Source organism: Biomphalaria glabrata, chromosome 14 (genome assembly GCF_947242115.1).
Source record: "Biomphalaria glabrata chromosome 14, xgBioGlab47.1, whole genome shotgun sequence".
NCBI lineage: Eukaryota > Metazoa > Mollusca > Gastropoda > Planorbidae > Biomphalaria > Biomphalaria glabrata.
Window position 1 is genome coordinate 28,988,891 of NC_074724.1, and position 72,089 is coordinate 29,060,979.

The window sequence follows — 72,089 nt, forward strand, 5'->3', positions numbered from 1 at the left end:
AAAGGCACATTTCTCGTTCCATATGCTTGGACAAATGTGTACAAACGCCCCTTCTTCCTTAGTGCTATTAGAGCATGGAATGGGTTGCCTGGGCCAGCCAGAAAAATCAATGACTTTGCAGAATTTTAGTCATTGGTTAACATGCATGACTAGATGCATGACGCGTGGGACGTAATCATCATCTTTTTTTAAAGTAACGTCTGTATTATTTAAATACGAAGACAGAGTGAATGTCCAGGCAACCTGCTTTTCGTTATTTTATCTTACCACCTTATTTTAAAGAGCCGCCTTAGCAACGGGGGTGAAAGATATTTAGCTTTTTTTTCCTGCCATGAGTAGGTTGACCATGTTTCACTACCGTATTGCAAACTGCTCATCACACAAGGACAAGTTGTGTGCTGCCGTTAAACAAAGATTTGTAAACCATTGAGTGTATCGAAAATGCAACTGCATCGACTTCAGTCTCAGTAGCTTGAATTCTGGCCAAAGTTGGAGAATGGTTTGAGCCCCCATTAAACTGTCAAATCTTAAGTTTTATTTATAATATTGAATATTATTATGTATTAATGTCTCTAGGTATTAAAGTTGATGTGAATTACAATGTGTGCGTGTGTTGTAATTATTTTATAACTTATAATATTTTAGGCAGTCACACCATAAACATCCATCAAATAATAAACTATGTGTATGATGATTTAAATAAAATTATGAATTTAATCTAATGATAAATTTACAATGATAATGACATCTGATCTATGAAAATATAAGCAAATATAAGTGCATATATTATGATATGAAAAATCAATACTTATAGTAAGATTCTAGTAAATACTTAATTAGTATTTATAAAACACAAATTAATATAATCCCATTTACTTATAATGTTCAATAAGAATGTCCACACAATCTTTCAGGACATCAACTTCATATAGTCCATATAGATGTCTATCTTCTATTCAATATACTGCTCACTGACATCTAATATCAGAGTTAAAAATAACACCAAAAGGTTGAACATCTTGCAAGGTCCAACTGTATTATCAGGTCTGGACACAGCAACCCACAGTCTGTTATCTGGAACCTCAGACTCGTAAAAACAAACTTGAAACGTCAGACAGACGGAGATTTAAACCTCAGTCTTGTATCTTAAAGCTGAGATCTGAATTCTGAAACCTTAGACTGAGACGTGAAACTGAGACCCTATAGAAAGATAAAGAACAAATTCTTCTAATCTTCTAATTTAGTGATGCCCAACCTTATTTGGTCTGCGGGCCATTTTAATTTTTGGCATTCGTGTCGCGGACCATATCTCCAAAAAGAAAAAAAAAATACAATAAGCTTCTTTAAATAGTTTTATTTGTGGAACTACTTACATAAATTAATGTGATGTATGAAGTTTATTCAAAACCATCTTCTGAATATCTGGCTGCATAGACGAAACACCAACTCGGAGCACTGAATCTAGATGTTCATCCGTGAGGCGATTACGTCACATGGTTTTCGCCCGTTTCATCATTGAAAACGTTTCTTCACACAAATAAGTGCTTGAAAACATTGTGATCATCCTTAGCGCTTGTTTTCCAAGATTTGGAAACGCTTCTGCACGTAACATGGAGTAGAAGTCAATGGTCTGCATCACTTGAAATTTGTCAAGCAGGGATGTCTGGCTTTGTAAGTCAATCAGTTCCAGTTGTAGATCTGTCGGGGCACTTGACACATTGGCAGCAATCGGATTTTCAAAAAGACGGATTTCATTTTTTAAAGCGCTTATGTCTGCATACTCATGTGAAATCAATTTGTCTTTCCCTTGTAGTTTGGTGTTGAGTTCATTTAGATGTGATGTGATGTCGCATAAAATAGCTAAATCCCAGAACCATGAAGGGGTCGTTCAGTTGTGACACTTTTAATATTTTTCATAAATATTTCAATTTCGTGTCTCAAGTCAAAAAACATTTTAACACCTTTCCTCGGCTTAACCAGCCCCTCACTTCACTGTGAAATAGAACGTCTTCATGTTCGGACTCTATTTCTGTCATAAAATTATTGAAAGTTCTGTGATTCAACGTTCTGTGATTTGATGAAATGTACAGTGTTAAACACAATCATCATCACATGGTCCAGATTCAAAACCTTTCCACAGAGATTTTGTTGGTGAATGATTCAGTAAACCTGCAGGGGTTCAGTTCCATTTGATTCAACCACTTTTTAAATAACTCTTACTGTCAGTCCTCTGTGACATCCAACCATATTTCTAGCGCCATCAGTAGTCACTCCAACTAATTTATTCCAAGGAAGAGCAAGTTCCTCTTTGAACAGGTCTTCTCCAGTTGTAGTCCCATTCATGCTCATCGTAGCTGCTAACTCCTCTGTTATATAAAAAATTGCTGTTTGTATTGCAAATAAATACCAAGAAATGCGCGGTATCAGTTATGTCAGTGGACTCGTCAGCGGCAATAGAAAACATTTCGAATTCTGCTGCTTTGTCTTTTAATTGTGAATGGAGATTTTTATCCATATTTTGAACTCGCCTTGTAATTGTCATGCGAGAAATGTTGACAGCTTCTACTGCATTCTTCTTTTCAGGACACATTTCTTCCAACCCTGCTAACAAGCACTTTTTTTAAACATTCGCCATCGGAAAAAGGCTTCATCGGTCTACTTAAAATGTGAGAAACTCTGTAGCTGGCTGTTATCGCCGACTCATTTTTTGTCTCTTTTTGTTATATATTCTCGCCAATCCCCCCCCCCCCCCCAATCTCTAGTCGTAACTTAGAAATCTAGTCTTCGCGGCTCAAACCAAGAATGTCACCATATGTGTTTATGTGTTTGGTTTCATAATACCTTTGAATCTTTTGTTCTTTAAAAACAGACACACTTTCTTTACAAATCAAACATGTTGGCATACTATCATATTCCACAAAAAAGTAAAGATCTGTCCTCTTTTCTTGAAAGTTTCTACATTCAGAGTCCACTTTTCGTTTCTTAGGCTCTCCCATTTCATTAAATCACAAACATTAAAAAATGCGGTACCAATTGCTTTGATATCAAAAGAACACGACCCAAAATGATGCATCAATAATGCTCTCTGTTTCACACACAATGTTTCAATGACACGGCTAGCTCAAGACAGAAGCAGAATTTTCCAAAAATTAATAATAGCTGTCAAGTCTTATCGTCATTGAAAAAAACCAAACACTTGTGTTCTCAAGATAAAAAAAAAATGTATTAACTATAAAATATTAGAATACCAAACATAAAGATGGAATTCTTCAAGGAAAGAGTGAGAATATTTTTTCACCATTCTAATTTTTTAACATTTTTTTTTACATTTTGTTCCAATGTTTTGGCGGGCCGGATAGAAGCGCGTCACGGGCCGGATTTGGCCCGCGGGCCGTAGTTTGGGCATCACTGTAATCTAATCTAATTTTAAAAATACAAATACGATCGAAACCTAATTCAAACAACTATATAATGTGAAAACAAAATTCACCCAAAACAGGAGTCAAAATAATCCTTCAAGAAATATATCCAAGGAACAATGATAAGGCTATCCACTATCAGATCCAAGGAGAAATTCAAGAGCTTACAAAATACAACTTGGCTCTACAGCACAAGATAAAGAGAATGAAACAGTCGATTAACTACGAAAGACTTAATACGTAATCATTTTTCGTCATAAGAAATTATTACAAAGCAACAAGGGGAGATAATCTACTACCCTACACAAGAAAAAGAAAATAGCGCAAATGACGTCATCGCCTATTAATGAAATCGGCGCTATAAGACTAAGAACATATTAACTGAACAACTAATTCAATAGTTGCGACAGACAATGCCCTCTGCTTTAGGATTGACTTTAAAAATACGCTTTTGGACACCATAGTGTTGGCCTTACATAACAGTAGCATTATCAAAGTCTTGACCTCTACAGTCCATTATTTCTAAGCCATACGAACGTAGTTTCTTTAAAATTATCGCAACGGTTTCCAGCGGGCATGCTCGTCCTTAGTGTCGATGACGTCAGCGAAAAAACTTACTTCTTTTGGACTTCGTTATTATACACTACCGTGTCAATTTTGAAAGTTAAATCCAACTTTGAGATTTATTCTTGATGAGAAACATCTGGGGTGGAATCAAGCATCAGGGAAAAGTAAAAACTTGCTTGACTTTCTCAACAATTGATTTCTAACTTGATGGCCTATCAGGTTGATAAACTCATTTTCAATTTCTGTCACTAATAATGTATTCGATTCTATATAAGTGGTGTTTCGTGATTTCAAAGATGCTAGGAAGTTCCCAGGATTAAGTGAATTCAGTTTTTCGTTGTGACTACGTAAGCTTGAGTTTGTTTTTGCAAAGTACTTAATAACTGCTGCTACATGCTTTACAATATCTCTCGAATACTGCCGATTTTTCAAAATTTGCTTATGAAACATATGTGACAGTACATCTGGTTCTGCCTAAACCTTTTCTTCTTCTAAATTTCACTTCAAAAAAGCGTGTCTGTGGTGGACTCCTTCTTCATGTTCTTTCATCTCTCAGGTCTCTTCTATTTGGTGAAACCAACTCCAGGTTTGTAATGCACTAGATGTCTTGTCTGATGCCTCAGAAAACAGTACACATGCAAAACAAAACAGACATTTCAAGTGTGGAGAGAAGAGGAGAAAAGATCGGTTACTAATTTCTCCTGTTGGAAGCTTTCTAGTGAACAATGATGTCAAAATTAGTGATTTATTTTGGGTAAACTCTACTGGAAACAAATACCGTTCATTTTTGTTATTTAAAAATAAACTATTCTAGCATTTTTGCTCACAGTTCCTCAGTTAAAATTCCAGACTGGATATATCTGAAGTCTTTGTAATTAATTACTGCTGGAGAAAGTGATTTTGTAAGAACATCACTTGATCACCTGAATCACATACTTCAGATGTTTTCTCTGACTGTGGTAAAAGGTATTCTCCTGGAGTCTCTAATCTCATTTTCACTTCTTCAACTGCTGTATCTTTCTATAAATCTTATGAATAGTGATACTTTTCTTCCACACGTTCATGGTCTCCTATGTTTTCAGTGCTCTTATCAGGCTTCTTATTAAATGATAAGGATGATGAAATAAAGTACCCTATATACCAAGTTACTTCCTGAGAAGAACACAGCACTAGTCAGCGCTACTCCTTGAAAATGAGAGTAACCCCGCAAGGAAAGTGTTAATAATACTCTGTGTGTAATACATGCAACAGGGTCACTAGCTTATAAAAAAAACGTGAAAAATTAGATTACATGGCATTGCTGTAATATTTAATTTATTTAACAACAAATTTCGGACACTCATTTGGTGCCCCGCTCAAGTGGGGACCCGGGGATCTTCAAATTCTCCCCCTCCTCCCCCCAACCTAGCCACGCCACTGTTGAAAGCGGAAAGAAAGAAACAAAAATTTAGAGTTCCAAAAATGTTGTGCAAGAAGAATTTTCCGATCAAGAATGTTGATCACATAGATTAAGTGAAGACATCCATTAAATTGCTTTTGCGTTCTTTTCTCAATATTACCTGCACTCCCTCGTGAACTCCAGACATTGAAACTGCCTTATTATATCCCTGAAATCGACACATCCTTAAGTTAAACACATCCCCATCCAGGCATTTACGATATTAGCTTTGGTCTACTTTAAAAACATTACCACTGCCTTTTTCTTCTTCTTCGTTTTTATTCTAATGTCGGAGGGTTCAAATCAGTAATCATATATCTAAGATCAACCAGGAAGCTCTTTATATAGTTTCTATTCTTTAAGAGGGTCTTTTAGGCCAAAGTCTTGTTCGGGCCTCTTGGTATAGTATGAAGCTTTGGAGGACATAGCCAGCATACTCTGGTGATGCTCCACAAGGGCAGATTTAGCTCGTCCCTACTTAAAGCTTCCGGAACATATGTTGTCTCATTCTGTTGTGTCCGGTTCTTAGTCGAAAAATTATGCGTTGGTCATGTCGAGATAGCTTATAATTGACGTCCTTTTTCTTATAATTGGGATTTGAGCTGGTTAAATTCTCATTTATTCTACAGTCTATTATTTTTATTACTTCTTCTGGGTAGAGATAGATTTTAATTTGTTTGTTTATTCTTCCATCTTTGGCCAGTATGCTTTTTCATTGCCTTTCTAATTCAATGTGTGAAGGAATTAATTGAAGAATTTCCTTGCTGTTGATGTTAAGGTTTACAAGAGCTGTCCTGAGTAGCTTTATATAGTAAGTATCTGAGTTTTTCAGGCTTTAAAGGACTGTTTCGGCATCTGTCAGTAAGACAATTTGGCTGTTTGGTGTACATGGGTAGTTTATTAGTGTGGTAGCAGCTAGTTCCAGTGCTTGCCTTTCTGCCCTATGGCTGTCTAAGAGATCATCAGTTGCCATTGACTTTTATAGTCTTTGTCCATTGGGGCATTCAAATATTATGCCAGCTTCTCCGTTTGTGTTAGATTTTTTGACTGGATCCACCTGTGTTAACTCTGGCTTGATGGGGTAATGAATTTTTAGAAACGTATTTACTAATTTCTTGATCTCAGTTTGGTTGTGATCGGAGTTTTTGATACAATTTCGACGCAGTCTCTTAAAGGAGGGAGGGAACTCTGGTCTTAGGGAGGAAAAGTATAATGCTGCTTTGTTGATTCAGTAAGTATATTTCCTAGGGGGTATTTCATTTTAAGGTTCTGTGATTCTTGAACAAAATGACTTCTTTTAGACGGCCATGTGAATTTTGGATTTAAGAGGGTGCCTGTCTAAGGATTCTATTTTGGTGAATTTAGAAATGGCTTTTTTCCTCTTCTTTCATCCTAAGAGACAGCAATTACCTGCATGGCTCTAATGGAGTGTATTTATAGCACCTGTCATAGTCCAAAGGCCAATACCGTTTTCCGCAAAGCAAATGTAAAGATATAACATCCTATCTTTTTGCACATCTTTTTCGAAAGTCTAATCGTCCTGGTTACTTAGAAAATTATAATGAAAAAATGTATATAAATAACAAAAACAGACTAATAAAAGATAGAAAATATTTTAAACAACTAATTTTAAAAAGTATTGATCTTAAAATTTTGTCTCAATATGTCATTCTAACATTTTTTTGTTCATAAAAGAAGGAATTGTGTAGACTAGCAAACAATTAGCTTTATCCAAGTTGAACCAATTTTAGATAGACTTATGTAAGATATCTATAGAACTGCTTCAAGAAATCGTTTCTATCTTGTTAGTTGCGTGAAAAGATGGTTAAAATTTACAGTTACGCAAGTAAGGCCATATATCCATATAAGGGTCGACCGTGTGCCTAAAACAAAGTTGTTTGTCAAGCTAAAAGTCAATAGTCAAAACAAAATAGCTTTCTAAAAAACACAATATAAAGACCATCTTAGATGAAGTTTTGCTTGAAATGACATAGAAGAGATCAAATGTACGATACCGGCTTCCGGGACAGTTGGAGATTTCTTAAAAATTAAACTCGCCTCATTGAATAGCTGAAGCAATAACTTGATTATCTGTTAAAATATAACACGTATAGATTTTAAACCATATCATACATATCTTTAGCGTTTAGACATATTTCACAAGCCGCAGAAGCGGCGCAAGGTGGAGGCGATGTGGGCAATCGCATCGCGCATAGATAAAGAGAGTACCAAATAGCAGTGCAGGCAAGGTTAAGGCATTCACCAAGAAATGAGAGAACAGATAAAACTATACTTGAAGAACCCCTCATATGATACACAATTTCTTGGGCTGTACTGTATAGAAATGCCTTGGCCATTTTCGACATCAAGTCCGCCTCTGGCAAAAATATATAAATTCATACAAAATTATCAATTTATTCGGATGCCGTGATACATATTTTTCATTTAGTACAAAGAACAGAAAAAAGTAGAAAAAAAAAATAACTTGCTCTTGCTGAGAACTGAACCCAGCACGTTAAGCTCTAAAAGCAAACACTCTGAGTACTTGTCACAAAGCCGATGAAAATATTTGAAAACACGGTTATAAAAACATACAACTTATATTTGCTTTTCAAAAGATAAATCTACAAAATATTTTCTGCTTTATTTTACAAATATTTCTTTAAACTTTAGAAATTCTTTTGAAATAAAACAATTTGTATGATTTAAAACTGTATTTGTAAAAAAAATGTAAAAAATATGTTATCTTTTATAAAATTTACTTTTTAAATGGTTAAACTAGTAATATTTAAATAAATTAAAAATAGATTTGATATTTTTCCAAGAGTTATCTAACTTTGAGGATGACCTTTCCGTATTCTATTTTCGTAGTACAATGACATAGAGAACTCTATAGACTTTTCATGAACATATTTTTGCATTTTTCGTCTTGAAAAATCATTTTCTTTGGGTAAAGAATTAAAATAACATAACATGTGTACAATTTTTTTACACTATTTGATTACAAAAATGTTACAAAACACGCGACAGTCCCTCCCTACCTCGTTCGTTTGTACTACCTCCTCATATTACCGCCCCCTCCCCTTTACGTGTGATATACACTCGCGGTGTCACAGGTGGTAAAAGTAAAGTACCGGTAAGTAACGAGATGGAGGGCGGAGGAAATAGGAGCGTTTCAAACAATAGAGAGGAAACAGTCCAGTCAAGAATAAACAGAGAGGCGTCTCCGACGCACTGCCCCACCCTTCTCTGGTGTCCTCTGAACCCTGTCCCATCCCACAATTCATCCTAATCGGGTGCAGAATATTATTTTGAACTGAAGTTTTATTTTAGGATTTTGAGTCCATCTTACTTTTAGGGGTAACTGACTTTAAATGGGGAAAGTAATAGATAGATGGTCGTTGTGCTGACCGCATGGCATCATCGTTAACCGACTGCCAAATAGATTACAAGATTTGAAAGGGGTACTTTAATTTTTTAGGCCTATAATAGAAATGTTTTATTTTGTTGGTATTCATGGGATAAAAGTAATGTTTCTTGATCTTTACAACAGCGCAGCTTTTATGAACCGCAGTGATGTTTGTGGCTTGTAACACTGCTTCAGTAATGGCTGTGTCTCATAGTTTGATTTTAATTCGCAGCATAATCAAATCTAAATCATTTCATTCAATAAACCATTTAATAAACTTTGACAAAGTCTTGAATTGAATATTTTACTATCGTAGCTTCTAGTTCATTTAGATCAGTGGTTCCCTGACTTTTTTTTTCTCGTAGACCCCTTGCCATGTTTTCCATTTTTCGGTAGACCCCCTGCATTTATCCACTTCAATTTTTTCCCCCATGTTTCTAAGCCATGTATTTTAATTGGTGAAATTCAAATGTAACATTCACATTAAACAAAGCATAAAACAAAACGTTCATATCACCAAATAATCAAAACATATATTGAACAGCAATGAAATAATTAAAAATTACAAATTGCTAAAAAAAAATACACATGAGTTAAATAAGATACAAGATAAAGATGATATAAATACAAGCCAAAAAAAAAGTATGCCTCATCTTAAGAGCAAATCAATTTAAAACCATTCCAAGTTGAATTTTATTGAAAGGGACAGTTGTTAATTGACTTTCAATCAGTTTTTCTATATGCAACAAAGCAAATTAAACAAATTGTGAATACAAACATAATTAGATTTAGCTATTGTAGACAAATATATAAAAGAGGAACAATTGTTTCACGATCTTGAAACAAGCACTGGAATTAACTGCTTAATTATTTAAACCTTTCATGGATCTACATTGTGTTTTATTAAGTTGCTGTGATTCTATCTTAAATTGTTTCAACCAGCACAGAACTATTTGGATGCAAACAAACTGGTTGCTATTAGATTTAAAGGATTTATGTCTTTTAGTTTGTTTCTTTACTTTAATATAAGTGACATCTTGTACATTTTCAAGAACGACTTTTTAGTTTAATTCTCCGTTGTCCATTGCAGGAAAGGATTTTAGGCTTAATGTTTTAACTACATAAAGAACGTTTCAATTAGTGAAGCATATTGTTACGAATCTCACTATCCAGGCTCTCTGCAAACTGCACCATACACCACCAACTTAAAGAACTTGACAAGTCAGGGCTCCAAAATAACGTAAAGGTTTAATGTCCATAAATAACAGCCAATACTGTACAATTGGCAGCACGTAGAACAGTACAAATAGCTCTGCGATAACAAATATCTCTCCGATAACACCGTTCCGCCGTATCAAGTCTTTTGCACTGGCCTCTCCGTCTCGTTCCGGGCTTGCACTGGGTTCATCAGTTCAGGACTGACTTCACACACTAGGCTCGTTGTGTCGGACTCGATCACAGACGAAGATCAAGACGCCGTTCGTCTCAACTGTAGCCTACTTGATAGTACTCCGCACTGAACCGTCGTAATGCTCCGTACAGAGCCACACCGCTGAACTGTGCTGTAGTCGACCGTGTTCTGAACTCCTGTCGTGAACCCGCTTTCTCAACCTTGCTGTATTGAGCCCCTTTTCTCGACCGTCTTGACTGCGACACCTCCTCTCTTATATAGGGTCCCTACTGGCCTTCTCAAACCGGACAGAACGCCCCTCGACGTTTCTAGGTGGTCAGATGACTATAACTCTCGTGACGCTCCTGAGCTCTGTTCACGTCGGCGATCCTTCCCGAACTGTCCTGTTGACGCTCGACTCGGCTGACAGTCGTAACTCGTCACGCTTGACCGCTCGTCTAGCGCTGGCCTGGGGCGATTTGCGTCGGCTGACTACACACACACACCACTACCTAAATCTGTACCACCACCAGGTTTATAACAATATGATACAGTTGAACAGTTCGTCCACAACTCTACCTCGCACCTGGGGCGCCTGATTCCCCTTTCATCTGCAGCATTGTTTTGACACCCAGGAGAAACAATAAGATGGCGTCCACAAATCTGTCAATACAATAGTGGGATTGTTTGCGTTGTAGAGAGTGGATCTGTATGACTACGACAGCAGTAATAGATGAGTACAAAAGTGACAATAACTTGACCACCACGTCAAGGGTTTCCCCCTTCCTTCACCAATGAGTTGTGCGTTCTTGATGTAAGTACATTCTAGAAGCCGCGTCTAAATGTTCCCCAAAATAAGTGTACAAAAACATTAGATACGCCTCAAAACGTGTCCGAATAAAACAATACCAGTCCAGTCAAGCCTTTAGATAAGAATGTTTCGACTGACCATGGCGTGTCAGCTACAATATACCATTATTTGTCAACTTAACAATGTGACGATTTATATTTACTAACTAATTTATAATAATGACATAAGGCTGTCAATAATGTGTCGTTGTCTAACCACTACGCATTGAATGAACCAATGTCAACTGAATATGTAATGAATTCTTTGAATAGAGAATAATAATAAATTCCGATACTTTATAATGTTTGTTTGATTGTAAAATGTTTTTTACATGTTTCGAATGTTCCTTTGGACTTTTAAATAATCTACAAGACTATGGGGAATACCAGTGGGCATAGTATGAGCCCAGAACCAACGAGACTACAGTCCAAAAGCCCGACCAGGCAGCCATCTTATTAACACTGCACCTGCTAATACTGGGTGTGAAAACAAAACAACAACGAAAAGACAAAATAGTAAATTTTTAAAAATCCTTTAAAACGTTTATCTAAGCGAAAGAACTCCGCACTTACAACTATATAGCTCAATATTAAAGAAAATAATTAATTACCGATAATTAATTAATTAATTATTAAATTGATTCATGTTTTGTTAAGTACAATAATAAATAATTGTTCAAAAATTGTCCTTGATCTGAGAATGGGCGTGGAAGAAATCATGTGTTCAATTACATAAATGGAACGAAACCCTACATATTTAGCCGTATCTGTGAATAAAAGTAAAAGTAAAGATGATGTAAAGGTCATCAGTTTCTGTGGTCCACTCTTAACGAGGGTGTTATGTGGCCAGCACAAACCTCCTTTACTTGTCAGGCACCCATTAGAGCTGGGAGTTAATTTTTCTCGTTGGTATTAAACAAAATAATTAATTGCCAGTAATTAATTGACTAATTGATTCATTGGCAGAACCAATGAAATATTGTGCAAAGTTTCAACTTATCAGAGAACAGGTGTGGGAGAAATAAGTTGTACAAACTTTTTATCAGACAAACAGATAGACAGAGTGAACTGATATAAAATTTGTAAAAAAAAAAGATGTGATAGATCATTGGGTACACGTACCACAGGTGTAGAGGATGCAAAATGCAGATTTTACTAAGGATTCCAGAACATAGGTGTTGGAATAATTATCACCCAGAAAAAATACTTTTGTTTTTCGAAGCGCACACCTTACATAGCTGGAGTCATTCTTTAAGCAATGGACATTATTATTCCCAAGTAGTACTTTGTTGTATGCTGTGACTTGAGTGTACACTATATTTGTCACTACATTTAGATAACACAGAAAGACATACGGATAGATAGATTTATGCAGAGAGGATTGTATATATATATATGTGAAGATTATGAGTTTTGTTTATTTTTTTAACATTTCTTTATTTTAAAGCACACGTTTGTCTTAGTTAATCAAATAGCACTATTTTTTTTATAGCAGAAAGGGAGCTAATCACTCCTCTTTTTCAGTAAAGTTCTTCCCATTGCATAAGCTTTTTTTAAAAGTATTTTTTTTCTCTTTTAGTTACCAAACTTGGTAATGTACATAAAACTCTTGTAAATATTTTTGAATGTTGTTAGATAATGACTATGTTGTCGAGATCTATAATTTTGAAAGGATATGAACTTGGTCTCTGAATCTATTCATACTCTAATATAAGGTTATAAACACACTTAAAATTTTTTTAAAGCGATAAATTAATTAGACCTCATTATACTTAACAATGTGTCTCACCAACTTGATTGCCTTTACTGACTGCAAATAATTGTTTTTACGTTATATGAGATTGCATTTTCTAAAAGAGTTATTATTCCCAAGTAATACTTTGTTGTATATTGTAACTTGAGTGTACACTATATTTGTCACTACGTTTAGGTAACACAGAAAGACAGACGGATAGATAGATTTATGCAGAGAGGCGTGTATATATATATGAAGATTATGAGTTTTGTTTATTTTTTAAACATTTATTTTAAAAACTCCGCGCGCACACGTTTATCTTAGCTAATCAAATAGCAATATTTTTTTTATAGCATAAAGGGAGCTAAACACTCCTCTTTATCAGAAAAGTTCTTTCCCTTGCATAAGCTTTTTTTTTAAAGTATTTTTTTTTCTCTTTTAGTTACCAAACTTGGTAATGAACATAAAACTCTTGTAAATATTTTTGAATGTTGTTAAACAATGACTATGTTGTCGAGATCTATAATTTTGAAAGGATATGAACTTGGTCTCTGAATCTATTCTCTATTCTTACTCTAATATAAGGTTATAAACACACTTAAAAATTTTTTAAAGTAATAAACGAATCAGACCTCATTATGCTAAGCAATGTGTCTCACAAACTAGATTGCCTATACTGACTGCAAATAATTGTTTCTACGTTATATGAGATTGCATTTTGTAAAAGAGTTAATTTTTAATTCATTCAAATTAAATTTTGTGGCTTTTCCCCCCTTTTTCTTTAACCAATCACATTAAATGATATAACCAGTATACACAAACACTACACTCTTTAGTCTTCTTTCACGGGCATAACGTGTGCATACTGGCCACTGGCATTATCTTCATGTTACAACATTGAAGACAATACAACTAGATTGAGTTGGTGGTCATTCAAATGGACTGCACATATTGGCGTGTTTTCCAGGAATGCTTACTGCCCAAACAGTAGAGTCCTATTGCGCGCAAAAAAAAAAGGCCAAGGTTACTGTATAACCTGTCACAACACTGCAGAGATTATAATTAGTGCTAGATCAGCGGTTCTCGACCATTTTAGTTTGGCGACACCTTTTTACACTTTCACGCTATTCAGCGACACCCCCCCCCAAACCGTAAAATTATTTTCTTTCATAAGTATACTTAATTTTGCTTTTGATAATATTATAAAATTGTAATTCCAATTAAAATCACAAATAATAAATCTTTAAATTTATTTACTCATCTATTTCTTATTCACCATTTTTATGTTACATACTTATTTGAGAAATTAAAAAGCATCACGGACAAGCTAAAGTTTCAGATCCTCCACAATGATAGGCCTACAATAGTATTGAGACTTTCTAAGCTTTTCTTTTCTGCTTTGCTAGATCAGAACATTTCGATACAGTCTTTAGGACATCACAACGATTCTAGTTTTTTTTCTTTATAATTGGCAGGCGAACTCGTGTTTTGCAAAATTATATTTAGGAATGAAGAAAGCGCTACTCAGCATTTGCAAGTAAACATTTGATCCAGATTTATGAAAATGATATTAGTTGTTTTTTTTTTAAAGTTAATTCCAATAAAAAAATTACAATGTCAAGTTTTACACGTTGAAATTTACAAAAAAAGTCAATATTTTCGATGGTCCCCAGGCAAATCGTCATTCGACCCCCATTGTGGTCGCGAACCACAGGTTGAGAGCCCCTGTGCTAGAACTAGTTGGTAGGTAGTCATTCGAATGTACTGCACACCTTGTCGTGTTTTCGTTTTGTTATTGCTTGTACCCTCCGTGTGCTTCAAAGTTATCTGACAACTTGGTCAGATTGGATTTAAAAAAAAAAATCCCCTTTCATGATGTTTAGCAGCGTGCGAAATCGTATCTTCTGAAATCGAACCGTTTTTTTTTTTAAATATGTAGATCTTTTTTTCCTTCACAAAAATACACATTTAAAGCTACTTTACTATAAAATTAATATTGTTATGACCCTATTGGCGGCGCAAAAGGGTTAACTATTGGCTCAGCTGACACACACGTGAAACACTCAGGTCAGCGGGGCCTTGGACAAGGGACAGTACTACGATTACACGATTACACGCAAATATGACCAATGTTATGGTCATGTGATCGAAAGCCTGCGTGTACGAGTGACAGTGTGTAGGAAAGCACCAGTTCAAGACCGGAGAGCGTCGGGACCGGGACTGTTAGTCGGCTATGAAGTCGGTCCTGGTCGAGTCCTCATGTGTTGATGTACAAGTCCAGAAAGAGAGACAGTAGAGTTTTGTACGGTGATGTACAGAGTGACATTTTAGTTGTTGATGTGTTTGATGCCAATTGTCTAGTATTGGCAATTACCTACTTATTCACTCATTATTAAAGTACCCGATATTGTGAAGCTCTTGTTGTCAGGTTCTTGATGTGTTGATGTGTTGTGTTGAGTTTTAGCAGTGTTTACGGAAGGCCTGATGATTAAGGGAGAGAACGTAACACTGGTGTCTTGAAGTGGGATTTCCTATGGCTTCTGTAAAACTGCTAGATGAACTGAATCTGAAAGAACTGAAAGAAGAGCTGAAATGGCGAGGACTGAAGTACTACGAAAGGAGCAACGAAACTCTTAAAGAACGTCTCCGGCAAGCCCTAGTGGATGAAGAGGAAGATCCGAACACGTACCTCTTTGAACTCAAACCCGATGTTGTAGAGCTCTTGATCACCTTTCAAGAGCAGATGTTGGCTGGCTTTCAGAATGTGATCAAGGGTGACTCGCAGAAAGAGACAGGTGAAGAAACAAGAGAAGAGACCAATAGCTCAACCAACGCTTTTGCTGTAGACGTATCTGATCTGAGTGCCTCCATCAGCCAGACAGAACATGACAACGTTGTGTCTTTCCCCAAGCTCGTAGCTGAGGACATTAAAGACATCTGTCAATCTGCCAGTGTTGATGCGAGGAACTCGAATCCTGGTGGCTGCACCCAGCTGTTTGGCAAGAACTTTGTGTGTCGAGCTTTGCAGGGAGAACGCCAACTCCAAGGAACCCATCGGCAAGTTCTGCACCCAGCAGACGTTTGTCCAGCTGACGAGACCAGAGTGAGAAGCCCTGGTGATGGTAAAGTAAGTGAACTGGAGCCTGACGCTGAAGATGAGGGACCTTCGCAAGTGGAGTGCTGCCAACTTGCTCCACTAGTTTGCCCTCCGGGTAAGCCTGAAGATGATGTGTGCCACAATTTCCCCTCCTGTGAACCTGAAACCCAACCCCCAAGTCTTTCTCATCAAAGCCCTATGAAGAAACCTGTTAGGCCAACGATCTTGGTGACCCCTGTCCTGACATATCCCTCCCCATGTGTTAAGTGGCTGCTCTCAGTAGTGAGCGACCAAAGAAGGCGATGGTTGCTGAATCCAAAGTGCATGGCGATGCAACCACGACGTCTGTGCAACCAGGTGAAGGTCAACTGGAGCAGAAGGAGAAAGAGACATACGCAGTATACAACGCAGATGGCTCCATCGAGATGGCACTATAAGCCCATTGTCGCCCCCACCGATAGACCTCCTCCTGCATCGATTCAACGCCACTGCCCATGTCGTGTGATAGATTTTGTCCGGGACGGACAAATCTGAGAAGGGGGCAGTGTTATGACCCTATTGGCGGCGCAAAAGGGTTAACTATTGGCTCAGCTGACACACACGTGAAACACTCAGGTCAGCGGGGCCTTGGACAAGGGACAGTACTACGATTACACGATTACACGCAAATATGACCAATGTTATGGTCATGTGATCGAAAGCCTGCGTGTACGAGTGACAGTGTGTAGGAAAGCACCAGTTCAAGACCGGAGAGCGTCGGGACCGGGACTGTTAGTCGGCTATGAAGTCGGTCCTGGTCGAGTCCTCATGTGTTGATGTACAAGTCCAGAAAGAGAGACAGTAGAGTTTTGTACGGTGATGTACAGAGTGACATTTTAGTTGTTGATGTGTTTGATGCCAATTGTCTAGTATTGGCAATTACCTACTTATTCACTCATTATTAAAGTACCCGATATTGTGAAGCTCTTGTTGTCAGGTTCTTGATGTGTTGATGTGTTGTGTTGAGTTTTAGCAGTGTTTACGGAAGGCCTGAGTAGGAAGAGAGAATCGTAACAATATCAAGGAGAGGCCAAGGGAGGGGTTACATTGCGTAAGTGTGGTGACAAATTTGTATAAGGTTGATTGTTTTTATTTCACAGCTCCTGATATTCGTGCTGAAAAATATCAAAACTTTTTTTACCTGTATTTCTAACCAAACAAATGACCCATGGCTGGACCCCTCGTGTGCCGCCTCTTGATTTGTTAAAGTAAAGAAAAAATTCTTTCAGACCTTGCTAGAATGTTTACACACTAGTTCGTGTCACAACATTGAAGAGATTACAAGTAGCACAATTGGTAATAGATCTGAATGTGGTTAGTAGTCATTCCAATGGACTGCCCAGCTTGGCGAAACTTGTCAGGCATGGTGTTATTGCTTGTCTTCAAGGTGACGTTGTGAAGTTGGTAGAGACATTTGAGGACATCGGAGAAAGGAGGAGTGAGTGGGACGCTTCAGTATCTATACTCCCCACACTCTCGCATTATTGGAAATGTTATGGTTTCCCCACACCCTAACCCTCCACCCTGTGACGCCGAATCTTTATTTCAAAAGGCTCGGGAGGGGGAGGCAGTATGATAAAGTTGTTCAAGTGAATTGTACAAGGTAAATAGGAGTGTCGTGTCGACGGACTTACCGTAAAAGGATCAAGTGATAGGAAGTTGTCTCCCCGGGGGCTAGGGAGGACTTGACGGTCAAGTTGTTTTCGCCCAATTTAGCTTCAATATTGTCGTAATGAAGTGGCATCGAGTGTGTCACACCATTAGAGCGGACGCTGTCTTAAACATGTAATCACGATCAAATCTTTGGCGGATAAGGAGCGCTCTTAAGTGTTTTTTTTTGTATCCCATTATTTGAGGTGTCAAAAACAATTGAGTGATCACTGCGATAATCTCTTTTGCCGTTTAAGTCTACATTTACCAATGTGATGTCTTTTGTATGAATCGTCAATCGTCAAGTGTTTTTTTAAATAGGTAAAACGTTGAGCATTGGTACTACCTTGGTCTGGCGTTATGGACCACTCACTTACTTACTCGGTTGCAGCGCGTAAATATTGATGGAACTCAACTTAAGTTAATCTACATAATACCAAAAAATTCAATCCCCTGTTAATAAGTAAAATATAGCATATGCTTCCCCCCCCCCCCCACACACACACCAAAAATAGACACAAAACTTTTTTTTTATACAACTTTTATAACGATTATATTTCTATTAACACCTGATAAATGTTAGATTTTAAAAAATCCACCCCCATGAGAAAGAATCCTGGTTAGGTGAATGTATAGATATATTATATTTTTATATATTCCAATTATTTATTGTACCTAACAAAACATGAATAAATAAAAAAATAACGATTTTTAATCAATTATTGGGAATTTTTTTTTCGTTTTATATTAAATAAGGAAAATAAGTTCTTCATTATTGATAGATATAGTTGTAAATGGGGAGTTCTTCCCCTTATATAATCGTTTCCTTTTTTTAAAGGATTCAAAAAATATTTTGCTTGTTTTTAGAATACAGAGATACTAGTGTATCCTCACAAACTGAATTATATCCTAAAAACATCACTCAAATATGAATGCCATCAATTTTATGACAAACTTTCGAAATTCGGTATCAATAGGGAAAGGAGCAAAGTTGGTCTGATAGGATTGCATAAAATTGATATAAAGCATAATTTTTGTACTTTTATCTCTACATTAGCCTAGACTTCTGGGTTCCGAATCATCTTCAACAGGGGCGACTGGGTGACGTAATCGGCCCAGGCAGTTCTATACAATCCGGCCCACAAATTGTCTATCATGTTGGGCATTCAATTCTATTTCAACCTTTCCTCAAAATCATTATCTTAAGTTTGATAATGTATCGATAACTGTACACATGCTCTATATTTGTATAAGAAATATAGGCCTTTTGTTGCTATTCAATCGCTAATTGTGTAGGATGAAGCCAACTAGTAGTACTGTCTACGGATGTAGGCTATTACATTATATCGAAAAATATGTCGATAGAGTCTTTAAAAGATTTTTTAACATCACGCTCAGGGGGTCACTTTAATAAAAGAATATGATAAAACCTTTAACAATTTAATACATTTCATAGTGAAATCCATGCGGCCCCTCTGTTGGTCCTATTGGCCCATTTGGGTACTGGTTCTTCTGGCATTAGCCAGAATGCCCATATAGCCAGTCCACCCCTGCTCTAATACAACATTTTATCCACATATGATTCTAAGGGATTTCCTCTAAGTTAATAGTAGATTAATCATAAATGAAGGTACAAGTAGAGTTTCCTTTCAGCCTTGCAAGCATCTGCTTCTTAGGCCCACGATTTACGAGGATGTCATGTGGCCAGCTCAACGATCAAGTGCCTTAACTTTTCCTTAACTAATGTCAAGTACCCATTATAGCTGGGTTGACTCAGAGGCGCCCTAAAGTTTTCGAACTAAAAAATCCCAGTTTTCACCAGAATTCGAGCCCGGAACCCCTCGGTTTGGAAGCCAAACGCTTTACCTATCAGTCACCAAGCCTCATTAATAACCAATTCTCCCTATTGACACAACTATTCTGACATTTTCTTGTTTCTTTTCTTATTTTAAAATGCATTTACAAAGCAGCACACATGCTCTACTATTATTACCAAATTTGTTTCATGAAGACATTTTTTAAAAGAGTAATTATTTACTGGCTAATATACCACCACGGTCATACATTTGTTCACATAGAAATTTTATTTTTATCCTTCGAAAATTATGTTTTCAATTTTTCTATAAATAATTTTAGTTAATAATCAAATATTTAAATACAAATGAAAAATCATTTAGATCTAGTAAATATATTTATTCATGTCCCAAAAAAAAAAAAAGAAAGCTAAATATAGAAATATTTGTTAATGTGTATTGATCTGATTTACTTTGCAATAATATCAATAATTCATTTTTTATCTTTGGAGCGTTTAGTTAGACACTTTAAGTCAATAATAATCTGAGAGGGTCAAGGTAAAAATGTTAAATGTTTAAACATAAAAATATGAAATGGATGAAAAAAAAATATACATAAGTTTTCTTACAGTTTTCTCCTCACTATAACAATTCATGGATAAAAAAAGCTTATTTTTAAATATATACTTAAAATTATGGAACCCAGGCACCCCCGTATTACACGAATATTTCTAACTAAAAGTCGTATAAACAAGCTAAATGCAAATGTGATAATGCTAAATCTAGATTTTTTTGCATTAATTTTTTAAAAATCAAATCGCATTAGAGCGGTGTTTTTACTTATAAATAATGCTAAATGATTATTGTTGTAAACGCCACATATTAAGCCTACCTGTACAATAAAATCTAAATTATTTTAGATACCAATGACATAAGCAGGACTATTAAAATAATGTATTTTTAAAAAAAAATCCGTAATTATTAAATCTATGAAAACAACAATAAAGTTTTTATTTTTTTAAATTTTCTAATTTCATGATTTGAGTTGAATATCATGTGAAAAATCAGTAAATTATGAAGGGAATTTCCATATCTCATTATACCCATATATATTCATATACATATAATCTTAATAACTTATACATTTAATAATTACTGTGGTAATAATTGTTATAGCTATGTCTACTTAAACAATTGATTTCCCATCTGGACAGCGCCATGGGCTATTTAATTGTAGGGGCCTATGTCTATTCAAATGTCAGAAATGTTTACACAAGACTCGCTTTGTGAATGATAAGAAACCATGTCATAAAACAATTCAAAAGGCACTATCAAAACAAACGTTTTGGAATAAATTTTCCAATTTGGTTGAATCAGGAGCGTATCAGACCATATTCGCAGCCATTGAGTGGTCCCAAGCTAGGATAGGCTACCGTGTTGGCTATTGTTACTGTAAGGTCGCTTTGTCCACCTGGGGCTTAGTTGGTCACTTGTCCCGAGTCGGTTTAGTCCCGCCCTTCCCTTTGTTGTTGGCGGCCATCATCCTATTGGTCAGTAACGCTTAGGAGTAGGGAAGACTCTATAAAGGACCCAGAAAAATTAACCCTGTCATCAATCTCAATAATCTTGAGGCGCTCACTTCAATCTTTTATTTCTCAGCAATTTTTCTAAAGTTCTTCATCGGATCAGTTGAATCTATTGCGACTCTTGACTTAGCTGGACTTGTGTTCAATTGAGTTTCAACCTAAGTTTGATTCTTAACCCGCTGTGGATTAAAGGTTAATTGTTCATTCGTACATAGATATTCAAAAGGAAAAAAAATGAGAATCGTTTGCAAAAATTTCGTTGAATGCTCTCCATCAAAGTCTGCTACAGACAAGATAGGTGCTGGAGATCACAACCAGGTCGTCGTTGAACCTCCTTTCGACGTAAGTAGCCTCTTTGCTCATCTTTCATAATTATATTGTTAAAAGTAGCCTACTCTAGCCTTGATTAACACAACTATGTGTATTTAATAGGCTTATGCACTTCTTTAATAAGAAGTTTAAAATCACAAATGTAATCTAGACTGCCCAATCATTTCTTATCGTGCTATCACCATTCTACTGAATAGCAAAGTATCTCTACTGCCATTATAAATAAATTCATTGTAACTTAAAAATATAGGCCCTATTATAATTTCGGTAAATAATGTGTTCATTTATAGGACAATTATTTTCTTAAATTTAAGTTTAAAAAAATGATAAAAGAAGCCTTTTTTTTATTCTTTATATTTCTTTTTCATCTGCTCAATTTTAATGAGAATTTTTAAAATTAAAATGCACAAGCTAACAAAAAAAAGATTTGACCATTAGGTCTATGTTTGTTTTTGTCTAGTAAGAATTTCTACACTTTTTAATGTTTTTATTAATAAATTTAATAACTAATTAAATAATTAAATACAAATGAAAAATGATTTAGACTTAGATGTAGTAAATATATTTATATTCATGTCAAAAATGAAAAAGAAGCCATATGTATGATAATTTTCCATCTCAACGTCACGTGTTAGTGCACAGTATCAAAATAGATCTCTATGTACTTCATTTACAATTGCCTAAAATAGGCCATAAATATATAATGTGAAAATATCGCTAAGGTTATAGCCTAATGTGCATCTATTATTTACCAATTAACGCTAAGGGTCTAAACTCGTAGAAGATGACTGATAACGTGAACTATACTTAACTTACTACAATGTAATAAATGTATGTATACATATGTACAATATGTGTAAAATCAAATATAACACATGTTACAACCAGGACCGGATGTACAAGTACCCGGTAGACTACTTCATTGCTTTCTTCACATAGGTGACATGCTTTTGGATTTATTATATTACTATTAAATATAAATTTCATTTATATTGAAACTTGAAGAGAATAATGGCTTTCAGATAAAAAAATGCTCATAGTCTTAGCTTACTGAAATCCGACCCATGATACTTGGTCATAAAAAAATCACGTTTTAATATAATAAATATAAGGCTTGCATGTTAACATAGAGTTTCCCTATCTTCTATAAAACGTGAGGGTCTATTGGTTTGAAAATAATTTCTTTCGATATTATAAATTATTTATTTTTCGATATACTTGTCTTATTTTATGCGCCTTGGCCCTCCATTAGATGTCTGGCTCATGGACAGAGTATAAAACCTTAACACTTTGAAAGTTAGTTTTTTCAATTCTGTAGATCTACTATTTATTTAGTTAGTAGAAACATTCTTGTGATGTCTTTTGTTTAGGATTCTTCTAAGGCTCAGACTCCCAGAGAGACGGTAAAACCAAGCAAGAAACTAGATCTACCAGCCAATTCTCACAGGTTGGTGCACTCGCAATTAATATGATTTTTCATTCTTTAAACTATTGTCAAAATTGTTATACCCGTCACCTTAGAATAATATTGGGCTCCATAGGATCATATCTGTTAAAGCTTATTAAATAGAAAAACATTATACAATATTAAAAATAGAATATTATTATAGTTATTATTATTTTACGAAAAATAAATTTCATTTTTTGCTTGCTCTCCACTATCAGAAAATAAAAATGCTCTACTTATTCCTCTTAGATCTGCGATATTCATTTCTAGGTAAAAAAAAACTAATGGTGCAATAACCTTAGCCAGAGACTGAGGCCAAACGGATTATTATAAGATCTAGATCATCTAGTAATCTTTAAGATTAAGCTTAGTGATATTAGTGAAGTTTGTCGGTTTAGTTAGTTTAATAGATTTCTATTAATATTATAGGCCTACTTCTTAATTTTATACTTTTTTATAGTTAACTTAGACTGACTTAGTTATACTAAGTTATACTATTATCTATACTCATAGTAGTCATAGACTAGGTCTACTGTCACTGTCTAGACTAGTCTCCTAGTCCTAGTCCTAATAGGACTTCAACTGAGTAACTGTAACTCACTGAGAGTGAGACTGAGTAACTTCTAAGTCTTCTTGGATGTCTTAGTCAACTTATTAATTTAAAAGCATAACTAAATTGGCTAAATCTAAAGCCTTAGCCGGCTTAGCTTAGATGATCAAGCCCTAGATTTAGGTTTAGTTAGTACCAGATGTATATTTGTCTAGTGCTCTAGAGATTCGATTAGATTTGTCGTGAGCAACATATTTAGAACTATCTATCAATCTATCTATTTATCTATCTATGTGGTGTATCTTAATCAAGAGTGCAGATTTAATAAAATAATATCTAGGAAAATCGCTATATTATTATTTTTCAAACATTTTAACAGAGAGGTTTCTCAAAGGAAACAGAGAAAAAATAGAGGTACTAAAGGTTCAGTCAAAGAGGTGGATAAAAAGTTGGATGTCACTGTCACAGAGGCAAAACCATCTCAAGATAAAGAAGGTGAGATGAGGATCAGGTCCTTAGTTTTATTATGATTTTATTTCTGAGATATGTCATAAATAGTTTCTCTTATAGACTGCATGTTAAGAACTTAAATTTAAAAGAAAAACAACTTTATTACAACAAGGGTTAATTATGTCAACACTAATTTCTTTTTGTCTTGTCTAAAGTTACCTAGTAAATTAAAATATGTTTTTTTTTATATTATAGATGCCACTAACGCCAAAAAAGAGGAACCAGCACAGTATGAATACTTTGATTACCGTGTGGTAAGTTTTTGGGCCATATTTCTTGTGACATTACACTAAACTATTTGTTATTGCTGTGGAATTCGTCTGGTAGATTTTATTAATTGACGTCATGTGACAAAAGTAAACACCATCTGAATAATGTGTGCATTAACTAACATTTCATGATAATTGGGGTGAGGTGGTAAAGGAACAGGATGTCTCTGATTCCTATCAACTACATTGGGTACCTGGTACTGGTTAGGGAAAGTAAAGGCACTTGGTCATTTTACTTGTCACATTACAACCTTGTTAACCATAGAAACAGAAGGTCTATTTTATTGTCTGGCCCATGGGTCACTGGGTCTGATAGGAAAACTTTACTTGTACTTTATTTATGTATTAGGTATAGTCTATAGGAACTTTTTTTTTTGTTTATCCAGTACCTCGCGGAATCAGATGAGGGGTATACTGAAGTTGTTAGGAAGCACAAGCCAAGACATAATGTATCATCGCTGGATAAAACCTCATCAAACAAAGATAGCTCTTCCTCCACTGACACAGAAAAAAGAAAAAAGGAATCCAGACGGTCCAAAGGCAAATCTTCTGCCACTAACACTGATGTTAAGAAAAAGGAAAATTCTCCCCAGAACAAAGGCAAGTCTTCAACTGCTAACCCTGGCAATATAAAAAAGGAACCCACCAGTACTAAAGAAACTGCTAGAAAGTAAGTAACTCTTCTAAACTAATATATAAGTATTTATATTGTGAAAGGAATATTGTCGAGTGTTAAACATTTAGGAACATGTTTTAGAAATCTATTTACATGCACTTTTATGTCATTCATAGTTCAAAAAGATCTGCACCAGGAGCAAGATCAAAAGCTCAGAGCCACACAGCAAGCACCAGGATGACTGACTTATCAACTAGCAGGTGCCTACTTTTTTTTTCTATGTTCAACCTTTAAAGCTTACCCAAACAGATTTATTTTATTCTAGATGGTAATAAAAATATTAAAATAACAAGCTTAATACTTTTATTGTTTTTTTAGTACCTAAGTTTACTTTTTAACTCCTTTAGGCCCTCTGCCAAGAATCCTAATGTTGATCAACATCAGCCGTCTGACAAAAGTAATAGCTCACATTCTGACCCAAGCAGTACAGCTAGTACACCAACTTTCCCTAGTGTTTCAAAACCTTTTTTAAAAGGCATCACAAAAAGCTTTTCAAGTGTAGTTGCTGGTACAAATGCCTCAAGCACCACCACCAGATCACGCACTATATGGAATAGTAGTATTGGCAACACTTCAGCAAAGAAAATAGCTTCAGTGTCAGACTCAGGTTGGGTAAAAAATTCAACCCAGAAGCCTTCTCAGCAGTCATCACGAGGTGTTGTAAAACTGTCAAACCAGTCTCAGCCAGACAAAAAACAACCAGAGAAAAACCAAGAGATGTACGGCAGACCTTTTGATGAAATGGCTACCTATGAAGATGAAGATGTAGGATTTATTTTGCAGGAGTCGACTCATGCCAACTCATTAGAAAAAAGCACATCATCTGAATCAAGTGTAGATTCGTTAACAAATTCAAGCCATGCTTCCTCCATTCAGTCACTCTTGGGTGTTAATGATGATGCTTCAACTCATTCTGATCTAGAGAAAAAGCAAGAACTAGTCAGCAGCACTTCAGATGAAAGAGCTAACTTCGAAGACAGTGATGATGGATTGACAAGCCTCCAGTCTCATTCCAACTCATCAGAAAAAAGCACCTCTTCTGAGTCTAGTGTAGATTTGTTAACAAATTCTAGCCATGCATTCTCCATTCAGTCACTCTTAGGTTTCAATAATGAATCTTCAACTCAGTCTAATCTAGAGAAAAAGCAAGAACTAGTCAACAGCTCTTCAGATGAAATAGCTAGCTCTGAAGACAGTGATATTGGATGCTCAAGCCTCCAGTCTTATTCTAACTCAGCAGAAAAAAGCACATTTTTTGAATCAAGTGAAAAGTTGATTACAAATTTAAACCCTGTGTTCTCCATTCAGTCTAATCTAGAGAAAAAGGAAGAACTAGTCAGAAGCTCTTCAGATGAAAGAGCTAGCTCTGAAGACAGGGATATTGGATGCATAATGTCACCAAACCATTCCTCTCAACCAGATGTGAACTGTCACGTGATGAATGCGTACATTGATGTTGCTTGGCATAATTTTGTCAACCAAACAGAAGCTTTCTTCCAATCTCTACAATCTGAATTTTATGGACAACAATCAACTTATCCAGAGTTTAAGATAGAGCAAGAGCTAGTGAGCAGCTTTTCAGATGAAAGAGCTACATCCGAAGACTGTAATGCTGAATGTACAGGTCTGGAAGCGATTGGACCAATTGATTTGAGTTTCAGGCCACAGTCCCAATCCACTGCTTCAGAACAATTATGTAATCATAATTTACAAGACTCCCTGATAAAGTCACCAAACAATAATTTGGTGGTCTCTCTGCCTAATGAGATGACCTCTCCAGTGATGAATGTTGACGTCAATGATGCTTGGGATGCTCTTGTAAACCAAACACAAGCTTTCTACCAAACTGTTGATGGCCTACAATCAACCCATCCTAAGCTTGAGGAAAATCAAGATGAAAGAGTCACCTATGAAGATAGTGGTGTTGTATGGACAAGCCAGGGAGCAATGACATCATCTGACATGAGCCACAAGCCACATTCCACCTGTTCAGATCAATTAGAAATGCTATGTATATCTATACAAGACAACCTTTTAATGTCACCAAACAATCCCTTGGCCAGCTCTCTACCAGATGAGATTACCTCTCCAGTGATAAATGCTGACATTGCTTACACTACGAGATTCTTTGAAAACCTGCTTCATCCACAAGATTTTTGTCGCACACCTGGTAAAAAGAGAAACACTGCCATGACTGACAACAGTACAGAAGAAAAAGGATTTGGTAACCCATTTCACATTCCAGCCTTTGACTCTCCATTTCCTTATAGTGACAGAGTGAGGAAAAATTCATTGAATCAGGTAAAATCATTATTTTTTTTCTTAAAATATATATTTCTAACCAAATATTTTTCAGGGTGAACAAATTTACTTAAATATTTATGCGTATATTTTACATTAAAAAAGAATTGTTCTTGCTTACTTTTTTTTTACCTGATCTAATTTGATTGTTTGATTGAATTTTAAAATTTACTTTACAGAATACTCTGGCCAGCAGTGTTGGACAGTCAGACATTTGCCTTAAGTAAGTTTTGCATATTATTACATATTCTTATAAATTACTATTCAAAATATTACCTTGATGCTTGATCTAGTATTACTAGTAATTAAACATTTGTTTATCACAATAAATCATATCAGGATTGATCATTAATTTGTATAAAAAAAATTAAAAAAAGTGTCTTTATAATTGTAAATTACATTAGATTTTGTGTACAAATTATCTCTATAAAATAAACAAATTTAACTTTAAACCAAGCAATAGTTAAAATAGTCTAGATAGCTGCCAAGTTGAGTGGTATTTGTATAATTAGAATTAGGTCTTAACATTTACACACATTAGTGGTGCAGCACTTCTTCTTAGTTGTCTTGCTGATAATTACTCAGTGGATCAAAAGGCAAAACATTATCCACAAATTTTCTCTTCTCTTTTAGCCATTCCATTGTTTTTGAAAGTCTTCAGCAGGAGCTGGAAGATGAAAAAGATTTGCGCCAGGCTGCTGAGGTTAGTTGTGTTGTTATTTTAAGAACATGTTACTTCTCTGTGATGTTCTTCTACTAGAAATACTTTGTGCACTTTAATGTAGCCCTGTTTCAATCTTGTGTTAATGTTTGGTTCACTATATGTCCACAGAGAGAGGGTTCTACATCACTTAAAGTGGAAAGAACAATATGGCTCGAAAAGTTGAAAAATGTTGCGCTGAATAATATTAAGAATCTTGATGAGTTAGTTATAAGGTACTTATAATGTTATGTTGAGGAGTTAGTTAAAAGGTACTTATAATGTTATGTTGAGGAGTTAGTTAAAAGGTACTTTTAATGTTATGTTGAGGAGTTAGTTAATGTTATGTTATCTACCCTTCCTCCCTTCCGATGTTCTCCAGTTCAGTTAGTTTACATGTCATTGAGGAAATGCTCTCCCCTCATGCTGGTAATGACTTCACTCCACGTCCACAATTGTACTGTAGGCCTACTTATCATGTTAATCTTGGCTGGGTTTAGAAAAAACATTTTCTAGTGAGCTAGGTCTGAAAAGGTAGATCAGAGGCAAATTATACCAACATAAATGAATTGGACCATAATGCGCTGAGCATGAAAGATGTGCTATAGAAAAACAATTAAAATAAGATTAAATAATTTGCATGCATGCCTAATCTAATTAAGTAAAAGTATGTTTTTTTAATTATTGATTAAATTTTGTTATGTTTTAGTGCTGGACAGAAAGATGACCGTTATGGTTACTCTCAACTGAAACAGAAAATAAGAGACTGGACTCTGCACTTGGAATTTTGTGACCAAGGTTTAATTGAGGTAAATATAATTTTTGTTGGTTCTGATTTCTTTGAGAGTTTTTGGGTTGTAAATTAAAATTACATTGATAATAAATAAATTGTCTTTGTAATCCTTACATAATATGATATATTTTAATATATATTATAATATTCCAATATTTATAGTAATTATTATTCAAAGAAATGTGAAATAAAATTTGTGTGCCAAATAATTTGTGAACTTAAAAAAAAAGCAATTAAATATCAGAGAAAGTTAATGTAACTTAAAACACTTTCATATATTGGTAATAAGTTATAAGTTTTTTATTTGTTTAGGCTACACAAGGGGGACTACAGATGACAACTTTAGAAAAATTAATGGACAGCCTTCAGGTATCTTCAGCACCAATCAGTATTTTTAAAGAAGCTCCAGTTAGCCCAGTTTTACTAGAGCGATATGAAAGCATCACCAGGGCCATACAAAGGTCCTTCCCTGGTTACCCAAGGTGAGTCTCCTTTTGTAATGGTACTTATTGCTTGGTTAAATTTATTTATTGAAATAAATTACAATCATATTTCTGGTAAAAACTGTAAGGAATTTAGTCTTTTTAAAAAAGAAATAAACATGTGCCTAAACTTAACCTTGTACACCAATTAATTCTGCTCCATATTTGAAAGTAAAGAATTATTCAAATCATAAGACTGTACATAAACCATTTTAGTTGTCTCTCCAGAATTAGATTTCTTCTGAATGCCTTTTTGAATTTATATTCAAACCCTTATAACAAAATGAAGAATATGCTGGTGCTGATGGCACAAGCAAATTATGTCTGTAATCTATTATAAAATGTAACTCTAACTTTCAATTTCGCAAAAACAAATTTTTTTTTTCATTGATTGATTCTGTCATTAACCTGATGCATATATTTTCACTAACATTTGACAAAAGAAATTTACAACTTTTCTGCTGATGATAATAACCATCATTTAGGATTTAATTTTTTTTTTAGATTTTAATCCTAATAATGAATGCTGCATCCACTTTTTTATTATTGAAAAATGTTATTAAATAACATATTGATAGATCATTTGCATTTCCTTACAGGAGCTCCATTATTACTAAACTTGAAGTGATAAAAGCACTCTCTGGTGGAACACTGAATATGTTCAGCAACTATCACCTGATCAAAGCCATAACAAATTCAATAATTCAGGACAGGGTGCAACAGGTAGGCACAAACTTAACTTCTTTTTCAATGAAAAACTATACAATATACGGATGTTACCAATCATCTATTGGTGTGTCCATTCTATATTGCAATGTAAGTTGGTACCCTGGTCCTTTCATGAGGCACAAAAGCATAACCAGTCAATCGTTACTTTTTTAATTCTCTCTATAAACAACTTTTTTTTTTGGCAAAAGGTGGGGTGCACTATATTACAATTTATCAAGAAAAGGAGTAAAATAATTAAAAAACATAACTATTAACTAATATTGCAATGTGTGTTGATTCCCTTGATCTTTGTTGTATATTATGTTAAAAAACTCAATGCCTGGTTTTGAAATTCATACTGAAGTCTAAACTTTATTCTACAAAAGAAAATCTACACTAAGAATGAGCACTTCTTATAGAAAATTTTTTCCTTTTTATACAAAAAAGTTGTTTCTTTTCATTGCAAGCAACAGTCTTACAACTCTGTCAGCCCATTCTTAGGGATTGCTATCCACAATCATTGTCAAAATAAGAGGAATCATTTCATGTGTACATTTCCCTCTTTTTTAAATTAAAGGAAGTTTAAAGATTATTGATTCTGTTTAACCTGTGTTAGTACCAGCAGAACAATAAATAGCATTTACAGTTTAAGTGTTCTAAAACAAACCCTTCCACAATTTTTTTGTCTGCTGCTATTGAACTTTGTCACAATTTCCTCAAAGGGAAATAACTAAACATATAAATATTTAATGTAAAGTAAATCCTTCAGTTGGTAATATGAAGCAACTCTTAATTTTCTTGTACTATTTCTTTTATAAATCTTTTTTTTGTCTGTCGAGTGCTTACCTTTTGTGATCATTATTCCTCAGCAAAACCTAGCTTCTAACTACCTTGCTTCATGCAGAAGAGTTTACTATACTGCCTCAGGACCAAGATATAGTTGTTTAACTTCCAGTAAAAGAAGATGTAGGACAGCCAGTCGCAGAGGTAGCCATAAGTCAGCAGGTCAGAATGATGAACAAGGTCCAAGTCAAAAAAGTGGCCAAAGAACAACAGGTCAGAAAGATGAACGAGGCCAAAGTAAAAATGTTGGCCAAAGTAGATCAAGTAAAAGAGCTAGAAGAGTCAGGATGTTTTTTTTATAATCTATCTATTGGTGTGATGAAACCATCTCAATTGATCAGTTGGATATAAATTGTGTGTATTTGTCTTTTATGTATTTTTACTGAGACTTAAGCTTACTATGATGAATCATTAGTTTTAATTTTAAATGTATTAATTTTTTGTATTTAGGAAAAATATCTAAGGCTTATTTATATGCATTTCCCTAAACAAGTTATACTTTTTCTTTCATGCTAATTCCCACAATTTTTCTGGCCACATCAAGTTCTATTTCTGCTTCAACACTTTATATTCTTCTGGATCAGTTATGCTAGTTTTTGTTTATATTTGGTTCTCAGTGATTTCCCTTAAATTTGGAAACTGATCATGAAGTTATTGACTGGTTCTATCATTCTGTCATTTTCACAGTGTGTTTATTACACTACGGTATTAGTATTTGTTTCTTTGTATTTGTATCTTATTGTTTGGCTGATTGAAACAATTATTGAATTTATAATAATAGCACAGCAATATGTAAAAAAATAATTGATCATTTATAGTTATAAGGATTTTTTAAACATCTTCTCCGGCTAATTCTAAGACCCCCCGACATTTACTTGCATGCTTCAAAGCTAGATTTTTGTGCCTTTTAATAGATTTGTAACATTTTTTAATTCGCTTTGAACATCAGTATTTATTGATAGACCAAATATTTAAATTATCTCTTGATGTACATTTATTGACTTTAAATAGATTTTACTCTTCATAGGAGTGAATTCCTTTTGTGTTTTTTTAATTAACTAATTTTTCTAAAATTTCTCTCATTTAACTCTTTTGTGCATTGATGATTTTTTCTTTGTTTTCTTTTTATATTTGATTTCTGTTAAATATTTTAAATGTTTCATTTTTAATGTTGATGTTGTGATATGAATTTTTTTTTAATGCATTTTTTTATGTCTATATCTGTGTTTCATTTGTGAAAAAAAAAAAACAACTATCAAATTATGAAATCCTGTCAAATAAGGTTGCCTTCTTTTTGGTTAGCAAATTATTTTTTTTGTAACATTAAGTAATCAATAAAAAGATCGAACTTTTGATATAGTTTTCTTTAATTTATAAGATAGCACTCTTGTTGTGTTGTGCGTGTGTCTCTATTTCTTTAGTATAAAAATTTGGAATTTTAGTCTAGTTATTAAAAACTATTCAAAATGAGCTCATTAAAATAAAAAAAAAACTTGCTTGTAAACAACAGCCTATCTATTATTATCATCATTATTATCACCATAATTTTAAGAAACTCAGCATTATAAAACAACAACATTTGTTTAAAAAATTGTATTTAGATTCAAAAAAAGAATTTATAGAATAATTGTATTCAATAACTTAAACAAATAGATTTAGATTTCAGACAATGGGCATTCATTTCAAAGTAACAGGAAATAATATGGATCTTGAGTATCAAATACAATTAATAACTCATTGAAACCAATTATAGTTATTAAAATATGATTTTAAAAAAAAAAATTATAATGAAATCACGCCATATAATTTTGTCCTTATGGAAATGTTAGGTCTCTTAAAAACTATAATTGCAACTTTTAGCACAATTAATATTAGTGATACAATAAATATTTCAATATATTTCATAATCATAGTGCTCAAAATAAAAAGATAAAATACAAAGATTAAGCAAATAATTCTTTTTGAAATGTTATTAACTTAGTTGTTAATAGTGTCAGACTAACTGACTATGTGGTTATATGAAATTTTAAAACGATGAAGGGAATACATGTATGGTTACATAAGTTGTTACATATCTATATGATATAAGCTTCAAATTGATATCTGAACTAATCGTTATATTAGATCGTCAATCTTCTGGTACGTTGGCCGATTGGGGGTGGGGTGGCTATTACATCTACTGCTTTCCCCTGTGACCCGACAAAAAAGAAAGCGCGGACAAAATAGCTCGAAATTTCCCGACAAAAAGTGCAAGACAAAATAGCGCCGACTTCTCTATGATCATGGGCGCCCGCAGGGGGGTGCAAGGGGTGTGTGTTTGTGCACTTGCACCCCCTGGATTCTGATTAACCAATTCTAGTTAAATATTTTTCTGTACCAAAAAAAAGTCTATAATCATAAGTAGGCTACAAAAAGGATGAAAACCCACTCTAAATAAAAGGCCAAATTTTTAATTTTTTTTTTGCTAAAGACTTTTGTACGTAGAGAATTGCGATTTCTTGTAATAAATAGTCGTCCCCCCACTAATTGTATGCGAAGCACCGTGAAAAGGTGATCTTATTTTTCTTGAATAATATTTAATTTTTGACCAAGCCTAACATACGCATGCGCGCCAGCAGGGGATGCAAGATGGTGCACTTGCACCCCCCCCCCCTGGATTCTGAGTAGCAAAGTCTAGTCACTTCTTTGCAACATCAGATCAATGAAAATCTAAGTAGCAACTGAACAAGTAATGCTTCCACTTGTGACTGAAGAAAAGTTGCAGTAGACTAGCCTAGGCTTATCAGGAATTGATGGTTGACCATTCACGTGCACTCATCTGAATTCTGGGTAGCCAATTTTAGCCAAATGTTTGTTTAATCTCATTTGTTCCACCTGCCGATGTAAATACTGCGAAGATCTAGGTGACCCTTGGCCAGAAGTTGTAGAGAATTCGTATGACTATTAGGAGGACAACTCTATTGGTCGCCAGAGACAAAACCGCAGAGTGTCTCCAAGATTTCCAATAGCATTATGGAATGTTAGAGATCGTATCGTGTACTTAATAATAACAAACCATGTTACCCCATTGAGAAGAACCAAGGAGGTAGATTTTCCTAGTCCTAAAGAGTGAAACGTAGCGAGGGCGAAAGCTGTAGATTTTCTTGATTTGCAAGATCTCTAAAAATGTCCCTTCTTGCCACACAGATTACATGTGGCTTCACGTGCGGGTATGTTCTCTGACGCAGAAGTAACACTTGCTAGATATAGCGCTTACCTCTTGTTTTATTTGAGTCGAATTAATGGAGGCTCGTAGATAGACCTAAGGCAACTGGGGAGCGACAAAATCAGCAGGGTGTTCTCTTACAGCATTTGTTGTAGCCCCACAAGTGGTTTCTGGCTGTGACTCGTACAACAATGAATGTTGATAGGCGTGTTCAAGTACTCTGGCTTCCTCAAATGCATCCTTCAACTTTAAATCTGATTTCTCTAAGAGACGTTTTCTAATACAGTTGGAGGCAATCCCTGTGATGAATGCATCGCGTAAGGATTCGTCACGATGTGGCTCAGCCGTCACGACTTTGAAATTGCAATCCTTCGATAGTCTGCGGAGTTTTTGCAGAAAGGTGTCAACGCTTTCAACCTGTTCTTGTTTGCACGTGGCTACCTTTTGCCTTGCAAAGACCTCGTTATTGGGCTGCACATAGATGTTGTTTAGTGATTGGATAGCTTCTTCATATGTTTCCATATCACTAATCATTTGGTACACTAGGGTGAGATGTAATTTATAAGTAGTTTCTTGTTATATATCGTAACTACTGACAGAAAGTTTTTAAATGTTTCATACCAGGGCAGCCACTTTTCTTGTGCTTGAGGTGCAGTAGGTTCCACATTGAACCTTTCAGGCCGTAGTAGTCTATCCATGTTTAGACAAATTCAGTGAAATAAATTGTTGTACTTAATAATAACAAACCATGTTACATTCAAAGCTTTATTTCACTGAATGACAAACAACTACACACATAGTAGAAATCACAACACAAAATACGGTCAGTACACAGGCTAACAAATGTAAACAAACACTAAGGGGTGACAATCCAAACAAGCAAATTCACGACAACAGGGCAATCTATCACGAACAAACAATTCAGTGGAGGGATGGCACCATGCATTTCAACTATCTATTGAACAGATTCAACCAAAAAAAGTGTTATTTCAGCAATTGATAAAGTTTGTTGATGTATTGTTTCAAAATGTGTAGCTGTATAGGATGATTTACCAAAGTTTTGTATTTTAATAGTAATACTAAGTGTGAGAAGACATCTGAAGATAGCAAAAATAAATCTTTAATAAATAAAAAACTGGATAGTATTACCAATCTACACCTTCGTTTCTTAACATCTGCCTGAATGTGACTTCACGTGAAAGATATTTTTTAATTGAAGTTAACTAACCTACTATTTAAGATTAACAAATGAACAAACACGAGACATTCATATCTAGCAAATAGGTCAATAGACAGCGAAAAAGAAGATATAGGCTTTGATGAAGTTATTGATAAGTTTGCAAGTTTGAAATCCAGAAAAAGAACATTATATTTGCAATAGCATTTTATAAGCATTTGGAAGCTTTAAAATGTTTATGTTATAAATGTTATAATAAATATGTTTTGTTTTTATAGTTTTGTACCTTTTAATGTGTGTCAAGAAAGTTTGAATTCCTTCAGACGTCGTTACAAACATGACAGGAAAATTTAGAATAGTTTCCGTAAGAAGCTCTTTAAGGTTTAATGTAGAGCACATGTGGATGTGAGACTATTTCTAATTTGAGTTATCTTACATTTTAATACATGTAAAAACTATTGATAAATTGTCATAGACAGCAAACTTTCAAAATAAAACCGATAGTCATTTTATAGCAGTTGTATAACAATCAATGACTATAGGGCTTAGGGAATAAGCTCAGTTTATTATGTTTAACAAAAAGAATAAACGAAAAAATAAAAATGCGGGGGGGGGGGGTGGTGACACCATGAGCTGACCGCACCGGGTGACACCCACCCTAGTGACGCCACTGAGTACAACTTGTTCTGTTTTTGTGACATTTTTCGTCTCGGGAGACGATCTTTTTCTTTTTCAACTTCTTGTGTGACTAAAGAGGCCAATCCTTGATTAACATCTGTGGTTAGAGGTTGGGCATATGTGATCACCAGGCGCCATTGCAATTTCACTCTTCTTTCTAATACTGTTGTGTATGGCATCTGTAATCCCGAATCCTTACTTTTTGCTTGCTCTCCATGTGGATCTATCCAGTGCCACTTTGTTCCAGCTGTTATTTCAATTTTGAAGAGATTCGTTTCGCGTTTGATTATATCAGTATACCGTAAATATTGACGACCTGCGGCTCTTCAGTCTTCTGTTAGATCACCATGCAGAATGTCTTGTGGCCAAACCAGATAACACAGCATATTGATGAAACTATCAAAAAATCAAACAAAGCATTAGGGTTTATTAAAAGAAATTTCTATAAATCAAATAAGAACAACTAAAATGTTATTTAACCTTGGTAAAGCCAATAATAGAATATGCATCCTCTGTTTGGGACCCCTCAACTCAAGAAAACATTAAGAAACTGGAACAGAAACAAAATAGAGCAGGGAGATTCAAAGCAAACGAATATTTACATCTGACTAGAGTAACACTAAATCACTAAATTACTAAATTAAGAAAGCCTTCAGGAGAGAAGACTAAAAAGTAAAGTAGCAATTATACATAAAAAACAACAACAACTGAACCATAATCTTCAAATACAAAAACAGAATTTAATAAAATACTCAGAAAGACACAAAGATAAAGGCACATTTCTCGTTCCATACGGTTCCATATGCTTGGACAAATGTGTACAAACGCTCCTTCTTCCTTATTGCTATTAGAGCATAAAATGGGTTGCTTGGGCCAGCCAGGAAAATCAATGACTTGGCTGAATTTTAGTCATTGGTTAACATGCATGACTAGATGCATGACGCGTAGGACGAATCATCATCTTTTTTTAAAGTAACGTCTGTATTATATAAATACGAAGACAGAGTGAATGTCCAGGCAACCTGCTTTATAGTAGCACTTCCTCATTGGTTATTTTATCTTACCATCTTATTTTAAAGAGCCGCCTTAGCAACGGGGGTGAAAGATATTTAGCTTTTTTTTCCTGCCATGAGTAGGTTGACCATGTTTCACTTCCGTATAGCAAACTGCTCATCACACAAGGACAAGTTGTGTGCTGCCGTTAAACAAAGATCTGTAAACCATTGAGTGTATCGAAAATGCAGCTGCATCGACTTCAGCCTCAGTAGCTTGAATTCTAGCCAAAGTTGGAGAATGGTTTGAGCCCCCATTAAACTGTCAGGTCTTAAGTTTTATTTATAATATTGAATATTATTATGTATTAATGTGTCTAGTTATTAAAGTTGATGTGAATTACAATGTGTGCGTGTGTTGTAATTATTTTATAACTTATAATATTTTAGGCAGTCACACCATAAACATCCATCAAATAATAAACTATGTGTATGATGATTTAAATAAAATTATGAATTTAATCTAATGGTATATTTGCAATGATAATGACATCTGATCTATGAAAATATAAGCAAATATAAGTGCATATATTATGATATGAAAAATCAATACTTATAGTAAGATTCTAGTAAATACTTAATTAGTATTTATAAAACACAAATTAATATAATCCCATTAACTTATAAGGTTCAATAAGAATGTCCACACAATCTTTCAAGACATCAAATTCACGACAAGTCCATATAGATGTCTATCTTCTATCCAATATACTGCTCAATGACATCTAATATTCAAAAGGTTGAAAATCTCGCAACGTCCAACTGTATTATCAGGTCTGGACACAGCAACCCACAGTCTGGAATCTGGAACCTCAGACTCGTAAGAACAAACTTGAAACGTCAGACAGACTAACTGAGATTTAAACCTCAGTCTTGTAGGCTATCTAAAAGCTGAGATCTCAATTCTGAAACCTTAGACTGAGACGTGAAACTGAGACCCTATAGAAAGATAAAGAACAAATTCTTCTAATCTGCTAATCCAGTGATGCCCAACCTTATTTGGTCTGCGGGTTTTTTTAATTTTCGGCATTCGTGTCGCGAGCCATATCTCCAAAAAGAAAGAAAAAATACAATAAGCTTCTTTAAATAGTTTTATTTGTGGAACTACTTACATAAATTAATGTGATGCATGAAATTTATCCAAAACTATCTTCTGAATATCTGGCTGCATAGATGAAACACCAACTCGGAGCACTGAATCTAGATGTTCATCCGTGAGGCGATTACGTCACTTGGTTTTCGCCCGTTTCATCATTGAAAAAGTTTTTTCACAGAAATAAGTGCTTGAAAACATTGTGATCATCCTTAGCGCTTGTTTTCGAAGATTTGGAAACGCTTCCGCAGGTAACATGGAGTAGAAGTCAATGGTCTGCATCACTTGAAATTTGTCAAGCAGGGATGTCTGGCTTTGTAAGTCAATCAGTTCTAGTTGTAGATCTGTCGGGGCACTTGACACATTGGCAGCAATCGGATTTTCAAAAAGACGGATTTCATTTTTTAAATTATGAAAATCTACAAATCTTTCACTGAAATTATTCACCAAGAGCCTCAGAAGTTGGATCATTCTTTCTTTTGGGAAAGACATATTTAGCTGCTCATCATTTCTTAGAGTGGTACAGGTTGGAGAGTAAACAAGATGCACAATTTCTGCCTCTTGAATGAAGAGTTGCAATTTTGTTTGGAAAGCGCTTATGTCTGCATATTCATGTAAAATCAATTTGTCTTTCCCTTGTAGTTTGGTGTTGAGTTCATTTAGATGTGATGTGATATCGCATAAAATAGCTAAATCCCAGAACCATGAGGGGTCGTTCATTTGTGACACTTTTTATATTTTCATAAATATTTCAATTTCGTGTCTCAAGTCAAAAAAACGTTTTAACACCTTTCCTCGGCTTAACCAGCCCCTCACTTCACTGTGAAATAGAACGTCTTCATGTTCGGACTCTATTTCTGTCATAAAATTATTGAAAGTTCTGTGATTCAACGTTCTGTGATTTGATGAAATGTACAGTGTTAAACACAATCATCACCACATAGTCCAGATTCAAAACCTTTCCACAGAGATTTTGTTGGTGAATGATTCAGTAAACCCGCAGGGGTTCAGTTCCATTTGACTCAACCACGTTTTAAATAACTCTTACTGTCAATTCTCTGTGACATCCAACCATATTTCTAGCGCCATCAGTAATCACTCCAACTAATTTATTCCAAGGAAGAGCAAGGTCCTCTTTGAACAGGTCTTCTCCAGTTGTAGTCCCATTCATGCTCATCATAGCTGCTAACTCCTCTGTTATATAAAAAATTGCTGTTTGTATTGCAAATAAATACCAAGAAATGCGCGGTATCAGTTATGTCAGTGGACTCGTCAGCGGCAATAGAAAACATTTAGAATTCTGCTGCTCTGTCTTTTAATTGTGAATGGAAATTTTTATCCATATTTTGAACTCGCCTTGTAATTGTCATGCGAGAAATGTTGACAGCTTCTACTGAATTCTTCTTTTCAGGACACATTTCTTCCAACCCTGCTAACAAGCACTTTTTTTAAACATTCGCCATCGGAAAAAGGCTTCATTGGTCTACTTAAGATGTGAGAAACTCTGTAGCTGGCTGTTATCGCCGACTCATTTTTTGTCTCTTTTTGTTATATATTCTCGCCAATCCCCCCCCCCCAATCTCTAGTCGTAACTTAGAAATCTAGTCTTCGCGGCTCAAACCAAGAATGCCAACATATGTGTTTATGTGTTTGGTTTCATAATGCCTTTGATTCTTTTGTTCTTTAAAAACAGACACACTTTCTTTACAAATCAAACATGTTGGCATACCATTATATTCCACAAAAGAGTAAAGATCTGTCCACTTTTCTTGAAAGTTTCTACATTCAGAGTCCACTTTTCGTTTCTTAGGCTCTCCCATTTCATTAAATCACAAACATTAAACACTACGGTACCAATCGCTTTGATATCAAAAGAAAACGACCCAAAATGGTGCATCAGTTATGCTCTCTGTTTCACACACAATGTTTCAATGACACGGCTAGCTCAAGACAGAAGCAGAATTTTCCAAAAATTAAAAATAGCTGTCAAGTCTTATCGTCATTGAAAAAAAACAAACTCTTGTGTTCTTAAAATTAAAAAAAAATGTATTAACTATAAATATTAGAATACCAAACATAAAGATGGAATTCTTCAAGAAAAAGTGAGAATATTTTTTCAACATTCTAATTTTTTAACATTTTTCGTTACATTTTGTTCCAATGTTTTGGCGCGTCACGGGCCGGATTTGGCCCGCGGGCCGTAGTTTGGGCATCACTGTTCTAATCTAATTATAAAAATACAAATACGATCGAAACCAAATTCAAACAACTATATAATGTGAAAACAAAACTCACCCTAAACAGGGGTCAAAATAATCCTTCAAGAAATATATCCAAGGAACAATGATAAGGCTATCCACTATCAGATCCATGGAGAAATTCAAGAGCTCACAAAATACAACTTGGCTCTACAGCACAAGATAAAGAGAATGAAACAGTCGATTAACTACGAAAGACTTAATACGTAATCATTTTTCGTCATAAGAAATTATTACGAAGCAACAAGGGGAGATAATCTACTACCCTACACAAGAAAAAGAAAATAGCGCAAATGACGTCACCGCCTATTAATGAAATCGGCGCTATAAGACTAAGAACATATTAACTAATTAAATAGTTGCGACAGATAATGCCCTCTGCTTTAGGATTGACTTTAAAAATACGCTTTTGGACACCATAGTGTTGGCCTTACATAACAGTAGCATTATCAAAGTCTTGACCTCTACAGTCCATTATTTCTAAGCCATACGAACGTAGTTTCTTTAAAATTATCGCAACGGTTTCCAGCGGGCATGCTCGTCCTTAGTGTCGATGACGTCAGCGAAAAACTTACTTCTTTTGGACTCCGTCATTATATACTACCGTGTCATTTTGAAAGTTAAATCCAACTTTGAGAAGAATTCTTGATGAGAAACATCTGGGGTGGAATCAAGCATCAGGGAAAAGGAAAAAACTTGCTTGACTTTCTTAACAATTGATTTCTAACTTTATTACCTATCACGTTAATAAACTCATTTTGAATTTCTGGTGACAAATAATGTATTCGATTTTATATAAGTGATGTTTCGTGATTTCAAAGATGCTAGGAAGTTCCCAGGATTAAGTGAATTCAGTTTTTCGTTGTGACCACGTAAGCTTGAGTTTGTTTTTGCAAAGTACTTAATAACTGCTGCTACATGCTTTACAATATCTCTCGAATACTGCTGATGTTTCAAAATTTGCTCATGAAATATATGTGACAGTACATCTGGTTCTGCCTAAACCTTTTCTTCTTCTAAATTCCACTTCAAAAAGCGTGTCTGTGGTGGACTCCTTCTTCATGTTCTTTCATCTCTCAGGTCTCTTCTATTTGGTGAAACCTACTCCAGGTTTGCTCAATGCACTAGATGTCTTGTCTGATGCCTCAGAAAACAGTACACATGCAAAACAAAACAGACATTTTAAGTGTAGAGAGAAGAGGAGAAAAGATCGGTTACTAATTTCTCCTGTTGGAAGCTTTCTAGTGAACAATGATGTCAAAATTAGTGATTTATTTTGGGTAAACTCTACTGGAAACAAATACCGTTCATTTTTGTTTTGGAAAAATAAACTATCCTAGCATTTTTGCTCACAGTTCCTCAGTTAAAATTCCAGACTGGATATATCTGAAGTCTTGTAATTAATTACAGCTGGAGAAAGTGATTTTGTAAGAACATCACTTGATTCTTAGTCGAAAAATTATGCGTTGGTCATGTCAAGATAGCTTATAATTGACGTCCTTTTTCTTATAATTATGATTTGAGCTGGTTAAATTCTCATTTATTCTACACTCTATTATTTTTATTACTTCTTCTGGGTAGAGATGAATTTAATTTGTTTGTTTATTCTTCCATCTTTGGCCAGTATGCTTTTTCATTGCCTTTCTAATTCAATGTGTGAAGGAATCCATTGAAGAACAGTTTCCTTGCTGTTGATGTTAAGGTTTACAAGAGCTGTCCTGAGTTGCTTTGTATAGTAAGTATCTAAGTTTTTCAGGCTTTAAAGGACTTTGACTTTTATAGTCTTTGTCCATTGGGGCTTTCAAATATTGTGCCAGCTTCTCCGTTTGTGTAAGATTTTTTTGACAGGATCCACCTAAGTTAACTCTGGCTCGATTGGGGTAATGGGTTTTTAGAAAGGTATTTACTAATTCCTTGAGCTCAGTTTGGTTGTGATCGGATTTTTTGATACAATTTCGACGCAGTCTCTTAAAAGAGGGAGGGAACTCTAGTCTCAGGGAGGAAAAGTATAATGCTGCTTTGTTGATTCAATAAGTATATTTTCTAAGGGGGTATTTCATTTTAAGGTTATGTGATTCTTGAACAAAAATGACTTCTTTTAGACGGCCATGTGAATTTTGGATTTAAGAAGGTGCCTGACTAAAGATTCTATTTTCGTGAATTTAGAAAGGGCTTTTTTCCTCTTCTTTCATCCAAAAAGAAAGCAATTACCTGTATGGCTCTAATAGATAATGTTTTTATAGCGACTGTCATAATCCTAAGGCCAATACCGTTTTCCGTACAGCAAAGTCAAAAATATAATATCCTATCTTTTGGAACATCATTTGTAAGCTTATACTAGTCCTGGTTACTTAGAAACGTATACTGAAATAATGAATTTAAATAACAAAAACAGACTAATAAAAGATAGAAAATATTTTAAACAACTAATTTTAAAAAGTATTGATCTTCAAATTTTGTCTCAATATGTCATTCTAACATTTTTTGTTCATAAAAGAAGGAATTGTGTAGACTAGCAAACAATTAGCTTTATCCAAGTTGAACCAATTTTAGATAGACTTATGTAAGATATCTATAGAGCTGCTTTAAGAAATTATTTCTTTCTAGTCAGTTGCGTGAAAAGATGCTTAAAATTTACAGTTACGCAAGTAAGGCCATATATCCGTCAAGGGTCGACCGTGTGCCTAAAACAAAGTTTTTTGTCAAGCTAAACATCGATAGTCAAAACAAAACAGCCTTCTAAAAAAAACAATATAAAGACCATCTTAGATGAAGTTTTGTTTGAAATGACATAGAAGAGATCAAATGAACGATACCGGCTTCGGGACAGTTGGAGATTTCTTAAAAATTAAACTCGCCTCATTGAATAGCTGAAGCAATAACTTGATTATCTGCTAGAATATAACACGTAAAGATTTTAAACCATGTCATACATATCTTTAGCGTTTAGACATATTTCACAAGCAGCAGAAGCGGCGCAAGGAGAAGGCGATGTGGGCAATGGCATCGCGCATAGATATAGAGAGTACCAAATAGCAGTGCAAGCAAGGTTAAGGCATTCACCAAGAAATGGTTACGACACATTATAGATGCAAAGTGGTCATAAAAATATCTAACTTAAGTCTATTGTAAACAGCTCAGCAAACACAAATTAAACAGACAATCAAAAATGACAAATGGGGATGTATTTGTAAAACAATGCCAAAATCTAGGAAAAATATTTTAAATCAGGTTTTAAACTGGAACTAACGGGGAAAGAAAAATGCTGTAAGATGAATGGAGGAGATCAACAAAACAAAAAGCAAAGATGACAGGATGCACATGGTCTAAAGCGAAATTGCCCATAACAGAGTACATAAGTAAAGTACTTTTGAGGCTATAAGCTTTACTAGTAGAGTAAGGGATTAAGTAAAGTAGGTCAAGTGAATGCAATAATTTTTTAAAAACTTTATACGAAGGAACAAGGTACTCTCAATGATTGCAATTTGCTTTATCACAAAAAGGTCAGTTTACATTTAATCATATCTAAGGTACATTATGTTTTTACATATTAAATTATGCCCTTCTCTGCAATGTTTACTTTTCCTAAAAATGTGTTTACATTTTTAAATTGGATTAGACAAAACGATAAAACTTGATTTAAAGAAAAACAAATACCTGGTAAAAGAATATAAATAAAATGGAAGCCAAGACAATAACTAATGTTTAATTGTGAAGGCAGAAACAAAAATTACAATCCCCTAAAAGCCCCAATAAAATAGATTTAAAAAAATAATGTATGCAGTTTTGTATTATGGAATCATAATTTTTTTTTGTCAAGATTTAAACATTTTAGATTTATATTTGATTACAAAATAAATATAAATAACTTTGAAAAGAAAAAAAAACAATCATCCTTGTGGGTGAGAGCAGTAACTTATTACCTTATTTGTAATGTTAAGAATTACATTACAAACTCTTAACACTATATTATACGATTTCATCAAAGATGTTACTAGATTTTTCCAAGATACATTTATTCTTTTATCCGTTTAGTTTCTTTTAATGGCATTTTCATAAATTTTCAAAAATAATAAAATAACCTACATCCGTAGACATTGCTATTAGTAGGCTTCATCATTTAGGGCCTACAAACATAGCGATTAAAAAGCAACTCTAGTTCTATATGTTGCTTATAAAGATATAGAGTACGCAAACTGTTATCGATACATTATAGAAAAATAACATAACGATTTTGAGAACATATAAAACTATACTTGAAGGGCCACGCATATGATACACGATTTCTATGGCTGTACTGTATAGAAATGCCTTGGCCATTTTTGACATCAAGTCCGCCTCTGGCAAAAATATATAAATTCATACAAAATTATCAATTTATTCGGATGCCGTAATACATATTTTTCATTTAGTACAAAAAAAAAAGAAAAAAAAAAAAAAAATAACTTGGTCTTTGTTTATAACTGAAACCAGAACGTTAAGCTGTAAATGCAAACACTCTGTGGCACTGCCACAAAGCCGATGAAAATATTTTGAAAACACGGTTATAAAAACATACAACTTATATTTGCTTTTCAAAAGATAAATCTACAAAATATTTTCTGCTTTATTTTACAAATATTTCTTTAAACTTTAGAAATTCTTTTGAAATAAAACAATTTGTATGATTTAAAACTGTATTTGTAAAAAAAAATGTAAAAAATATGTTATCTCTTATAAAATTTACTTTTTTGATGGTTAAACTAGTAATATTTAAATAATTTAAAAATAGATTTGATATTTTTCCAAGAGTTATCTTACTTTGACGATGATCTTTCCGTATTTTATTTTCGTAGTACAATGACATAGAGAACTCTATAGACTTTTCATGAACAAATGTTTGCATTTTTCGTCTTGAAAAATCATTTTCTTTGGGTAAATAATTAAAATAGCATAACATGTGTACAACTTGTTTGCACTATTTTATTACAAAAATGTTACAATACACATTTTTAATGTATATATATTTAAAATTAAATTAAAAAAACTTTTAAACTGTTACATTTCAATGAAATACCAGTCTTACATTCAATATCTTCTTTATATAGACTTAATTTACTAAATTCGTTTCCGCAAAGGAACGATAAGGATTATAACATCCTATCATTTTGCACATCTTTTTGAAAGTCTACTCGTCCTGCTTACTTAGAAACGTATACTGAAATAACGTATTTAAATAACAAAAACAGACTAATAAAAGAAAGAAAATATTTTAAACAACACATTAAAAAAAGTATTGATCTTCAAATTTTGTCTCAATATGTCATTCTAACATTTTTTGTTCATAAAAGAAGGAATTGTGTAGACTAGCAAACAATTAGCTTTATCCAAGTTGAACCAATTTTAGATAGACTTATGTAAGATATCTATAGAACTGCTTCAAGAAATCGTTTCTTTCTAGTCAGTTGCGTGAAAAGATGCTTAAAATTTACAGTTACGTAAGTAAGGCCATATATCCGTCAAGGGTCGACCGTGTGCATAAAACAAAGTTTTTTGTCAAGCTAAAAGTCGATAGTCAAAACAAAACTGCCTTCTAAAAAAAAGCAATAAAGACCATCTTAGATGAAGTTTTGTTTGAAATGACATAGAAGAGATCAAATGAACGATACCGGCTTCGGGACAGTTGGAGATTTCTTAAAAATTAAACTCGCCCCATTGAATAGCTGAAGCAATAACTTGATTATCTGTTAGAATATAACACGTAAAGACTTTAAACCATGTCATACATATCTTTAGCGTTTAGATATATTTCACAAGCCGCAGAAGCGGCGCAAGGAGGAGCGATGTGGGCAATCGCATCGCGCATAGATATAGAGAGTACCAAATAGCAGTTCAGGCAAGGTTAAGGTATTCACCACGAAATGGTTACGATACAAAGCAGATGCAAATTGGTCATAAAAATATCTAACTAAAATCTATTGTAAACAGCCCAGCAAACACCAATTGAACAGGCAATCAAAAATGACAAATGGGGTTGGATTTGTAAAACAATGCCAAAATCAAGGAAAAATAATTTAAATCAGGTTTAAACTGGAACTAACGGGGAAAGAAAAATGCTGTAAGATGAATGGAGGAGATCAACAAAACAAAAAGCAAAGATGACAGGATGCACATGGTCTAAAGCAAAATTACCCAAATCAAAGTACATAAATAAAGTACTTTTGAGGCTATAAGCTTTACTAGTAGAGTAAGGGATTAAGTAAAGTAGGTCAAGTGAATACAATAATTTTTTAAAAAATTTATACGAAGGAACAAGGTACTCTCAATGATTGCAATTTACTTTATCAAAAAAAGGTCAGTTTAGATTTAATCATATCTAAGGTACATTATGTTTTTATATATTAAATTATGCCCTTCTATGCAATGTTTACTTTTCCTAAAAATGTGTTTACATTTTTGATTGGATTAGACAAAACGATAAAACTTGATTTAAAGAAAAACAAATACCTGGTAAAAGAATATAAATAAAATGGAAGCCAAGACAATAAGTAATGTTTAATTGTGAAGGGAGAAACAAAAATTACAATCCTCTTAAAACCCCAATAAAATAGATTTCAAAAAATAATGTATGCAGTTTTGTATTATGGAATCATAATTTTTTTTTGTCAAGATTTAAACATTTTAGATTTATTTTTGATTACAAAATAAATATAAATAACTTTGAAAAGAAAAAAAAACAATCATCCTTGTGGGTGAGAGCAGTAACTTATTACCTTATTTGTAATGTTAAGAATTACATTACAAACTCTTAACACTATATTATACGATCTCATCAAAGATGTTAATAGGTTTTTCCAAGATTCATTTATTCTTTTATCCGTTCAGTTTCTTTTAATGGCATTTTCATAAATTTTCAAAAATAATGAAATAACCTACATCCGTAGACATTGCTATTAGTAGGCTTCATCATTTAGGGCCTACAAATATAGCGATTAAAAACCAACTCTAGTTCTATATGTTGCTTACAAAGATATAGAGAATGAAAACAGTTATCGATACATTATAGAAAAATAATATAATGATTTTGAGAACAGATAAAACTATACTTGAAGAAGCCCTCATATGATACACAATTTCTTAAGCTGTACTGTAAAGAAATGCCTTGGCCATTTTCGACATCAAGTCCGCCTCTGGCAAAAATATATAAATTCATACAAAATTATCAATTTATTCAGATGCCGTGATACATATTTTTCATTTAGTACAAAGAACAGAAAAAAAAGTAGAAAAAAAAATAACTTTCTCTTGCTGAGAACTGAACCTAGCACGTTAAGCTTTAATAGAAAACACTCTAAGTGTTTGCCACAAAGCCGATGAAAAGTTTTTGAAAACACGGTTATAAAAACATACAACTTATATTTGCTTTTCAAAAGATAAATCTACAAAATATTTTCTGCTTTATTTTACAAATATTTCTTTAAACTTTAGAAATTCTTTTGAAATAAAACAATTTGTATGATTTAAAACTGTTTTTAAAAAAAAAAGGTAAAAAATATGTTATCTCTTATAAAATTTACTTTTTAAATGGTTCAACTAGTAATATTTAAATAAATTAAAAATAGATTTGATCTTTTTCCAAGAGTTATCTTACTTTGAATATGACCTTTCCGTATTTTATTTTCGTAGTACAATGACATAGAGAACTCTATAGACTTTTCATGAACAAATGTTTGCATTTTTCGTCTTGAAAAATCATTTTCTTTGAGTAAATAATTAAAATAACATAAAATGTGTACAATTTGTTTACACTATTTTATTACAAAAATGTTACAAAACACATTTTTAAGGTATATATATTTAAAATTCAATTAAAAAAACTTTTAAACTGTTACATTTCAAGGAAATACCAGTCTTACATTGAATATATTCTTTATATAGTTTTAATACACTAAATCCGTTTTCCGGCAAGCAAAGTTAAAGATATAACATCCTATCTTTTTGCACATCTTTTTTGAAAGTCTACTTGTCCTGCTTACTTAGAAACGTATACTGAAAAAATGTATTTAAATAACAAAAACAGACTAATAAAAGATAGAAAATATTTTAAACAACTAATTTTAAAAAGTATTGCTCATTTTTTTTGTCTCAATATGTCATTCTAACATTTTGTGTTCATAAAAGAAGAAATTGTGTAGACTAGCAAACAATTAACTATATCCAAGTTGAACCAATTTTAGATAGACTTATGTAAGATATCTATAGAACTGCTTTAAGCAATCGTTTCTTTCTAGTCAGTTGCGTGAAAAGATGCTTAAAATTTACAGTTACGTAAGTAGGCCATATATCCTTAAAAGGGTTGAAGGTGTGCCTCAAAACAAAGTTCTTTGTCAAGCTGAAAGTCGATAGTCAAAACAAAACAGCCTTCAAAAAAACAAAAAAACAATATAAAGACCATCTTAGATGAAGTTTTGCTTGAAATGACATAGAAGAGATCAAATGAACGATACCGGCTTCCGGGACAGTTGGAGATTTCTTAAAAATTAAACTCGCCTCATTGAATAGCTGAAGCAATAACTTGATTATCTGTTAGAATATAACACGTAAAGATTTTAAACCAATTCATACATATCTTTAGCGTTTAGACATATTTCACAAGCCGCAGAAGCGGCGCAAGGTGGAGGCTATGTGGGCAATCGCATCGCGCATAGATATAGAGAGTACCAAATAGCAGTGCAGGCAAGGTTAAAGCATTCACCAAGAAATGGTTACGACACATAATAGATGCAAAGTGGTCATAAAAATATCTAACTTAAGTCTATTGTAAACAGCCCAGCAAACACCAATTGAACAGGCAATCAAAAATGACTAATGGGGTTGGATTTGTAAAACAATGCCAAAATCTAAGAAAAATATTTTAAATCAGGTTTTAAACTGGAACCCACGGGTATAGAAAAAGGCTTTAAGATGAATGGAGGTGATCAACAAAACAAAAAGCAAAGATGACAGGATGCACATGGTCTAAAGCGAAATTGCCCAAAACAGAGTACATAAGTAAAGTACTTTTGAGGCTATAAGCTTTACAAGTAGAGTAAAGGATTAAGTAAAGTTGGTCAAGTAAATGCAATAAAAAATTTTTAAAATTTATACGAAGGAACAAGGTACTCTCAATGATTGCAATTTGCTTTATCACAAAAAGGTCAGTTTACATTTAATCATATCTATGGTACATTATGTTTTTACATATTAAATTATGCCCTTCTCCGGAATGTTTAATTTTCCTAAAAATGTGTTTACATTTTTTGATTGGATTAGACAAAACGATAAAACTTGATTTAACGAAAAACAAATACCTGGTAAAAGAATATAAATAAAATGGAAGCCAAGACAATAAGTAATGTTTAATTGTGAAGGCAGAAACAAAAATTACAATCCCCTAAAAGCCCCAATAAAAAAGATTTCAAAAAATAATGTATGCAGTTTTGTATTATGGAATCATAATCTTTTGTCAAGATTTAAACATTTTATTTTTTTATTTTTGATTACAAAATAAATATAAATAACTTTGAAAAGAAAAAAACAATCATCCTTGTGGGTGAGAGCAGTAACTTATTACCTTATTAGTGATGTACATTACAAAACCTTAACACTAATTTATACGATCACATCAAAGATGTCAATAGATTTTTCCAAGATTCATTTATTCTTTTATCCGTTTAATTTCTTTTAATGGCATTTTCATAAATTTTCAAAAATAATGAAATAACCTACATCCGTAGACATTGCTATTAGTAGGCTTTATCATCTAGGGCCTACAAACATAGCGATTAAAAACCAACTCTTGTTCTATATGTTGCTTACAAAGATATAGAGTATGAAAACAGTTATCGATACATTATAGAAAAATAATATAATGATTTTGAGAACAGATAAAACTATACTTGAAGAAGCCCTCATATGATACACAATTTCTTGGGCTGTACTGTATAGAAATGCCTTGGCCATTTTCGACATCAAGTCCGCCTCTGGCAAAAATATATAAATTCATACAAAATTATCAATTTATTCAGATGCCGTGATACATATTTTTCATTTAGTACAAAGAACAGAAAAAAGTAGAAAAAAAAATAACTTGCTCTTGCTGAGAACTGAACCCAGCACGTTAAGCTCTAAAAGCAAACACTCCGTGTGATTGCCACAAAGCCGATGAAAATTTTTGAAAACACGGTTATAAAAACATACAACTTATATTTGCTTTTCAAAAGATAAATCTACAAAATATTTTCTGCTTTATTTTACAAATATTTCTTTAAACTTTAGAAATTCTTTTGAAATAAAACAATTTGTATGATTTAAAACTGTATTTAAAAAAAAAGGTAAAAAATATGTTATCTCTTATAAAATTTACTTTTTAAATGGATCAACTAGTAATATTTAAATAAATAAAAAATAGATTTGATCTTTTTCCAAGAGTTATCGAACTTTGAATATGACCTTTCCGTATTTTATTTTCGTAGTACAATGACATAGAGAACTCTATAGACTTTTCATGAACAAATGTTTGCATTTTTCGTCTTGAAAAATACTTTTCTTTGGGTAAAGAATTAAAATAACATAAAATGTGTACAATTTGTTTACACTATTTTATTACAAAAATGTTACAAAACACATTTTTAAGGTATATATATTTAAAGTTCAATTAAAAAAACTTTTAAACTGTTACATTTCAATGAAATACCAGTCTTACATTGAATATCTTCTTTATATACTTTTAATACACTAAATCCGTTTTCCGCCAAGCAAAGCTAAAGATATAACATCCTATCTTTTTGCACATCTTTTTTGAAAGTCTACTTGTCCTGCTCACTTAGAAACGTATACTGAAAAATGTATTTAAATAACAAAAACAGACTAATAAAAGATAGAAAATATTTTAAACAACTAATTTTAAAAAGTATTGATCTTCAAATTTTGTCTCACTATGTCATTCTAACATTTTTTGTTCATAAAAGAACGAATTGTGTAGACTAGCAAACAATTAACTATATCCAAGTTGAACCAATTTTAGATAGACTTATGTAAGATATCTATAGAACTGCTTTAAGCAATCGTTTCTTTCTAGTCAGTTGCGTGAAAAGATGCTTAAAATTTACAGTTACGTAAGTAGGCCATATATCCTTAGAAGGGTTGAAGGTGTGCCTCAAAACAAAGTTCTTTGTCAAGCTGAAAGTCGATAGTCAAAACAAAACAGCCTTCAAAAAAAAAAAAACAATATAAAGACCATCTTAGATGAAGTTTTGCTTGAAATGACATAGAAGAGATCAAATGAACGATACCGGCTTCCGGGACAGTTGGAGATTTCTTAAAAATTAAACTCGCCTCATTGAATAGCTGAAGCAATAACTTGATTATCTGTTAGAATATAACACGTAAAGATTTTAAACCAATTCATACATATCTTTAGCGTTTAGACATATTTCACAAGCCGCAGAAGCTGCGCAAGGTGGAGGCAATGTGGGAAATCGCATCGCGCATAGATATAGAGAGTACCAAATAGCAGTGCAGGCAAGGTTAAGGCATTCACCAAGAAATGGTTACGACACATAATAGATGCAAAGTGGTCATAAAAATATCTAACTTAAGTCTATTGTAAACAGCCCAGCAAACACCAATTGAACAGGCAATCAAAAATGACTAATGGGGTTGGATTTGTAAAACAATGCCAAAATCTAAGAAAAATATTTTAAATCAGGTTTTAAACTGGAACCCACGGGAAAAGAAAAAGGCTTTAAGATGAATGGAGGTGATCAACAAAACAAAAAGCAAAGATGACAGGATGCACATGGTCTAAAGCGAAATTGCCCAAAACAGAGTACATAAGTAAAGTACTTTTGATGCTATAAGCTTTACAAGTAGAGTAAAGGATTAAGTAAAGTTGGTCAAGTAAATGCAATAAATTTTTTTAAAAATTTATACGAAGGAACAAGGTACTCTCAATGATTGCAATTTGCTTTATCACAAAAAGGTCAGTTTACATTTAATCATATCTATGGTACATTAAGTTTTTACTTATTAAATTATGCCCTTCTCCGGAATGTTTAATTTTCCTAAAAATTTGTTTACATTTTTTGATTGGATTAGACAAAACGATAAAACTTGATTTAACGAAAAACAAATACCTGGTAAAAGAATATAAATAAAATGGAAGCCAATACAATAAGTAATGTTTAATTGTGAAGGCAGAAACAAAAATTACAATCCCCTAAAAGCCCCAATAAAAAAGATTTCAAAAAATAATGTATGCAGTTTTGTATTATGGAATCATAATCTTTTGTCAAGATTTAAACATTTTATTTTTTTATTTTTGATTACAAAATAAATATAAATAACTTTGAAAAGAAAAAAACAATCATCCTTGTGGGTGAGAGCAGTAACTTATTACCTTATTAGTGATGTACATTACAAAACCTTAACACTAATTTATACGATCTCATCAAAGATGTTAATAGATTTTTCCAAGATTCATTTATTCTTTTATCCGTTTAATTTCTTTTAATGGCATTTTCATAAATTTTCAAAAATAATGAAATAACCTACATCCGTAGACATTGCTTTTAGTAGGCTTTATCATCTAGGGCCTACAAACATAGCGATTAAAAACCAACTCTTGTTCTATATGTTGCTTACAAAGATATAGAGTATGAAAACAGTTATCGATACATTATAGAAAAATAACATAATGATTTTGAGAACAGATAAAACTATACTTGAAGAAGCCCTCATATGATACACAATTTCTTGGGCTGTACTGTATAGAAATGCCTTGGCCATTTTCGACATCAAGTCCGCCTCTGGCAAAAATATATAAATTCATACAAAATTATCAATTTATTCAGATGCCGTGATACATATTTTTCATTTAGTACAAAGAACAGAAAAAAGTAGAAAAAAAAATAACTTGCTCTTGCTGAGAACTGAACCCAGCACGTTAAGCTCTAAAAGCAAACACTCCGAGTGATTGCCACAAAGCCGATTAAAATTTTTGAAAACACGGTTATAAAAACATACAACTTATATTTGCTTTTCAAAAGATAAATCTACAAAAAATTTTCTGCTTTATTTTACAAACATTTCTTTAAACTTTAGAAATTCTTTTGAAATAAAACAATTTGTATGATTTAAAACTGTATTTTTTAAAAAAAAAAAAGGTAAAAAATATGTTATCTCTTATAAAATTTACTTTTTAAATGGTTCAACTAGTAATATTTAAATAAATTAAAAATAGATTTGATCTTTTTCCAAGAGTTATCGAACTTTGAGGATGACCTTTCCGTATTTTATTTTCGTAGTACAATGACATAGAGAACTCTATAGACTTTTCATGAACAAATGTTTGCATTTTTCGTCTTGAAAAATCATTTTCTTTGGGTAAAGAATTAAAATAACATAAAATGTGTACAATTTGTTTACACTATTTTATTACAAAAATGTTACAAAACACATTTTTTAGGTATATATATTTAAAATTCAATTAAAAAAACTTTTAAACTGTTACATTTCAATGAAATACCAGTCTTACATTGAATATCTTCTTTATATAGTTTTAATACACTAAATTCGTTTTCCGCCAAGCTAAGCTAAAGATATAACATCCTATCTTTTTGCACATCTTTTTTGAAAGTCTACTTGTCCTGCTTACTTAGAAACGTATACTGAAAAATGTATTTAAATAACAAAAACAGACTAATAAAAGATTGAAAATATTTTAAACAACTAATTTTAAAAAGTATTGATCTTCAAATTTTGTCTCACTATGTCATTCTAACATTTTTTGTTCATAAAAGAACGAATTGTGTAGACTAGCAAACAATTAACTATATCCAAGTTGAACCAATTTTAGATAGACTTATGTAAGATATCTATAGAACTGCTTTAAGTAATCGTTTCTTTCTAGTCAGTTGCGTGAAAAGATGCTTAAAATTTACAGTTACGTAAGTAGGCCATATATCCTTAGAAGGGTTAAAGGTGTGCATAAAACAAAGTTGTTTGTCAAGCTTAAAGTCGATAGTCAAAACAAAACAGCCTTCAAAAAAAAAACAATATAAAGACTATCTTAGATGAAGTTTAGCTTGAAATGACATAGAAGAGATCAAATGAACGATACCGGCTTCCGGGACAGTTGGAGATTTCTTAAAAATTAAACTCGCCTCATTGAATAGCTGAAGCAATAACTTGATTATCTGTTAGAATATAACACGTAAAGATTTTAAACCAATTCATACATATCTTTTCTTTAGCGTTTAGACATATTTCTCAAGCCGCAGAAGCGGCGCAAGGTGGAGCCGATGTGGGCAATCGCATCGCGCATAGATATAGAGAGTACCAAATAGCATTGCAAGCAAGGTTAAGTCATTCATCAAGAAATGGTTACGACACATAATGGATGCAAAGTGGTCATAAAAATATCTAACTTAAGTCTATTCTAAACAGCCCAGCAAACACCAATTTTACAGGCTATCAAAAATGACAAATGGGGTTGGATTTGTAAAACTATAACAAAATCAAGAAAAAATATTTTAAATCAGGTTTTAAACTGGAACCCACGGTGAAAGAAAAAGACTGTAAGATAAATGGAGTAGATCAACAAAACAAAAAGCTAAGATGACAGGATGCACATGGTCTAAAGCGAAATTGCCCAAAAGTGAGTACATAATGCAATGTACTTTTGAGGCTATAAGCTTTTCTAGTAGCGTAAAGGATTAAGTAAAGTATGTCAAGTGAATACTATACTTTTTTTTAAATTTTTACAAAGAAACAAATAATACTCTCAATGATTGCAATTTGCTTTATCACAAAAAGGTCTGTTTACATTTAATCATATCTATGGTACATTATGTTTTTACGTATTAAATTATGCCCTTGGCTTTTAGTATAGAGCATGCAAACAGTTATCGATACATAATAGAAAAATAACATAATGATTTTGAGAACAGATAAAACTATACTTGAAGGGCCCGTCATGTGATATACAAATTCATGGGCTGTCCTGTATAGAAATGCCTTGGCCGATTTTGATATCAAGTCCGCCTCTGGCAAAAATCTATAAAATTATACAAAATTATCAATATATTCTCTTGCCGTAATACATATTTTTTTTATTTAGTACAAATAACAGAAAAAAGTAAAAAAAAAATGCGCTAGCTAAGAACTGAACCCAGAACGTTAAGCTCTAAAAGCAAACACTCAATGGGAATGCCACACAGCCGATGTAAATTATTGAAAACACGGTTATAAAAACAGACAACTTATATATGCTTTTGAAAAGATAAATCTACAAAATATTTCCTTTTTTTTTTTTAATATTTCTTCAAACTTTAGAATTTTTCTTGAAATAGAACAGTTTGTATGATTTAAAACTGTATTTGTAAAAAAAAATCTAAAAAAAAATATGTTTTCTCTTATAAAATTTACTTTTAAAATGGTTAATCTAGTAATATTTAAATAAATTAAAAATAGATTTCATCTTTTTCCAAAAGTTATCGAGCTTTGAGGATGACCTTTCCGTATTTTATTTTTGTAGTACAATGACATAGAGAACTCTATAGACTTTTTAATGAACAAATTTGTGCATTTTTCGTCTTGAAAAATCATTTTCTTTGGGTAAATAATTGAAATAGCATAACATGTGTACAAATGTTTTACACTATTTTATTACAAAAATGTTTCATAACGAATTTTTAATGTATATATATTTAAAATTCAATTTAAACCTTTCTAAACTGTTACATTTCAATGAAATACCAGTCTTACATTGAATATTATCTTTATATAGCTGTAGGATAATAAATCCGTAACGTGGGGGATACACATAGAGGTATCCATAGATATCCTATCTTTTTGCACATCTTTTTTGAATGTCTACTCGTCCTGGTTACTTAGAAACGTACACTGAAATAACGTATTTAAATAACAAAAAATAGACTGATAAAAGATAGAAAATATTTTAAACAACAAATTTTAAAAAGTATTGATCATTTATTTTCGTCTCAATATGTCATTCTAACTTTTTTTTGTTCATAAAAGAAGAAATTGTGTAAACTAGCAAACAATTAGCTTTATCCAAGTTGAGCCAATTTTAGATAGACTTATGTAAGATATCTCTAGAACTGCTTCAAGAAATCGTTTGTTTCTAGTCAGTTGCGTGAAAAGATGCTTAAAATTTACAGTTACGCAAGTAAGGCCATATATCCGTATAAGGGTCGACCGTGTGCCTAAAACAAAGTTGTTTGTCAAGCTAAAAGTTTATAGTTAAAACAAAACAGCCTTTAAAAAAAAAAACTGCTATAAGGACCCTCTTAGATGCATTCTTGCTTGAAATGACATAGAAGAGATCAAATGAACGATACCGGCTTCCTTGACAGCTGGAGATTTCTTAAAAATTAACCTCGCCTCATTAAATAGGTAAAGCAATAACTTGATTATCTGTTAGAATATAGCACATAAAGATTTTAAACCAAGTCATACATATCTTTAGGTTTTAGACATATTTCACAAGCCGCAGAAGCGGCGCAAGGAGGAGGCGACGTGGGCAACGCATCGCGCATAGATATAGAGAGTATCAAATAGCAATGCAGGCAAGATCAAGGCATTCGCCAAGAAATGGTTACGACACATAATAGATGCAAAGTGGTCTTTTGTGGGCTAATCTAATCTGACTTCGACTATGTATCAATAATTACTTAACATTAGCCACAGAACATTACAAAATAGATATACTTGATAACAACATTCAGTTCTATAAAATGATACTTTATTAACCACTGGGAAATCCGTCCAGTCTTTCTAAAACGTCGCTATATCTAACTACTATTCATATACTATTTAAAACACAGCCTACTTCTAACATAACGCCATGTTGGTCTCTAGTTCGCCTAGTCTACTACGTCATTTGTCTGTCTTACTACGTCATTACTTTTATCGTCGCTAAAACTATACACAATATATTTAACTAACAAAACTAACCTACTCTCTAAACTAGTACATTACATTTCCTTCCCCTTTTCTAAAAAAAATTGTTTAACAATTTTTTACAAAAAGTACAGTAAAATGTTTTTACAATTGCAAGGAGAATTTTGTTTGAAAAAACAAATACAGTAAATATGGGGATTGACAGCACAACAAATAGATTCTCTTGACATCTCAGGTAGGTTCACTGGTATCTCACAAAGTTCGTTCACAGACATCTAACTGTGGTAAGTTCAGTGACAATTCACCAAATAAGTCCTTTGACATCCAACCAGGTAAGCTCAGTAACACACTATTACTGACCAAATAGTAATGTCACTGAAAACACAACTTTAAAAAGTCCATATAGTCTCTGACACAATACTGCTGAGTGAGGTATCTGACGTGATACACAGTTCAATGCTAAGACTTCTGTTGAATATGGTACGTGATGTGACACATAGTTCAAAGTGTAACCTTTCTGCACATAGTGTAACAGTCCATGAGTACGAAACACCACGTTGTAGTTACCACAAGTGACGCTGTACAAGGTTCAAGTTACGCTGTACAAGGTTCAAGTTACGCTGTACACGGTTCAAGTTACGCTGTACAAGGTTCAAGTTACACTGTACAAGGTTCAAGTTACGCTGTACACGGTTCAAGTTACGCCGTACACGGTTCAAGTTACGCTGTACAAGGTTCAAGTTACGCTATACAAGGTTCAAATTACGCTGTACAAGGTTCAAGTTACGCTGTACAAGATAAGGTTCATCACGTCACAAGAACGTTGTTTACGATGCCGAGTACCATCTCACTGTCCAACTTCAAGATCATCAGGAAACATCACAACTTCATGACATTTTCATATTATGGATACAAACAATAAAAATCCATTAACAACTTATGACAACGTTTAAACGGTGATACTTGAGGCATCCCTAAATTTCCAACCCATAAATAGATTCAAGCTTATTTCTTCCTTCGCTTACCATTTCCTCAGGAATATATAATTTACAAATGATCGATGTGATGATACACACAAAGAACAAAAAATACTTCTGCTCATACTTACTTTCCAATAAGCTTTCAATATATATTATCTCCCTTTAAAATTATAACTCTTTAAATTATTTCCCTTACTCATCAATACAGTCTTATGAGTGCCATACTATAGCATACAAATAAATATCATAACATATACAACTTATTTACAACCTAAAAGAACTCAACATGTTCATTCACTATACAATTAAACCAATGCTGGTATATATATATCTATATATACTGTTACGAATCTCACTATCCAGGCTCTCTGCAAACTGCACCTTACACCACCAACTTAAAGAACTTGACAACTCAGGGCTCCAAAGTAACGTAACACTTTAATAGTTGAATAAATAACAGCCAATACTGTACAATTGGCAACACGTACACTGTACAAATATCTCTCCGATAACACCGTTCCGCCGTATCAACTCTGCACTGGCCTCTCCGTCTCGTTCCGGGCTTGCACTGGGTTCAACAGTTCAGGACTGACTTCACACACTAGGCTCGTTGTGTCGGACTCGATCACAGACCAAGATCAAGACGCCGTTCGTCTCAACTGTACTTGATATTACTCCGCACTGAACCGTCGTAATGCTCCGTACAGAACCACACCGCTGAACCGTGCTGTAGTCGACCGTGTTCTGAACTCTTGTCGTGAACCTCCTTTCTGAACCTTGCTGTATTGAGCCCCTTTTCTCGACTGTCTTGACTGCGACACCTCCGCTCTTTATATAGGGTCCCTACTGGCCTTCTGGAACCGGACAGAACGCCGCTCGACGTTTCTAGGTGGTCAGATGACTACAACTCTCGTGACGCTCATGAGCTGACCGTCGTAACTCGTCACGGTTGACCGCTCGTCTAGCGCTGGCCTGGCCTGGGGCGATTTGCGTCGGCTGACTACACTCACACCACTACCCCCATCTGTGCCACCACCAGGTTTATAACAATACTTATAAGTAAACCATCAAGAATTTACTTTCTCCAACTATATTACGCTTCTCCATTTCTTCTTTGGTAAGTTCTATATGACCTACAATTGTCCCTTGTACCCTGGTACTCATCAGAGTTACATCTTCTCTGAGGCTTCCCTCTATGATACTGTCTATCATAGACATTGCTATCAAAATTTCTGCCATACTCATAATGGTCAGATCTTCTATCTGAATAGTCACAACTTCTGCATTGCCTGGCAATATGTCCCTTTCTTTGACATTTAAAACAAATAATGTTTCTTCTCACTTTACTATAAGAATTTCTTTGTCTCATTTTGTATTCATGTCTTCTATTCCAGCTATCTATCTCTCTTTGAGTCAGTTCCTTTAGTCCATGTATATTGCCTAAAAGCAAATCATGAGACAATCCTGGTTATCAACCTTACTTTTTTCTCATAGCCTAATAAACAATCTGGTTTAACTAAGTTACTCCTAATTCCAACTGTACTGCAACCCGAATCTTTGACAAACCTCATAGGTTTCCCATTGATAAAACCAGAGTGTACTCTCACTCTGTTGGTTTCATCTTCTGCAAAATTTATTTCTTCTACACCCCAACAATAGTTCATCTCTTCTACTTCTTCATTATCACTACTTTCTCTACTATGCCTATCAATGGTGAAATAATCTCTACTTTTGTTATTTCTGTTTCTGTTCTCTTTCAACTCAACTTTCCTACTCTGTTTCCTGTAACTGTCCCTATTTTCTGATCTATTGTAATTCACTTGTTTACAATGTGCTGCAATATGTCCTCTACCTTGACAATTAAAACAGATGATCTCTCTATAGTCAGTATTATCTCTATTTCTATCATTTCTGCTCTCATGTCTATCTTTACTCTTAGTTTCTTTACTATATCCTACAAAATCAATGTGTTTCTTGTCTTTATTTGAAAATGAATTATTAGGATAAGCACTGCTGTAAGTTCTCATAATAATAACTATGTCCTCTAAATTTTTTGGTTTTCTCTCTTTTATAAATGACTGTAACTGAGATTCACATTTATTTGTAAAATTATCTATCAAAATAAAGTTTTTAAGTCCCTCATAGCTTTGATCTATTTGCTCAAATGACATCCATTTACTGAAATAATCTTTTTCAAGATTTACTGTTGTTTGAGGATCTATCTGACTACTAGGAACATTTTCAAAATATTTTTTCCTAAATGTACTGGCATTATGACCATAGGCATTAAGAAGCTCTTTCTTTAATATATCATAACTATTCTGAATGGTATGATCATGGTTCTGACAAATAGTTAATGCTTGACCTTGAACAAAATCAAGTAAGATTTGAGACCATTCATTTTCTCTTATGTTACAACTGCTCATTTTGATCTCAAAACGCTTTAAATAGTCTGAAATACTGTCTTTATCTTCCTGAAAGGGCTGCAGTTTCTTTCTCAGCCAATGATTAGTACTTTGATTATCCCTATTTTCATTCATGCTAATACCATTACTTGTACTATTACAATTGTTTATGTTTTCACTCTGAACAGTAGGCCTATCATTTGTGTTATTATCATTGCTAGTCTTATTAGTATTTGTATTTTGTTTCTTCATTTCAGCATCTAACCTCAATTTCTCTTAATCATACTGTAATTTTCTATCTGCTTCTTCTTTTATTAATTGTGCTTCTCTATCTCTTTCTTTCTCCCTACGCTCTGTTTCTAGTTTAGCCTTTTCCATTTCTAATTTATCAATTCTCTCTCTATATATAGTCACCATTTGTTGTATATAGCTAGTTAGGTCCTTCCCTTTAAGTTCTAGTTGTTTAGCCTCAGCAATAATGTGCTGGCGAAAAGTCTCCATATAATCTCCTGGAGCTGTAGCCATTATGTTACTATTATAATCTTACACAACAACACTATTTCTATATATGTCAACGGTACTTAGTTCAACACTGGTTTCTTACATAGACAATAGTATACTGCTAATTGTCTAGACTCACCTTAGATCTAGATTACTGCTAGATAAGGCTAAATAAATGTAGAATACTTTATCAATACGTAAGATTATCACACACAAAAAATTAATTGAATAAAGAAATAAATATATACACCAAATACATCTATGAAAGATGAGATTTTCGTCTGATAGAAAGATTAGAGACAAAAGTGATACAATAGTTTAAAAAGGTACGAGACTTTAAAAAAATAATAAAATGATTCACGTTTACATACAAGACAATTTTACAAATATACGTATACGTGGGCTCCTTGCTAGTAAATACCCAATTTTAAGAACACTCCCGGTTCACCCTGATTTAACCTGGTAGCAATAAACTAGCAAGTGGCCACTGAGTCCTATAGAATCTATTTTAAACACACTAATAGAAGGAAAAATAAACTTATCTTTTATATTGAAATCCCTTTTGGCCAACAAGTATCACACAAGGGTCAGTGGTAAGTTCAGGCTCCTCCGTCCTGGCAATCTGGAAGGCTTCGGTTCACAGATCAAGTGTAGACCAACTCCTGGTAAAGTGTTGCAATCACCCAACATACAGTGTAATGTTCTCTGAAGGTGACGATATCGGTTCAGTCAAACTTCCGGTTCCACGGTTCCTCAAGGCAGGTAGTAACGGCTCAGGTTCCTCTTCGACGAATGATTTCTAAAGTGGTAAGAGTGTAGTCAATCTGGCAGCAACAGTTCAATGTCCTCTACGACGAATCCCTTTCTACGGCGTCTATTTCAATGATGACGACGATAATAATAATTCACAAATACTTCGACGACAATGTCTCTGGTGCAGCGCAGTCCCCGATGAAAACAAGCTCACAGATGTGGTGAGGTATACGACGAAAATGTAGTCTGCGACGACTCAAAACAATCCTGACGGCGACAAAGATGAAGTTCCAAATAACAGCTCAATGTTTCACTTCCACTATCTTCAGGTCAGGAACAACAGTATGCAAACGTCAATAATGAGACAAGCTAGTGGTGCTGTCTCACTCAAGAGAGATACAAAAAAATAGCTAAGTCCAACTCTCTCTCCAATGAACAAAATACGCAACCTCACAGGTTGAACAGACGAGCACACAGTGTGGTAGTAGGGTATACCATCACTCGTGTGTAGGTCTAGTGGATCCAGGCAAGTACTTTAGAAGAATGACGTCTTCTATACATCACTGTCTAACTGACAAAGTGATTCTAACGGTCAACTTCGATGACCTTGCAAAGTTAATAACAAGCGCCGCTCAAAATATTGTAGGCCGACTTCACGACGAATGACTTACTTGACAGCGAAGTAAAAATGTCGACTTCTCAATGTTCCACGAACTCTAGTTCAACTGCTACAAATTTCTGGCTCACTTCAGGCAATGTTCTGGCGTTCTTCGATCCCTTCTCTGGGTCGTCAAAATAATGGCGTTGCGTTCGTTCTGGCCTCGGGGTCGCCAAAATAATGTTGTGGGCTAATCTAATCTGACTTCGACTATGTATCAATTATTACTTAACATTAGCCACAGAACATTACAAAATAGATATACTTGATAACAACATTCAGTTCTATAAAATGAGACTTTATTACTACTATTCAACTAATATTCAAAACAAAGCCTACTTCTAACATAACGCCATGTTGGTCTCTAGTTCGCCTAAGTCTACTACGTCATTAATCTGTCTTACTACGTCCTTACTTTTATCGTCGTTAAAACGATACACAATATATTTAACTAACAAAACTAACCTACTCTCTAAACTAGTACATTACAGGTCATAAAAATATCTTACTTAAGTCTATATCTAAAGAACTGCTTCAAGAAATCGTTTCTTTCAAGTGAGTTGCGTGAAAAGATGCTTAAAATTTACAGTTACGCAAGTAAGGCGATATATCCGTATAAGGGTCGACCGTGTGCCTAAAACAAATTATTTTGTCAAGCTAAAAGTTAATAGTTAAAACAAAACAGCCTTCTAAAAAAACCGCTATAAGAACCATCTTAGATGCATTCTTGCTTGAAATGACATAGAAGAGATCAAATGAACGATACCGGCTTCCTGGACAGTTGGAGATTTCTTAAAAATTAAGCTCGCCTCATTGAATAGCTAAAGCAATAACTTGATTATCTGTTAGAATATAGCACATAAAGATTTTAAACCAAGTCATACATATCTTTAGGTTTTTAACATATTTCACAAGCCGCAGAAGCCGCACCAGGAGGAGGCGACGTGGGCAATCGCATCGCGCATAGATATAGAGAGTAGCAAATAGCAATGCAGGCAAGGTCAAGGCATTCACCAAGAAATGGTTACGACACATAATAGATGCAAAGTGGTCATAAAAATATCTAACTTAAGTCTATTGTAAACAGCCCAGCAAACACCAATTTTACAGGCTATCAAAAATGACAAATGGGGTTGGATTTGTAAGACAATGCCAAAATCTAGGACAAATATTTTAAATCAGGTTTTAAACTGAAACCCATGGTGAAAAAAAAAGGCTGTAAGATAAATGGAGGAGATCAACAAAACAAAAAGCAAAGATAACAGGATGCACATGGTGCCAAGCAAAATTACCCAAAAGTGAGCACATAAGCAATGTACTTTTTCGGCTATAAGCTTTACTAGTAGTGTATAGGATTAAGTAAAGTAGGTCAAGTAAATGCCATACATTTTTTAAAATTTTTACAAAAAAAAAAAATTTAATATCAATGATTGCAATTCGCTTTATCACAAAAAGGTCAAATTACATTTAATCATATATATGGTACATTATGTTTTTACATATTAAATTATGCCCTTGGCTTTTAGTATAGAGCATGCAAACATTTATCGATACATAATAGAAAAATAACATAATGATTTTGAGAACGGATAAATTTAAACTTGAAGGGCCCGTCATATGATATACAATAGAAATGCCTTGGCCGATTTTGATATCAAGTCCGCCTCTGGCATAAATATATAAATTCATACAAAATTATCAATATATTCTGTTGCCGTAATACATATTTTTCATTTAGTGTAAATAACATAAAAAAGTAAAAAAATAAATAAATTGCTCTTGATGAGAACTGAACCCAGAACGTTAAGCTCTAAAAGCTTACACGCTATGGGAATGCCACACAGCCGATGTAAATTATTGAAAACACGGTTATAAAAACATACAACTTATATATGCTTTTCAAAAGATAAATCTTCAAAATATTTTCTACTTTATTTTACAAATATTTCTTCAAACTTTTGAATTTTTCTTCAAAAAAAACAGTTTGTATGATTTAAAACTGTATTTGTAAAAAAAAATCTAAAAAAAATATGTTTTCTCTTATAAAATTTACTTTTAAAATGGTTAATCTAGTAATATTTAAATAAATTAAAAATAGATTTCATCTTTTTCCAAGAGTTATCAAACTTTTAGGATGACCTTTCCGTATTTTATTTTTGTAGTACAATGACATAGAGAACTCTATAGACTTTTTAATGAACAAATTTTTGCATTTTTCGTCTTGAAAAATCATTTTCTTTGGGTAAATTATTAAAATAGCATAACATGTGTACTATTGTTTTACAATATTTTATTACAAAAATGTTACATAAAGAATTTTTAATGTATATATATTTAAAATTCAATTAAAAAACTTTTAAACTGTTACATTTCAATGAAATACCAGTCTTACATTGAATATCTTCTTTATATAGTTCCAGGGTAATAAATCCGTTTTCCGTACAGCAAAGCCAAAGATATAATATCCTATCTTTTTGCACATGTTTTTTGAATGTCTACTCGTCTGGTTACTTAGAAACGTACACTGAAATAACGTATTTAAAAAACAAAATATAGACTATTAAAAGATAGAAAATATTTTAAACAACAAATTTTAAAAAGTATTGCTCATTTTTTTTGTCTCAATATGTCATTCTAACATTTTGTGTTCATAAAAGAAGAAATTGTGTAGACTAACAAACAATTAGCTTTATCCAAGTTGAGCCAATTTTAGATAGACTTATGTAAGATGTCTATAGAACTGCTTCAAGAAATCGTTTCTTTCTAGTCAGTTGCGTGAAAAGATGCTTAAAATTTACAGTTACGCAAGTAAGGCGATATATCCGTATAAGGGTTGACCGTGTACCTAAAACATAGTATTTTGTCAAGCTAAAAAATAATAGTGAAAACAAAACAGCCTTTAAAAAAAACGCTATAAGGACCATCTTAGATGCATTCTTGCTTGAAATGACATAGAAGAGATCAAATGAACGATACCGGCTTCCTGGACAGTTGGAGATTTCTTAAAAATTAAGCTCGCCTCATTGAATAGCTAAAGCAATAACTTGATTATCTGTTAGAATATAGCACATAAAGATTTTAAACCAAGTCATACATATCTTTAGGTTTTAGACATATTTCACAAGCCGCAGAAGCCGCACCAGGAGGAGGCGACGTGGGCAATCGCATCGCGCATAGATATAGAGAGTAGCAAATAGCAATGCAGGCAAGGTCAAGGCATTCACAAAGAAAGAGTTACTACACATAATAGATGCAAAGATGTCATAAAAATATCTAACTTAAGTCTATTGTAAACAGCCCAGCAAACACCAATTTTACAGGCTATCAAAAATGACAAATGGGGTTGGATTTGTAAGACAATGCCAAAATCTAGGACAAATATTTTAAATCAGGTTTTAAACTGAAACCCACGGTGAAAGAAAAAGGCTGTAAGATGAATGGAGGAGATCAACAAAACATAAAGGAAAGATGACAGGATGCACATGGTCCCAAGCAAAATTACCCAAAAGTGAGTACATAAGCAATGTACTTTTTCGGCTATAAGCTTTACTAGTAGTGTATAGGATTAAGTAAAGTAGGTCAAGTAAATGCTATACATTTTTTTTAATTTTTACAAAAAAAAAAATTTAATATCAATGATTGCAATTCGCTTTATCACAAAAAGGTCAAATTACATTTAATCATATATATGGTACATTATGTTTTTACATATTAAATTATGCCCTTGGCTTTTAGTATAGAGCATGCAAACATTTATCGATACATAATACAAAAAAAACATAATGATTTTGAGAACAGATAAATTTATACTTGAAGGGCCCGTCATATGATATACAATAGAAATGCCTTGGCCGATTTTGATATCAAGTCCGCCTCTGGCATAAATATATAAATTTATACAAAATTATCAATATATTCTGTTGCCGTAATACATATTTTTCATTTAGTGTAAATAACATAAAAAAGTAAAAAAATAAATAAATTGCTCTTGATGAGAACTGAACCCAGAACGTTAAGCTCTAAAAGCTTACACTCAATGGGAATGCCACACAGCCGATGTAAATTATTGAAAACACGTTTATAAAAACATACAACTTATATATGCTTTTCAAAAGATAAATCTTCAAAATATTTTCTGCTTTATTTTACAAATATTTCTTCAAACTTTAGAATTTTTCTTGAAATAAAAGAGTTTTTATGATTTAAAACTGTATTTGTAAAAAAAAATCTAAAAAAAATATGTTTTCTCTTATAAAATTTACTTTTAAAATGGTTAATCTAGTAATATTTAAATAAATTAAAAATAGATTTCATCTTTTCCCAAGAGTTATCAAACTTTTAGGATGACCTTTCGTTTTTTATTTTTGTAGTACAATGACATAGAGAACTCTATAGACTTTTCATGTACAAAGTTTTGCATTTTTCGTCTTGAAAATTCATTTTCTTTGGGTAAAGATATAAAATAACATAAAATGTGTACAATTTGTTTACACTATTTTATTACAAAAATGTTACATAAAGAATTTTTAATGTATATATATTTAAAATTCAATTAAAAAAACTTTTAAACTGTTACATTTCAATGAAATACCAGTCTTACATTGAATATCTTCTTTATATAGTTCCAGGGTAATAAATCCGTTTTCCGTACAGCAAAGCCAAAAATATAATATCCTATCTTTTTGCACATGTTTTTTGAATGTCTACTCGTCCTGGTTACTTAGAAACGTACACTGAAATAACGTATTTAAAAAACAAAATATAGACTATTAAAAGATAGAAAATATTTTAAACAACAAATTTTAAAAAGTATTGATCATTTTTTTTTTGTCTCAATATGTCATTCTAACATTTTTTGTTCATAAAAGAAGAAATTGTGTAGACTAGCAAACAATTAGCTTTATCCAAGTTGAGCCAATTTTAGATAGACTTATGTAAGATGTCTATAGAACTGCTTCAAGAAATCGTTTCTTTCTAGTCAGTTGCGTGAAAAGATGCTTAAAATTTACAGTTACGCAAGTAAGGCCATATATCCGTATAAGGGTTGACCGTGTGCTTAAAACAAAGTATTTTGTCAAGCTAAAAGTTAATAATGAAAACAAAACAGCCTTTAAAAAAAACGCTATAAGGACCATCTTAGATGCATTCTTGCTTGAAATGACATAGAAGAGATCAAATGAACGATACCGGCTTCCTGGACAGTTGGAGATTTCTTAAAAATTAAGCTCGCCTCATTGAATAGCTAAAGCAATAACTAATTATCTGTTAGAATATAGCAAATAAAGATTTTAAACCAAGTCATACATATCTTTAGGGTTTAGACATATTTCACAAGCCGCAGAAGCCGCACCAGGAGGAGGCGACGTGGGCAATCGCATCGCGCATAGATATAGAGAGTAGCAAATAGCAATGCAGGCAAGGTCAAGGCATTCACCAAGAAATGGTTACGACACATAATAGATGCAAAGTGGTCATAAAAATATCTAACTTAAGTCTATTGTAAACAGCCCAGCAAACACCAATTGAACAGGCAATCAAAAATGACTAATGGGGTTGGATTTGTAAAACAATGCCAAAATCTAAGAAAAATATTTTAAATCAGGTTTTAAACTGGAACCCACGGGAATAGAAAAAGGCTTTAAGATGAATGGAGGTGATCAACAAAACAAAAAGCAAAGATGACAGGATGCACATGGTCCCAAGCAAAATTACCCAAAAGTGAGTACATAAGCAATGTACTTTTTCGGCTATAAGCTTTACTAGTAGTGTATAAGATTAAGTAAAGTAGGTCAAGTAAATGCTATACATTTTTTTTTATTTTTACAAAAAAAAAAATTTAATATCAATGATTGCAATTCGCTTTATCACAAAAAGGTCAAATTACGTTTAATCATATATATGGTACATTATGTTTTTACATATTAAATTATGCCCTTGGCTTTTAGTATAGAGCATGCAAACATTTATCGATACATAATACAAAAATAACATAATGATTTTGAGAACAGATAAATTTATACTTGAAGGGCCCGTCATATGATATACAATAGAAATGCCTTGGCCGATTTTGATATCAAGTCCGCCTCTGGCATAAATATATAAATTTATACAAAATTATCAATATATTCTGTTGCCGTAATACATATTTTTCATTTAGTGTAAATAACATAAAAAAGTAAAAAAATAAATAAATTGCTATTGATGAGAACTGAACCCAGAACGTTAAGCTCTAAAAGCTTACACTCAATGGGAATGCCACACAGCCGATGTAAATTATTGAAAACACGGTTATAAAAACATACAACTTATATATGCTTTTCAAAAGATAAATCTTCAAAATATTTTCTGCTTTATTTTACAAATATTTCTTCAAACTTTAGAATTTATCTTGAAATAAAACAATTTGTATGATTTAAAACTGTATTTGTAAAAAAAAATCTAAAAAAAATATGTTTTCTCTTATAAAATTTACTTTTAAAATGGTTAATCTAGTAATATTTAAATAAATTAAAAATAGATTTCATCTTTTCCCAAGAGTTATCAAACTTTGAGGATGACCTTTCCGTATTTTATTTTTGTAGTACAATGACATAGAGAACTCTATAGACTTTTTAATGAACAAATTTTTGCATTTTTCGTCTTGAAAAATCATTTTCTTTGCGTAAATAATTAAAATAGCATAACATGTGTACAATTTTTTTACACTATTTTATTACAAAAATGTTACATAAAGAGTTTTTAATGTATATATATTTAAAATTCAATTTAAAAAACTTTTAAACTGTTACATTTCAATGAAATACCAGTCTTACATTGAATATCTTCTTTATATAGTTCCAGGTTAATAAATCCGTTTTCCGTACAGCAAAGCCAAAGATATAATATCCTATCTTTTTGCACATGTTTTTTGAATGTCTACTCGTCCTGGTTACTTAGAAACGTACACTGAAATAACGTATTTAAAAAACAAAATATAGACTATTAAAAGATAGAAAATATTTTAAACAACAAATTTTAAAAAGTATTGCTCATTTTTTTTGGTCTCAATATGTCATTCTAACATTTTTTGTTCATAAAAGAAGAAATTGTGTAGACTAGCAAACAATTAGCTTTATCCAAGTTGAGCCAATTTTAGATAGACTTATGTAAGATGTCTATAGAACTGCTTCAAGAAATCGTTTCTTTCTAGTCAGTTGCGTGAAAAGATGCTTAAAATTTACAGTTACGCAAGTAAGGCGATATATCCGTATAAGGGTTGACCGTGTATCTAAAACATAGTATTTTGTCAAACTAAAAGTTAATAGTGAAAACAAAACAGCCTTTAAAAAAAACGCTATAAGGACCATCTTAGATGCATTCTTGCTTGAAATGACATAGAAGAGATCAAATGAACGATACCGGCTTCCTGGACAGTTGGAGATTTCTTAAAAATTAAGCTCGCCTCATTGAATAGCTAAAGCAATAACTAATTATCTGTTAGAATATAGCAAATAAAGATTTTAAACCAAGTCATACATATCTTTAGGGTTTAGACATATTTCACAAGCCGCAGAAGCCGCACCAGGAGGAGGCGACGTGGGCAATCGCATCGCGCATAGATATAGAGCAGTGTTTCTCAAACTTTTTTGTCTGGCGGCACAGTAAAAAAACTTCAAAAATTTTGCGGCACAACACGAAGAGCAACAGTTGTTTTATAATAAAAAATAAAAAAAAAGATTTTACCTGTTTTTAAGTATTACATTTAATGTGAAGGGTGTACCTGTTTTTGAGAGCAAATGCGATCTAATCGAGGATCCAGAGCCGACAAACAAGCTCGCATTTACGTCGTCTATTGTAAGAAGTCTCTCTCTTTTCATAGACTTGATTTCAATCAGTGCTGAAAATCCAAACTCACAAAACTCACAAAACCATGAAGATGCAAATGGTAGAATTACTTTGATTGCTTTTAAACTGATTGCAGGATATAACTTGTTGATTGAAATCCAAAACACATCCAGGCTTTTCTCGGCAAAACTTGACTTAAGAACTGCATCGTTTTTTAAATCATTGAACTGCTCTGCTTCTTCAGTTGTCAGATTTGTAGCTTCATTGTTTCCAAATGGATAGCTGACCCATTTATACTCATTACTTCCAACTGTTGGAAAGTAATGCTGCAATGCTGACTGCAAGTGTGTCAAAGTGTCCAGAATTTTGGGGGTGATTTCTTTATTTGAAGCACATTCATTGTAAGTAGGAAAGCAGTCGAAGACTCCTTTCGAGATCTTACTTTGCCACTAAGACAATTTTTCACTAAATGATCTCAGTTTTGAGGAGTGATTATGGTTTCCGATGGTCCTTGAAGACTTAAATTCAATGAATTTAATTTGTCAAATAAATCAAAGAGAAATGTCACCTTAACCCACCAGATCTCGTCATGAATAAAAATCCAAAGTCTTTTTTGTTTTCAGCCTCCAAGAATGAAATCAGCTCAGCCTTGAGTTGGTCGACACGCTTTAACACTTTTTCCCTGGAGAGCCAAGGAACGTTGGTGTGATATAGGAGACATTTGTAGTCTGAATCCATTGCTTCACCAAGCTCTGAGAAAAGTCGGGATCCATCGGTCGAGATTTGATGAAGTTTACAACTTCAATCACTTGATCCAGAACAGACATCAAATCTTTCGGCAAAGATTTGAAGGCAAGAGCTTCTCTGTGGATCATGCAGTGAACAACTAATACATTTGGATTTTCTTGACGCACAAGAGTAATGAATCCCTATTTCCCTGCATGGAGGCAGCCATCGGTGCAAACGCTGACACACTTTTTCCACTGTAGTTTGAATTGTTTTCGTTCACTACTTTGAAAATATCTTCGCCTTTGCTCGTAGTTGGTAAGTCTTTGCAAAATAAGAATTCGTTGACACATTTTTCATCCTCTTAGAACCGAATAAAAGCTAACAGCTGGGCTTTGCCGCTAACGTCAGTGGATTCATCAACTTGAAGAGACCACAGCAGAGACACTTCATCGTCAGTCACGTCGAAGTGTTCGCAGATTTGATCTTGTAAATCTGACGATAAGTCTTCAATTCTACGCGAGATAGTATCATTTGACAAAGGAACTTTTTTTAACTTTTTCGGCGGCATCGGGTCCAAGGATAGTTTCAGCAACTATTGCTAAAGATGGTGCAATGACTGATTCAGCCTCTGTGTGTGCTTTCTTGCGTTTTGCTAATAACTGAGCAACCTTATAACTTGCAATCAATCCCTTTTCTGGCAGCTTTAGGTATTTCGTAAGTTTCTTAGTTGTTTATTTTGTTGAGCCCAGATGTTTTCAAAGTATTCCTTCGGTTGCGCTTTTACCGCTGTATGTTTTGTTTCCAAGTGTCTCTTCAATTTGCTTGGAACAAGCGCCTCAGAGCTGAATTGCAGATCAGACAGAATGGCAATTGAGAATCTTCAGGTCCAGAAGATATGAAACCATATTCGATGTAATCTTCTTTGTACCTTCGTTTGGTTCCTTGCTTTTCATTTAACGCTATCGCAGTTTCATTCTTTCTCCATGGATAACAATGAATAATGCTTATTGATAATTTGTTATTATTAGCATACACCTAAACAATTTACATGAAACACATCGCTTATTATTATCGTTACCAATTCAAGAACTGCTGTGCGTCTGCTAAGGCGGCCTACATTTGAGTCGTTATAATAATATATATATATATAGTGGAAAATTACATAACCTGAATAAATAACAGCCCTTTCCGTCACTATGGAGCGATCCACTACTATTACTGGTCGTTGCAAGTGTGGATGTAATCGCAACG

General features: G+C 33.4%; 2 protein-coding genes and 1 long non-coding RNA gene across 3 annotated transcripts; all 3 read left to right on the plus strand.

The window, feature by feature from the left end:
- The first annotated feature begins 23,703 nt into the window (after positions 1-23,703).
- LOC129922678 (uncharacterized) lies at positions 23,704-24,955 on the plus strand. The gene is made up of 4 exons (XR_008774582.1): positions 23,704-23,794; positions 24,005-24,063; positions 24,465-24,748; positions 24,871-24,955. It is a non-coding gene; the product is annotated as an uncharacterized LOC129922678 (long non-coding RNA).
- A 198-nt stretch (positions 24,956-25,153) lies between these two features.
- LOC129922944 (uncharacterized) lies at positions 25,154-28,364 on the plus strand. The gene is made up of 4 exons (XM_056011233.1): positions 25,154-27,055; positions 27,235-27,278; positions 27,689-27,758; positions 27,888-28,364. Exons 1-4 carry the CDS (start codon positions 25,472-25,474, stop codon positions 27,999-28,001), a joined length of 1,812 nt encoding a protein of 603 aa, XP_055867208.1. The 5' UTR covers positions 25,154-25,471; the 3' UTR covers positions 28,002-28,364.
- A 98-nt stretch (positions 28,365-28,462) lies between these two features.
- On the plus strand, positions 28,463-31,026 carry LOC129922998 (uncharacterized). Its single transcript, XM_056011624.1, has 4 exons — positions 28,463-28,564; positions 28,861-29,030; positions 29,630-29,753; positions 30,608-31,026. The coding sequence occupies exons 2-4, from the start codon at positions 28,882-28,884 to the stop codon at positions 30,881-30,883; spliced, it is 549 nt and encodes a 182-aa protein (XP_055867599.1). The 5' UTR covers positions 28,463-28,564; positions 28,861-28,881; the 3' UTR covers positions 30,884-31,026.
- Positions 31,027-72,089: the final 41,063 nt, after the last annotated feature.

Bases quoted from the DNA above. Each gene is read 5' to 3' on its own strand.
- LOC129922944 (XM_056011233.1), top strand. From the start codon at position 25,472: ATGTACGGCAGACCTTTTGATGAAATGGCTACCTATGAAGATGAAGAT. The intron at 27,279-27,688 runs GTAAGTTTTGCA...CTTCTCTTTTAG, and splicing joins CAGTCAGACATTTGCCTTAA to CCATTCCATTGTTTTTGAAA. The intron at 27,759-27,887 runs GTTAGTTGTGTT...ATATGTCCACAG, and splicing joins ATTTGCGCCAGGCTGCTGAG to AGAGAGGGTTCTACATCACT.
- LOC129922998 (XM_056011624.1), top strand. From the start codon at position 28,882: ATGACAACTTTAGAAAAATTAATGGACAGCCTTCAGGTATCTTCAGCA. The intron at 29,031-29,629 runs GTGAGTCTCCTT...ATTTCCTTACAG, and splicing joins TCCTTCCCTGGTTACCCAAG to GAGCTCCATTATTACTAAAC. The intron at 29,754-30,607 runs GTAGGCACAAAC...ATTATTCCTCAG, and splicing joins TTCAGGACAGGGTGCAACAG to CAAAACCTAGCTTCTAACTA.